The sequence below is a fragment of the Myodes glareolus genome, chromosome 10 (genome assembly GCF_982192425.1).
Source record: "Myodes glareolus chromosome 10, mMyoGla1.1, whole genome shotgun sequence".
Classification (NCBI taxonomy): Eukaryota; Metazoa; Chordata; class Mammalia; order Rodentia; family Cricetidae; genus Myodes; species Myodes glareolus.
Genome location: NC_142035.1, coordinates 76,600,062 through 76,671,449, shown reverse-complemented (window position 1 = coordinate 76,671,449; position 71,388 = coordinate 76,600,062). Strand labels below are relative to the sequence as shown.

Below are 71,388 nucleotides of genomic sequence, written 5' to 3'. Positions count from 1 at the left end.
ACGAGGAATACCAACAGTTAAAGCCCTTTGTCTATAATTAATCCTTGGTTCCCTTAACAACGCTACCATGTAGTTGAACCGATTTTGCCAACGGGCAGATATGCTTCATTAGAGAATCTGAGAACCCTTCACATCGTGTTGTTTCATGTTCATGGTCAAGTCTGGGCTTGGAGCTGAAGCACAGGAAGAATGTGGAGAATGCCGTTGGCCCAGAACATGCCCAAGGAAGCTGTATCAGAGCAGTGGATTTCCTGGGCAGTGGGTGAAACTCCAAACTTAAGTCTTCCCACGGTTTCCCTCAGTGAAACATGCTGAGGAAAATGCCAGTGGACTAATATCCAGCCTTCCCTTGGAGCAGCCTCCATTAACCTCAACAGCAAATCTAGTTATTCATCACCAGAAATGAAAAATGCCTCTTTTTCAAAAGCGTAATTATCAGAGGTCTCACTGTGTCTTGGAAGAAGATGTATTTGCCATTATCAGCACATTCTCTATTTAGTCTCTGAAAAAAAAAATTGGCTTACACCACAGTTCATGAGCTGTATCTTTCTTAAAGCTAGAGTAAGCCACTGAAAACACAAAGATGACATTAAATAGTTAAATTACACACTATGCTACAGGGTTGAGTGAGAAGGGGAACCCACAGAGACTTAATATTTTCCCGAGTCTATAAAACTCCAGGCTTACAAATGCAAGTCAAATAAAAAGCTATTGGAGTTGTAACTAAAAATCGCCTGGATTAAAGATCATTAAATGAAAAAGTAATGGACAAGGTCACTTGCGTCCAGATACCAATCCAAATTTTCTAGATTTTGAGGTTCCCAAAGGCCGCAACCCAAATGTCAGGGACTAAAGTGCTTACTGTACCCTTGCTTGTCCCAGTGTCTGCCTTGAGAGGACATGCAGTTACTTCCCCCAAAGCAGCCCAATAGCTACAGAGCACCAGGAGTCCAGATGTTGGAGATTATCTCTTGAATGCAGTGGAATGCATGCCAGAGATTGAAAGGCAGAATTAATTTATAACACTCTCTACCTGTTGGCGGTATGTGCTCCGCTTATTATCAGCGTTGCAGGGCAATTACAACGTTGGAAATAGCACGGAGCACGTGACCACTGCAGCGAAGTTTAAAAGGGGGGCGTTCGTCACGTTTTAGTCTGCACATCTGGTTCTATCATACTTACCAAATGATTAATATAGGAATATATTACCGCGAAATCCTTTCAGATCAGTTTTATTTGCTAGGAACTGGAGCATTTTTCTTTCATCTCTCCCTAGTCCCTTCCTCCCCTTCTAGGCTGAACTCAATTTTCCTGGCCTAGGCTCATTTGAGCAGAGACAGGAACTCTTGCACCTCGCCTTTGTTCACGCCCCAACCACAAAGGGGGTGGAGCTACAAGCTTTGTTTTACAAAGCACACCCATTAACCAGACAAAACTAAACCGGTATTCCAGAAGTAGATGAGATCAGGAACCTCAATCAGATCAAGCCACAAAGAATTAAATTCTAAACTTTAAACTCCCTTTTATTGAAATATAAGTTTGTTTAGTCTATTTACACCACAATTTATGCACATATATACATAGAAGGCAAAATCTGTCAAATAAAAAAGTTTTTCTTACTAAAAAAATTAAAAACAAAGTAAAGTGCATGTAATTGATTTTTTTTTCTTCTTCTGGTGAGCATCATCATTGTCATATTTTTGGTCAGCTGGGAGAAGCAGGAAGAGATTCATTACTGACTCTGCTGCATACAGCTAGTCCTGAATTCACAGCCTTCAGGCCAAAATGACTAGAGCTGGGGAATGAGTCAGACAAATCGCCAGGGTCTGTAGGGTTCCCAGGGATGGGGGAGCCTTGTTCTTTGTCCTATCCAGAGCTGTCCCTCAGGCTGACAGTTATCTCACCATCGCGGCGCTGGAACAAAGGGAAAACACAGGAAGGGGGCTCCACCAGCCCTTGTCACAGCCTGCTCTGTTTCCACCCGTACCGTGTTTGATAGGAAATAGCAGGATTAGCTCAGGGGCTTAAACGGAAGTTTTCCTTTTTGGGAAGGGGTGGAGGGAGGGACAAGAATGGTCTGCATCTCCCATAGAGACTGCCATTAGGGGGCCAAACCCCAGCAGCCAGTTTCGTCGGATCCAATCTCCACGCAAGCACAGAAAAGAATCCCTTTTAAAAGCTGGGTGGAGGGAATGTTATAGTTCTCGCCTCAGTGAGCTTGCCCTTCCAGAACTTGGAATGGAAACCGCCTGGCATGAAAAGAAAGGGGCAAGTGGGCAAAACACAAGTTTTTAGACAGCTTCGCGATCAGGCCGCTGTGTGGGCGTTGGCCGGTTGGTCCTAGTCAGTGGCAAAGAAGACAGCCCCTCTAACCATCATTCATAACCCACTCCCTCTCTTCCTCGGAGTGCCATTAAGTCCCCGGGCCGGCGGCCGTACTTGGCCTTGCAGTGCAAAATGTGCTTGGCTAGGAAGTCAAGGCGGCGCTGTAGCAGCTGAGCATGGGGGTCTGCGAGCGCGGCAAGCTCTGGGAAACGTGGTTCGTGGCGAGTGTAGAGGCGCAGCAGCCGGGCCGCGGCGTCTTGACCCCGGTGCAGCTCCAAGACTCGCCTAGCAGTCCGCTCTCGGAACACACACACTGACTGTAAGAGCGGCTCGTTATACTTGTCCCACATGCCGGCCACCCGGTAACCGTGTACCAAACCCGCCTCATTGTCCAGAAAGACCAACGCCCCTCCCGGTCCTCGGTGGAGGTTGCTCGTAGCGCGGTGCATAACGCGTGGGTCCCACTGCAAGCTGAAGAGGTTGCTTACGAGCCGGTCGAAGTTGGCCGTCAGGTAATCGAAGAGGATCAGATCGGTCCACTGTACCAAGTCCACCAGCTCTACCTGGCTGAGGTTGGTCAGCTCGCCCCCGGCGTCGCGTAGGGGCCGCAGACGGCCGTCTTCTGATCGCCAGGGCTCAGGAACCACCACGTCGGTGAGGTTGGGCAGCCAGCGCGTCAGGCTCACCACGCTGCCCTCGGTCCAGTGCGCGGCGCGCAGCTCCTCCTGCACCTGCACCCACTGAGCGCCCCGAGCCTCCACCCGAGCCAGTGCCAGCGGCGGCACGTGGCGCTGGAGGCCCAGCAGGCGCGCAAGGTAGTAGGACAGGGCCTCGCCCTGGATCTGCTCCGGGTTGATGCCATAGCGTACACAGGCACGGGTGCCGTCGGCAAAGCGGGCTAGGCGGTTGGAACTGCGTCCGCAGCCTCCGCGATCCAGGGCTACTACCCGAGCACCCCGCACCACCTCCAGCCACGCAGCCGCCTGGGCTTCGGAAAAGCCCCGGGGCACCTGCTCCTCCAGACCGCGGCTCCAGAAGATGCCCCCGTGCACCGCCGTGCGCTCCGCGGGCTCGGGCAGCCCGGCTGGCACGTGCCGCCCGTGATCGTCCGGGTGTCTCCCAGGCGGGTTATCTGCGCCGGCCGCCAGGGTGAGCAGCGCCCGGAAAGTTTTCAGGGAGCCGCCGCGGGCGTCCCACGCTAGGGGCGGGGGCAGAGGGAAGCGCGGTTCGGGCGCGGGGCCGCCACTCTGGGTCGGATGCCTGAGGAGTCGATCTTCGGGCGGCCAGGAGGCTGGCAGCTCGGTCCGTGGTGGCAGGAGCCCTCCCCACAGCGTCAGCAGCGAGCCCAACGCCAGCAGCCAGAGCCCCGCGGCGGCGGCGGCGGCGCTCCGCATCCTCCGCCCCATGCTCCTGCCGGCGCGCCGGTGCCACCGCCGCCGCTTCAAGCCAAGCCCGGGCGCCCGGGTGCGGGCGGTGAGGCGGGCCCGGCTGCTGGCTGGCTCCGGGACTTCGGGTGCCGGAGCCCCATCGCGGCCGCGGAGCTCTGCGGGGCTCTGGCTAGCGCTCTGCTCGGGCGCTGGGAACTCGCCTCGCCGTGGCTTCCCAGCTGCTTTTGTATTTCGCTGTGAGACCCTCCGGCGGGCGCGATTCACAGGCGCCCGGACCACGTGGGAGCGAGGGGGATCCCCCCTCCCCCTCCTCTGCCGCCTCTCCCCGCCCCCACTCCCCCGCCCCTTCCCCTCCTCTTTCCCTTAAAGCGGCAACCGATCCTTCCAGGAGCGAGAGGTGGCCCCACACTAGGTCCAGGACCTCGGGGCCGGGAGGAAGCTGGGCTGGTGGCGTCCGTGCGGGGGCGTCGGAGCGGGAGAGGCAGACACCAAATCTAGGGCCTGGAGGTAGCCGCGCGTCCAGAACTCTCGTGGGAGTTGGGCGATCGCCTAGTGCCCTTGCTTGGACTGTGTCTGCTCTCCTGGAAACTTCAGACAGACCCCCACCGCAATCCAGGCGCTGCAGGGCAAGGATCAGGGCGGGTGTTTTTGCAACCTCACTTGCTGTGATTCATACTGCCTTATGTAAATTCCCGGGAATGTCTCGAGCCCTAGAGGATATGACTCCAGCCGGCAGAGGAACCATCTGTAGCCAATGACTTTGAACTTACAACCCCTTTCCAGAGCAAGCTCCTCAGTATGGGTCTCTGTAGGCTTAAGAGCAATGAGATTGGCCTCTGACTTTTTCTAGGGATACTGGGAATTAAATCTTGCTGTGCAAATTGAACATCCAAGTCAGGTCTTCTGGTCACTTGCCACTTGGTTTTTCCCTTTTTAAAGAAAGTTCAATATATAGAAATAGCGACATATAGACCGATACAAATATTCATTTCCAACATTCTCAATTTACTTTTAAGTTATCGTTTGGTTGGTCGCTTTATTTCCAATTATAAATTTCACCCAAACAAAGGAAAATAAATAACATTTAGATTTACTAGTTTAGTGCAATGGAAAAAGGAGTAGTGGCGTGGTGGGGGCACCGTGGAGGAAAAACACCACAAAACAAAAAACCCACCCTAAAAACCAATGCATCTTTGTCCAGATCATCCTGTGTTCAATCTACCAGGAAGTCCCTTGGAAACAAACTGGCTCTCTCCTTTCCCTTCTTGTATCCTAGATTCCAAATTGGAGATTCATAGTCCCAAGACTGGGGCTGTGAGGGTGCAGTCCTCCTGAGAGCCAGCGTTGGTAACCGTCCTAAGACCTGTGCATGCTAGACAGGTTCACTGCCACTGAGTTTCAACCCCAGTCCCACAAGTAGGGTTTAAAATCGGCTCCTTTCACATCACTCAGTGCACATGAGAGGTTTCATCTGTGTTACAGCTGCTGCACTGAGCAGATTTATTCTGGAGTTACAGGGTAGACCATGTCATGCTTGTGACAGAGTAGAGACATCAACCTCCCAGGACATCACTGACCCAGCACTGACCCAAGACATACACCTTCGTGGTTTTCTTTCCCATTGATGTATGCTGGCTTAAGTGTAGGATCTTTGTTGAATGTGTTCCTGACAACAGGACTTTTTATAGCTCTTATCTTATAAAAGAATTACAATGCCTTCCATATAGATCCAGCACAATATATTAATTCATTAAAAAGTACTTTTTTTCTTGCCTTGAGCAAGCTCTCTCCTCCTCTTTCCCTAGGGAGCAGAGACTGTCTCTTATCACATTTTTATTTCATTTACCAGCTAATATAGTATATTGCATGAAATAAGTACCGAATTCATTGAATTTCATTTTTGTCTTTTGATTTAACTTCTGGGTGGTGGTTGTTTTGTTTTGTTTCCTTCCCTGCATTGGGTTCAGTGTGGGCGAACTGTAAGCAAGATCGCCACCTTGTGGGCATAATCAGAACATCATCCAATTAGAGAATTGCATTTTATAGCGTGTGATTAAGTTAAACTCAGAATACTAAATGCCATGGTGGGCCAAGTTATGTCCTGAGGGCAATGGGACAATTCAAAGTGGTTGGTGTCTCTGTGTTTTTGGCTGTTAGCAGAAGCTGTGAATGTGCAGCTCCCAGTGATCCACTGTTGTAAACTGCATGGGGAGTCTCTTGCCCATTGTTTAACAGTGGCCAGGGCACAAAGGCTGGCATTTAGTGGGTATGCAGCAACAGTCTGCTGATTAATCTGGAATGAGATGAAACTCTGCAAGTAGCATTATCAAAGTCTGTTTCTTTAAATAGCCCACTGCTACAGGACACAAAGAAACTTTTCTTTCATGTTCTGACAAAGAATAAAGTATTGGTTAGGCCTCTATATAAGGAATGCGAGGGAAAGTTGACTTCAAAACAAGTCATCTCAAATTCCAAACCCTCACGATCATTGCAAGGGCACTGAAGAAACCGAAGCTTGAAGGGACAGGCTAAGATCTTGATGAGCTGGCTTTACCCCTGAGCAACCCTTGTCTTAGCCAGGACTAAGCATACTCTTTACCAGGGCAGGATGTACGCATAAAACCTTTAGCGGTTAAAATGCAGAATTGCAGAAAACCAGAGGAATAAGCTGGAGAAAGGGAACACACACAAACCTGCCCTGCAGAGTGGGATGCAGTTGGTTTTACAGTGACGTTTGAGTAGACAGACCGTGTTTGCAGACGTGCCTCTGTTTCCCTCTTAGCCCTCCAAGATCCTGAGCTTTGGAGCAACCAGACTTCAAACATGCTTTTCCTGAAACTGTGTGACAGGGAAATGCCACCTCTTTTAGTTTACGACAGTTGCTTAGTGGTGAGGTACCACTCACTTATCCCCAAAGAGGACCTATTCTCTCTTTTAAGACTTTCTTAATATACCTTGGGCTTAGACCTCTAATATATCCAAAATTGCCTGTAGCCCTATGTGAACCATGATCCGACTCCTAGAACTGCACTTCCTGGGCAACACAGAAGAGGTGGGGTGAGCGCTGGGAGCAGGGACGGAGGCTGGAAAGCTGGAAGACTTCCCGAGTCAGGCATTTCCATTTTCTGACTTGTTCCTTAGGCTAGTTCTTACCCTCCATGCGTCTCAGTTTCTCGACCTGAGAAATGAGGATAATAAATCGCACCTAACTTGCAGGTTGTTACGCAGCTCAAGTGAAATGTTAACAGTAACCATAACAACCGCATTAGCAGGCACTTACTGAGTCCTCACTTATGTGTGTGATGTGGGACTCGGCCCAGCATGGACTTTATTCATCCACGTAGCCCTCCCAACAAATATCATTGTCCTCATCATACAGATTTCAAAACAGAAGCATAGCCGGAAGTCAGAGGTCTGATGTCACATGACTGCCAAGAGGCAGAGCTGAGGATCCAGGACCTTTTGTATATTGTAGATATCAATGTCAAGTATAAAAGTGATTGCATTAAATCAAAGATTCAACTCAAACTAACGTTTACTTTGAAACATTCTTTGGGGCTGCTACTGAGCGAAATGGTGAAGGATCTGTCTTTGTGTCCTGGCTGTGGTCCCGACCTCAGTGTGTAACATAAGTTTTTTTCTTCTCAGTGCCTTCGGCTTCTTTGGTGGCTAGGACGGCAGGCATTCATCATGTGCCTGGCTCCAGTGAACTCATGTTAAAAGCTAGGAGCCTCCATGTAGCTGCAGGCAACCCACTCAGTGCTGCCTCTCCACCTGACCCCTTCATTCTGATTTTTGCTGGATTTTCTGCCGAGTTACAGACCCTTCACCATGGTAGAGATGCCCAAGTGCATCCTTTCTGATGTTTCTATGAAAGTCAGAGAGGAAGCAGGATGTGGCGGTGCACATCAGTAGATCCCTCATTCCTGGAGATGGAAGCAGGATTGTACGTTGGAGGCCAGCCTGGGCTACTTGGTGAAACCCTGTCCCAATAAAGCAATACTCCCCCGAAAAACAGGACAAATGGAAGAGAACGGAAAGACTTCTCTGATTCCAGAGTGATTCCATGACTTCAATGCTGGTCAATACCGATGACCTTGGACAGTTTTCTAACTCAGCTACAATCCCATTGTGTGTGTTTGTTTTGAACCTGACCTTGGACAGCTTTCTAACTCAGCTACAATTCCATTGTGTGTATTTGTTATGGCTGGACGGTTGTGTCTCTTCCAGCCTTATGTATTGAATTCCTAACCCTAATGCCCTTGTCTTAACTGTAGGGGCTTCTGGAAAGCGATTGGATCATAAAAGTCATGATCCCCCTCATGAAGGGGATTAACGACGTCCTTGTAAAAAAGACCCTATGTGTAATGCTCTTTTGGTCATGTGAAGACCCAGTGAGAAACTGCTGTGTATGAACCCGTAGGAATGCCTTAAAAAGACAGTAAATCTTGTGTACCTTGCTCTCAGATTCCTCGGTCTTCAGAAGTGTGGTAAATACTAGTTGCTTTTTGAGCTACCTGGCTATGATGCTCTGTTGTAACCGCTCAAATCAAGGTAATCTTTTTTTAAAAAAAAATTATTTATTTCTATTTTATGCACATTGGTGTTTTGCCATGAGTGTTGGGTCTCCTGGAACTAGAATTACAGACAGTTGTGAGCTGCCATGTGGGTGCTGGGAATTGAACCCGGGTCCTCTGGCAGAACAGTCAGTGCTCTTAACCACTGAGCCATCTCCCCAACCCCTCAACGTAATCTTTATTCCCCATTTTCTCTTCCAGTAGGGCATAATTTTTTTTTTTCTGTCTGAGGAGTGTTCTCCTTTTCTTGGTCTTGCTATATGTGGTGGTTTGAATTGGGATCACCTCCGCCCCCATAGACTCATGTGTTTGAACACTTGGTCCATAGAGAGTGGCACTATTAGGAGGTGTGGCCTTGTTGGGGGTGGAGTATGTCACTGTGGAAGCAGTCTTTGAAATCTCATATGCCAAGTTATGCCCAGTGTGATACACAGTTCTCTTTCTGATGTAGATGGTTCAGCTCCTTCTTCAGCACCAAGTCTGCCTGTGTGCTGTCAGGCTTCTCACCATGGCAATAACAGACTAAATCTCTGAAACTTTAAACAAGCCCCAATGAAATCTTTTCTTTCATAAGAGTTGATATGAGAGAGAGAGAGAGAGAGAGAAAGAGAGTCATGGTCATGGGTCATGGTGTCTCTTCACATCTATAGAAACCCTAATTAAGACACTATATGACCATGATGTGTGCCTTCAAAGAATCACTTGACTGTGTCTGGAGAGATATTTAAGTCCATGAAAGTCACATTGCAGCTGGGTATGGTGTGTGCCTGTAAACCCAGGGCTGTGGTGTGTGCCTGTAAACCCAGGGCTGTGGTGTGTGCCTGTAAACCCAGGGCTGTGGTGTGTGACTGTAAACCCAGGGCTGTGGCACCGAGACAGGAAGATCTTGGGTTTCACTAACCAGCCAGCCTAGCCAAAATGACAAACTTTAGGATCATGAGAGATCATATCTAGAAAAATAGGGTGGCAAGTGAGAAAAGACGGCAACATGTGGCTTCCACATGAGTCCCCCCAAGATTGCTTACCAGATCTAATCCTCATATGTGTGGCTGTCAAAGGCAGTCCTTCTTATCCAAATGGATTATCTTCCAAATATCCAGTGAATGCCTGAGGCCTTACATAATAATACCGAATCCTTCTTTTCCTTTTGTTTTCCATGTAGGCTCTGCTGGACTGCCCATTGTTATGCCCTGGTGCCTCCTCTGCATTTGCTAACGAGCTTTGGGATTGTTAAGGGGTGCCACAAGGCGATGATATTCGGTCTGATGGTAACAGGTTTGTGTCAGGCTGGTAGCAAGTGCAGCGTTAGTACCCTGGGCTAAAGGATAATTCATATCCAGAGTAGGGGATTTCATTACCCTGCTCAGAGTGGCACACAATTTAAAAACTTATGAATTGCGTATTTCTAGAATGTTCCATCTAGTATTTTCAGGCTGGAGTGTAACTGAAACCATGGAAAGTGAGCATGGGTAAGAGGAGACTACTCCAATTCCTGGTTCCAGCTAAGTCCCATAGCTAGCTCAGGGAAGGCCAGGGGACAAAACAGTTTTTTTTTTTAAGTATACTTGCCCCCATGTGTCTAAGTGAGCCTCACTTTTAGGAGTGCACAGTATCCCTGGAAAGAAAGAGTTGACACAAACCCCTCCAGCTCTCACTAACATGTGTGAGTATCCTTATTCCTGGGAGTTGACTTTGGGGCCTGTGTTTGAAGAAGGTGTGTGTGTGTGTGTGTGTGTGTGTGTGTGTGTGTGTGTGCACTGGCTGGAGACTAGTGCCTGTTCTAAAGGGAAAAATATGGGCAAATTAATTTAGCAACACACAGGACATATTTGAGTCCTAATTGGAGAAGATGATGTAAGACTTCTGGGCCAGGGAATCGAGAGTCAGGGCTGCCTTTTTTGACTTTCTGCGTCTTGTCTGCCACAAGTGAGTTACCTCCATCATACGCCTCACCGCAATGATGTTCTGCCAGACTGTATGTAGGCTTGGGATCAACAGGGTCAAGGGTGATTGACCCTGCGAAACTGTGAGCTAAAGGAAACCCCCCTACTTAAATTGTTCCCTCACATAGTTTGGTCACAGTTATGGAAAAGTAACTGATTCAATTGGTGAGGTTCAGATGTGGATGGGAGGCCTGTGATTGGGGCAGGCATCGTGTAAGGGAAAGGTGACTTAAATTCACACTTTCGGGATAGTGGAGGAGAAGGATGGAAGGAACCAGAGAGTTCCTGGTTTCTGTTGGCCTGAGTTCATTGGCAAATGACTGCTCTTCCCTGGATTTCCCTCGTGTTTGAATTCACTTTGAGCTGGAATTGTTTGCCTATTATTTCTAAATGCTATGTGCCCTTACAGGAGAGCAAGCAAACTAGAGAAAGGGGCAGACCTGTAAACAGCTTCTTAATCTCAGCCGGACTCCTGGGGCGCTTGTGCTTTTGGGGATATGTGCACCACAGCCAGGCTGTCTTGGACCTAAAGAAAATCCCCTTACCTCTCTGGGCCTGATAACTCATCTGTGAAGAGATGATAACAGTTCCATGTTTCATTGCTGTGTAGATGAGATGTACCTTCCACATTTAGTAATTGCTCAATAAAATTTTATTGCTTGCTATAACAATCTTGGGACTTTATTTTAGAAAGAACATTGGAACTCAGAACAGGGAGTAACTGATCCTGCCAAGGAAGTCCAACAAGGCTTCCCTGAGGACACACATGCTTAGATGGTCGTAGAGGGCACGTTAGGACTTCTAATTCCAGTTTGAGGGGCAACAGAGGGAGCAGGAAGTGAGTAGAGTGGCCAAGTGCCCAAGAGAGTGTCACCATTTCTTCTTCTCCTCCTTCTCCACCTCCTCTTCCTCCTTCTCTTCCTCTTCTTCCTCTTCCTCCTCCTCCTCCTCTTCTTCTTCTTCTTCCCTTCCCCCGTCTTCTTCTCCATCTCTTTCTCTTTCTCCTTCTTTTTCTGTTTTGTTTTTCAAGACAAGGTTTCTCCGTGTAGGCCTGATTGTCCTGGAACTCACTTTGCAAACCAGGCTGACCTCAAATTCACAGAGATCCGCCTGCCTTCTATGTGTGCCACCCCTGCCTGGCCTATTTCTTCATTCTTAATAGCATTTGAATTTGATTATTCCTCTGCTGATGAATGAAGCAAATGCTAGGCCCCTCGCTAGACGGAGAGGCACGGTATGAAAGCTTCTGCACCCCTCATCACTCTTGGATTGCCTCAACCCACCTTGAAGAAATCCACTCAGCAAACATTTTCTGCCAGATGCGGTGACTCTCCCCAGCTTTGTTGATTTTGATATTCGTGGCGGCCTAGAGCTTTACCCAGTGTGCAATTAGTGATTCTGCACCTCTCCAGCTTCCCCAGGCCCGAGTCTCATCAGTCACATGGACGCTGAAGCTTAATTAAGCTTGTAAAGCTTTCTGATTCCCTCCGATGAAAGGTGGCCCGTGAGTACCAGGTTTTATTTTGGTGGCTCCTGCCAAGCGTTATTATAAATAGGACTTAGTGCGATGTGGCTGAGCTCTTAGGGTGATAATGTGTCAAGACCAATCGAGGCTGCGGAGAGCAGAGATATTATCATAATGGTCCCGTCATCTGTGGTGGGTGTTAATGGAGGTGGACGTGAAAGGGAAGAAAGTACTGCGGGCCGCAGAGCTGCGATGGCGGCGGCGGCGAGTGAAATATCGCAGCTCCTGGGATCTCCATCATAATCATTAACTCTATTAGCCTCGGAGCTATTCTTCTGCCATCTCTCCTAGATCGGGCTTGGCTCAAATAAAAAATGGATGCTTTAACTCCAAATGAAAATATATTTCTTTGCTGCTTTTTAAAATCCATTTATGTTAAAATGATGACCAGCAGGTAAGTAATTTATAACTGGGGGCTCACCGCAGTGCAGGAGACTGTCCTCGGAATCCTGAGCGGCTCTCGTGGGAGACGAGGGGACTCCAGACGCAGGAAAGTCCAATGCCTCTGGACTGCAAAGCACCTGGCAGAGAGACAGAAGGGCGCACGAGAACTTAGGATAATGGCCCTGGGGAACAGTGAACACAGAGAGGCTTCCTTTTTCTACCAAGGGGCGGGTCCAGTTTCCTCTGTGGTGCAGCCCTAATTTGGAATGCACCAGCTTCCTCAGCTCCAGACTTTGGCCCAAAACCATTTTGTGCCTCCTGTGGTGATAGCAGTGATCATGACACTGGTATGAACTGGTTGCCACCTGCATGCAGCCTCTCTAGATCCAAAGTCTAATGTGGGCTGGAAAGACCCCAGACTCTCCTAGTTTGTAATATCCCGGGAGCTTTGTCCCTCAAGCTTGCTCTGTGGGTCTCCTTCCTGCTTCTAATACAGGTTTCTTTTCTTTTTTTTTAAATTTTTAATGATATATTTCTTTTTACTTTATGTGCGTTGGTGTTTTGCCCGAATGTATGTCTGTCCACATGCATGGGAGTGCTGGATCCCTTAGAACTGGAATTACAGACAGTTGTGAGCTGCCACGTGGGTGCTAAGAATTGAGCCAGTGTCCTCTAGAAGAACAGCCAGTGCTCTTAACTGCTGAACCATCTCTTCACCACCCCCATTTGATTTATTAATTAAATTGTGTGTGTGTGTGTGTATGTGTGTGCATGTACTGCACACGTGCCCTCATGTTGCCACAAATGGAGCTCAGAGGACAACTTTCTGGAGCCAGCTCTCTCTTTCCACTCTGTGGGTGTCAGGGATCGAACTTGGGTTGTCAGGCTTGTTGGCAGGTGTTGATTGAGTTTTCTGTCCTGCCCGGTTCCTGCAATCTTTAAGTCCCAAAGAAATCACACAGAGGTCTATATTAGTTATAAACTGATTGGTCAATTAGCTCAGACTTCTTATTAACTCTTATAACTTATATTAGCCCATTATTCTTGTCTATGCTAGCCACGTGGCTCGGTACCTTATTCAGCGAGGCAGTCACATCTTGTTTCTTCTGTGGTGGGGTCACAACTGCAGAAGGAAATTCCTTCTTCCCAGAATTCTCCTTGACCCCCCTCTTCTTCCTGTCTGGTTGTCCTGTCTATACTTCCTGTCTGGCTTCTGACCAATCAGCATTTATTTAAAATATAATTGACAGAATACAGACAATTTTCCCACACCAGGCAGGTGTCTTTACCTGCTGAGCCACCTCACAGGTCCAGATGTGAAGTTCTATAACCAGGCCTTTCCTCCATATATCAGGAGTTCAGTGAGTTTCCTGGAACTCTGACAGGCATATCACCTCCTCTCTTCACCCTCGCCACATGCCCTCCTCTCCTCCTCTCCTCTCTTCTCTCGTTTCTTCTTTGTAAAGACAAGGGAAAAATTTTCCTGTCACATCATGCAGATCACATTCAACTTGCCCACCTCTCCGTCTCAGCTTCTGATCCAGGTTTCCCAGGTATAGAGTTGGGGAGCCCCCGGGAAATGTTCTGGTGGGTGAAATTTAGTATTTCCAGCACGTGCACTGTGTGCCAGAGGATGCTGAGAGCCTTTCTATGCACTTCATCTTGAACATCTGCTTCTCATCCCCATTACCTGATGGGAAAATGGGGGAGCTGGACCTTGGAAGAAAGGGGGAGCACCAACTACAGTCTGCTGAAAGCCTCAAGGTATGCGAATCACAGCACAGGACTCTGAGCATCCCAAATCCAAAAATCCCAAGTTCAAAGTGCTACCAAGCTCAGAACATTTTGAGTGCAGACATGACATCATGAGTAAAAATTCCACACCTGACCTCACGTGATGGGTTCCAGTCAAAACACAGGTGCACTGAGGGTGTTGCATAGCCTTACCTTCAGGCTAAATATGTAAAGCATATGTAAACATGCATAAGTGAATTTTGTGTTTAGGCTGGAAGGGGAAGGGAAATTCCCATGATGTCTCATGATAGATAGAGGCCTGTGTTCTAAAATCCACAATGTATCAATATCTGAAACACTTCTGAGGCCATACATTTTGGATGAGGGATGCAGTATACAGCACAGCTTATATGTCACTGGATCCTGGGCCTCAGAAGTTCCCTGGATAGTCAGCAAAGGGGATTCTCTCCTTGATCCTGTTGCGTTGTCTTGTCCAAGCGTGTCTGAAGTTGGCACTTTGCATCCTGAATCTCTCCTCCCCTGTGCTGAGGGCCGGAACCTAGGACCACTCACAGGGAGATGCAGTACAAGGAGGGTGGGCTCCTAAAATTACTAGCTTATGACTAGGTTGAGAATCGTTGGCAAAGAAAGGGGCGGACTGATAGCTGTGAGGACAGCCCCATCTCTGACTTCGACCCAGATTGATCTCGGCCAGGGTGGAGTAGGAAGCTGGCTGTCAGTTCCCCTATGGTTTTGACCTCTCCCCAGGAATCAACTCTTGAGCGGTCACAGAAAAGGTGTCCTGGTGGGGCTGGGCGTGTTTGTTATGACACTGAGACTAGCTTTGGAGTATCTCCCGCTGCCTTTCATCTCCCCAAAGGAAAAAGGAAGAAAGAAACCGTGGAGGCTGTTTCCTGCTGAGATTAAAGACTGGCTACGGGTCTAGGGACACCTGGCATAAGGAACCGCAGAGGAACGGCTGAGGAATTATGATGGCGATATATTATGTAGTTCTCAGTAGTTTTGCTAATCTGACTGAAGTTTCAGCCTGCCAAGGTAGGGTAACAAGGCAAGGTGAGCGACCGCTTTTTGACAAAGGGAAAAACAGCCATCAGATATGCGACAAATCCAAGATTCCTGGCGAGTTCCCAAGAGGCAGGAAGGCATTTTACCCGACCCCTACCTCAGTGCTCACACGACGACCTCACCCCAGCCCAACTTCAGGTCGCTTTGTCCCAGTTCCGTCCACATCTGCACCCTCTGTCCCCTTTTCAGCTTCCCTGTGGCCCAAAACCTTACTATCATCCACAAGTCAGCTACATCCACAAAAACGCCAGTCATGAGGACAGAAAAAGAAGCCTGAGACTCGCTCAAGGGCTGGAACGTTCCAAGCCCCACCTACTCCTGTTAGATATACTTTCGGTCTCGCTTTTCAGGAAAATGGGTGTGTGTTGTGGGGAGTGGCTCTGCAAGACTGTTTTGAAATTATTTTCTCTGTCTGGCTGCTTCTGTTGGTTACCACAAGAACTAATCAAAGGGGACCAGAGAAACAAAGGCTATATATTTTCTGAGTGAAATACAAAGAAAGAAAGAGAGCAACAATGATAGGAAGGAAGGAAGGAAGGAAGGAAGGAAGGAAGGAAGGAAGAAGAAAAACCATAAAACGACCCTGAGCTGCTTAAGAGGAAACAGTAAGACACCAAGTGCTTTCTTTACGTTCATGCCTCCATGCTGGATAGCCTCAGTTCCATCAGCTGAAGCCAAGCCCAAAGACCAAAGCATGCTATGCACCCTGGCCCTTCCCGTTAGAGGGCTGTGGAGCTGGTAGGAGCAGTGGATCCTAGTGGCTGGCTAGAGTCTGCAAGCCTGCCTGGACTACGCAGGAGTTTTTCCATCTTGGCTTTCTCCTTTCCAAAATGCTTGTTCACAGGAGTATTCTGACTCAAATGAGATTATGGGATTAATAACAGCATAAACAGTGAAATACTGACTCCAGAACACAGTGGTTTTAATCAATATTAAAACCCCCACACCTAGCTACATAGACAACTGTTTTATATTGTAGCTGTGTACGTTTTCACTGTATTTCATAGAGCATTGTGTGTGTGTGTGTGTGTGTGTGTGTACTGTGGCACACATTAAGATCAGATGCAGAATAACAAAGAATGTGGCACTTTGAACACCTGCCTGGTGTGGCTGTACAATATGCAGGCATCACATCGGGATCAACAGCAAAGGACGGAAACCAACAGGCCCAGATAAATGCTGTGCTGTGTAGAAAATCTTTGCTTTGGGGACGGGCTCTCACTGTGTAGCTCAGGCTAGTTTGAACTCAAGGATCCTCCTTCCTCAGCTTTCAGAATGCCGAGGTCACAGACGTTGCCACCACCACGTCAGCAGGAGGCTTGTGGGCACATGATGCCATGGTTCACCTTTCATTTATGCCTTTAGAGTCTAGGGAGGAGAAATCTGATTGGTCCCGTTGGAGACAAAGATTCCAACCTTTGCCAAGTGACAGAGCAGGTACCGTTAAGGGGGACACACTGCATGGGACCATCACTCCCCATGCCTCCCCCCAACGCTTTTGTGCTGTTTGATTTTCAAAAAAGCATAGTCTTGTATTCCTTTTAAAATAATAATGAAAACTCTCTGACAGCGAGTAGAGCAGGCAAGGTGAGACCGTGAGATCTCGACATGAAGCGTTTTGTGTGTCTTCTATGGGAGGCAATAAAAATCAAAACCAAGCAGCATGATCCATCATTTATTTGCTGGGTCCTACATGACAGAGTGACACGTCGCCTTGGGCCTGAGTAAATGGTGATGGCACTCCCTCTGCCCTGCAACAACAAGACTTGCCTTTGTAGTTTCAGCAGTGTGCAGACCCAGCGTTTCCAGACATTCACTTAGTTCTGACTGACAGGTTAATGGAGGCCGCCGTTTGAGACCTTGATTTAGGTACAGGACAGTAAATAGGGAGTCACCCAGTTCTGCTAACACTAACTGTCATTTCATATCGATAAAGCACACAGAAAGTATGCAGAAGATTGCGGGTGGGGACAAGGGCGGGCCAAGGAGAGCAAACATCCCCTCACCCCAGGCTGGGAAGATTTAGGGTTTGCCTGGAACAAGCTCAAAGGCAGGCTGCATTGTCTCTGCTGCCTATTTGTGTTTCCCAGGAAAGAGGAGCCCAGCCAGGACTGGAGAAGTTGAAGAAGGAGCGAGAAGCTGAGAAGCGGGAGCCTGGCCATCTGGGAGGGACTGGGAATGCTTTTCACCCTTAGCAATGCTTCCTGGCAACGTGGACTTCCCTGGTGGCCTCCCCTCCTCAGCCTTAGAGTCCTTCCCAGGGTCAGTAAATCCTCCTTCTGTCTACCCAGCCCATTCCTTGTGATTTGTTTTGGTTTCGGTCATTTTGGTTTCGGGAGGGGAAGTGGAGCGAATGAAGTTGTGTTGCTGGGAAATGGTCAGAAACGGTGTGTGAGGACAGAGGCAAACCCATATCTGATAACTGACACTGTCAATCCAATGTGCAGGGCTCACTACATGTAAAGCAGCTGGCGTCTCCTTGACCCCTAAGTACAGAAGAGTAATTAGGACTCAGAGAATTTATATGAATGCCTCAAGTTGGTATAGCTCTACAGTGGAACAACCAGGTGCCAGCTTGGGGCAGGACATTTCCAGTTCACGCATACAACCTCTCCAATTTTGAAAGCCCGTGCACAATGACCAAATACCTAGCATCTCTGTGACGCATCTCTGGGACCAGTCACAGAACTGCAGTATTGAATTTTAAAGACGGAGAATTAGGGCATTCATCATGTTCCCCTAAAGTTGTGATTGCTCTGTGACATCAATGCTGTGCTTTGGCTCTGAAATGCCCTGCAGAGACCATGTGCTGAGGGCTCGTCAGCAAGCTGTGGGCTTTTAGGGACTGATTGGATCTCACTCACAGGTTAGTCTGATGGTGTATTCATAACTGGATGGGATCCTGGGAGCTGGTAGACCCTGTAGAACAAAGGATCCTGTTGGAGGAACTAGGTGTCAGAGGTATGCCCCTGTGACCATTTTTGTGCCCTCTCTCCCATCTCTCCATCTCCTGTCTGCCTGGAGGAGAGCAGCTTCCTTCAACAGCGGCTTCCAGCACAATATTCTGCCTCTCTAGGACCCAGAAACCTTTGAAACCATGAGCAAAAAGAATCTTTTTTTCCTTTAGGTTGTTTCTCTCAAATATTTTGTGACGGTGACAGGGAGCTGGCTAGCCAGCATAATTTTTAAGTCAGCCGTTGAGTTTATTCTTTTTTCTTATTAAATATAAAATTTTAGTTAGTCCTTAGAGAATTTCACATTTGAGTCTATTGTTAGCATGTGGTCAGGAGACCAAAGCCCTGTGAACGGCCTGGAGTCCATAACTCCGAGCTCAGAAAGGAGAGGAGAGCTCTTCCTAAGACCTGTGTGGAGAATATCTCCCTTCCTCCCTCCCTCCCTCCCTCCCTCCCTCTCTCTCTCTCTCTCTCTCTCTCTCTCTCTCTCTCTCTCTCTCTGTGTCCTTCTTTTCGATACTGAACTTGCTAAGCGGCCAATGATGTCCTTGAATTTCCGATCTCTGATCTGCACCTCCCTAGGGCTGCGATTGCAGGAGTGTGTCACCGCGTCCTGTTTAGGCAGTGCTGGGGACTGACCCAGAGCTTCTCGCACGCTGGTAGAGGAGCACACCATCGAGTGATGTCCCTAGCTCTAAAGTGTTTTCTGTCCTGAAGCCTCAGACTCACAGTGTCTTCTCTGGAGTTGCTAATGCAGGACAAGAAGCCAACTGGTTTATCAGAAGTAGAAATACTGTGGATTGTGTGCTAACTGCCTCTGGCCATAGCGGGAATAAAAATGACATTGCTTCCCATGATACCATGCGCTAATTAAACCAGCAGAGGCAGGGACAACAGAAATACAACAGTGTAAAAATTAGAGTCCTGGGCCTCAGCATCCTCCCCTGGCAGAACGGGTGAATTTAAATTTCCATTATTTTGAGTGAATGGGACCCCGAGGAATCATACAGGGATGGTATTTTATGTGATTTCAGGAAAGTCCCTCTTGGAGGAGGGAGCTTTTATGAAGCTCTGCTGCACATTATGGAAAAATAAAAGTACAGAATACATGTATTCCTAGAAAAAGTCCATACCTAAATGCTCACAGCAGATTACCAGGGGAAAGACACTTGAGAAAATTTTAAAAATGAAAAAAAAAAAGGTATTTCTAGAGTTGTTAAGTTTTTTATATGTAGTAGTTATTTTAAAATGATTTATTAACATATATCACTCATACATAATGGTGCGTTTCAATGTGACATTTTCATACACTCAACGCGCTGTATTTTAACCATGCCCACAACCCTGGTGCCCCTCATGCTCCTCTCTTACTCATACCATTCGTTCTCCTTCCTCTCGCCAACGGGCCCTCTTTCTATACGTGTGTGGGCACATGTGCATGTGTGTGTGTCTTAATGTTATCAGAGAGTAGGTGAGAGTTTATTTACAGGGACATGAACACCTGACCAGTGGCCACACCACTGTAGAAAGTGTATCTCCTCCACCATCAGACTTTAATTGTATAAATCCTGGAGAGGGGCAGGCCCCACGAACCTCTCCCTCTTCCATGACAGGGGGCTGATTAGTCTGACCTTGGGCGGATTTTGACACCACCTCTTTTTCAGCAGATTAGACCAATCCAGAGATCGGAATAGTTCAGCTTCATGGCACTAGCGTATCAGAAGGAGAAGAGACAGTGGCTCTTAAGAAGCTCTACTGGGGTGATGGCTGAAGCTCAGCTGGCGGAGCACTTGCCGAGCACGCTGAAACCCCTCAGCCAATCCCCAGCTCTGCCCAAAGACCATATGGTGGCTCACATCTGCAGTTTAGATTCTGGGGGTAGAAACAGAAGACTCAGAAGTTCAAGGTCATCCTTGGCTACAGAGTGAGTTCAAGGTTAGCCTGAGGAACATGACCGCCTGTAAGAATTCCTGCTCCTACTACCCCTTACAAAATATGTTAAGAAGCTACCCAAGCAGAAGATGTGAATCTAGGTAACAGCTGAAGAGAGGAGAAATGAAAGAAGAGGGTGTGAGCATAAGTGTAAGTCGTGACTCTTTGTATCACCTGAACGGACCTAGTAACGGCTGATGTGGCCTGAGAGTAGCCCAGTGCCTGATACTGAACCATAAAGGGACCCAAAGAACCCAGGGACTAGGCTATTTAGACTACGTGGTGGTTTGAAAAAAAAAATGGTCCCCAAAGGGAATGGCACTATTAGGAGGTGTGGCCTTGTTAGGGTAGGTGTGGTCTTGTTGGAGGAAGTGTGTCACCATGGAGGTGGGCTTTGAGGTCTCATATGCTCAAGCCATGTCCAGCGTTTCAGTTCACTTCTTGTTCCCTTTGTGTGGAGATGTAAGGACTCTAAGCTCCAGCACCACGCCTACCTACACACTGCCTTGCTTCCCGCCATGGCGATAAAGGACTGTAAGTGATCTAACCCAGTTAAATATTTTCCTTTATAAGAGTTGTTGTGGTTGTGGTGTCTGTTCACAGCCATAAAACCCTAACTAAGACAGACTACCAAAACAATGTCCCAGGAAATGGAATTTCCCCAGGAATTTCATGCTGGGAGAAGGTAAAGACTCAAGTCGGTTGCCACCCAGGGTGGGAACTTGTCTCTGGAAAACAGACTTCACAGAGTTCCGACGTCTTGTCAGATCACCTTGAGGAAAATAATGAAGCAGAGACAGCAGTGATGGGTGGAACCTATCTGTTTAACTGACCTGTGGAGGCCGGCCAAACCTAGTTTATCAGAGGGGCAGGGCCCAGCCTCTCACAACTTAATGTTTCCTCTCCAAACTCCAGAGAGTTAATGTCTATAATGGGTCAGCAATTACAGCTCCATCACCTTCTTCAAACCCCCATGATTTCGGGAAGAGTCTAACACTGGGATCACCGCTTTTCACATGTTTTTCTGTTTCCAAGCCTCACCCTTATGAGGAAGAGAGCGCCTGAAAAGCTCCCAACAACAACAGCATCAAACCAAGTGTTACTGACACCTGCTATTGGGGTGGTGAAGCCCTGAAGGGAAGGGCAGGTAGCTTCTTTGGCTCCCACCTCAGGCTCCCACAGTGATGCCTGTGTGGGGTCTGGGATGTTAGTAGCATTGGTTTTTTTCCCCTCCCTGTCTGCTCAGAAGTTCCACTACTCCAACAAGGCAGCACACCTCCCACCCAGTCCTCAGGGAGAGGAGCTTTTAACAATCGGAGGAGCAACTGTTGACTCAGGCTTTGTTTGCTTGCATTTAATAAACGCAGACTCTTAGCTTAATAGGCCAGTTATTGCGCATCATCAAAATGGCAAATTGATTGCTAAGGACTGTGCTTGTGATGTGCCAGAGGTGTAACTAAGTCAGCCTCTTGTTCCTGATGTGCAGTAAGCATTATCTTTCTGGCCTGTCAGTATTCAGCTCGAGTAACTCTCTTGCTAAACCAGAGCCAGTTAAATGCAAATGGAAGCCAAGAATGAGTGCGGGTATGGGGGTGCGAGGCGGGAAGGTGGGATCAGTCAATGCTGAGAGAGACTCCCTTAGACACTCCCACCTGCCAGGAAGCCAGTGCTGGCTCAGGAAGCTTGGCCGGATTAACAATAGTTCATCATCCAGGGACAGAATCAGTTATCATCTTTGCTTCAAGTACCTTCCCCTTGGACACAGCTTATAGCTACATTTTCCGCGACAACCACCGTTCTCTATGGTGCTTCTGGTGTGACAGGTGCTTTGAATGGGTAATCTCCAGTTCTGGTTTACAGATGGAGAAGCTGGCCTAGAGTGGTTGAGTAATCTGCCCAAGGTCATGGATGTATGTTAATCAACAGAGCTGAGACTCCAGTTTAGGACACTGAGCGCTAAAGCTATCCCCCTTCCAATTGCAGGACCCTCTAGTCTTGCACACGGGAGTTTGGGGTAAAACACAGGAAGGGTCTGCCCTGGCCTTCCTGGCTTACAGGCTGACAACCAGAGGAGTTTGTTTTACTCCCCTGTTGCTGAGCCCTGGGCTTGCTCCTCCGTACCTCTCCTTATTTGCAGCTCCTCAGGGCTGCCGAGGAGAGCCATCCCGCCCCATGACTATGAATTCACGGTGACTTCCCGCATCCTTGTGAATTCGGCAGGAGGCTTAGCATCACACTCTGATGAGAAAGGACAAATTCCCAAGGAGAAAAATAAGTCCTGTCCTGTGTTCTGAACCAGTTGGTAACTCTCCTGCTCCGCTTTATGAGTCTATCTAAAAGATTTATTTGTTTTTTTAATGGGTATGAGTATTCTGCCTGCATGCACATATATGTGCACCACATGCATGCCTAGTGCCACACCTTGGAGGCCCAGGCCCAGGATTGAAAGAAGCACCCCTAGAGTCCCCAGGATGTCCTAGTGTTAGCACTGGAAGTCCTGTGTCTGGAAAGCTCTTGGCCCCGGGGACAGTTGTGGCCTTCTTTGCCTTCCGGATAGTGTACCTACTTTCCAAGTGCCCACTGTGTGTGAGGACTGGGAAAATAACAGAGGGCAGGAAATGGTCCTCATGTTCTAGGGGAGGGGCCCCTTTCAACAGCAGCCGGTCATCCACACAAGTGTGAGTACGGTGACTTCTGATGAACCGAGAGCCACTAGGATGCTAACTAGCTAACCAAACTAGGTGCTAGTCTCCAGGAGCGCTGTGTGGTAAAAGACTGTCTTAACCAGGGTGATTAGAGAAAGCCTCCACAGGCCGACTGGAGACAGAGGTCTTAAGGAAGAAGATGGGCAGGCGCTCATGTGAAGAACTGTGGGGGAAGGCTAGGTTGTCCAAGCTGAAGGGTCAAAAGCAAGAGCCTGACATAGGAACCAATATGCCAGGTTTGGGAATAGAAGGAAGGGTATTGAAGGTGAGCATAGGGAAAGGAGGGAGTTTAGAGGAAGGGAGAAAGAGATAGAAATATGTAGGGGTCTCTGAGAGTGGATTGTCATTAGATCTGCACTAGGTATGCCCTTGGGGAATATCACTTTCAGAAAAAGAAACAAAGGATCATCAGAAAAAGGAACAAAGGTTCAGAAAAGTCAGGTAAGACTGGATAATGTACTCCATGGAACTGAGGAGGGGACACCCTGTTATGATTTGGGTGAGAACTGGTCCCCACAGTTTCATGTGTTTGAACAGTTGGTCCTTAGCTGGCGGCACTATTTTGGCGAGATTGTCACATCTTTTTGCTCATGGGATCTAGCTAGCAGAAGTGGGGCTGAGAAGAAGGATGTGAGAATTACGGGCTATCTCTGCTTCTGTGCTAAGGCCTCAGCCTTCTGATTGCTGATAGAATGTAACCAGCATCTCAGTCTCCCAGCTCCTGCCCCAGCTAGGATCATGACCACTACAATGCCTTTCTTGCCATGATGGGCTGTGTCTCCTCAACCGTGTGCCAGAGAGAATCCTTTCTCCTTTAAGTTGAGGGTTGTTCCATCATAGCAAAGAGAATCATAGCTGACGGACATTATCCTAAAGCTATCACATGGTTCCTCCCACTCTCATGTCCTTTATTTATGGGGTCTCAGTGAATGGAAGCCACCACACTTGGAGGGATGACCCATCATGAGCTGTATCATTCAGTGGATGTGCGAAGGCCTAGAATTTGCCCAGGACAAATCGTTCTCTTTATGGTCATCTTTTTAGCATTCAAGAATAGGAAGAAAGTAGCTAAGCAAGCAGAAAAGTTCTATATTCTCTGATCCATCCATCTTCTTGCATGATTTCTCATTGGGGAGGCGGCTGGGCTGCTCCTATCACTGGTCAGGAGATGGATGGAGGTGGGAAGCCAAGCATTCTCCCCTTCTTTGCCATCAGAAACCTTGTAGTATCTGACAGACCGAGACAGATTACTTCTCGCACAGTGAAGCCTGAATTGCGGACAGGGGCCAGTTAGAAGGCCCCAAGCTCTGTTTCAGTGTTGTTATTGGCAACATGATTGAGGGGGAAGTCGGGCGGTCTGTCAACTTGGCCTTCACGAGACTATTAGAGTGAAGCAAGTGGGAAAATGGATTTTGTTTTTAACAAGGTTTGCTTTCTGTCCTACATGATCAACTCCAAAACATACCATAAAAAATGGCTTCCCGTTCCTACTCTTAGGACACTTAGGACTTGTTAGGAGAGATGTGAGTGAGGAACTGAGCACTGAGCTTCACCGAGGAATGTGATATTGCTTTTGCTGAGGCCAATGTTTGTGGTAGACAATGCCTCCTCCCCAAAATGCACACAATAAATCCTGTGACTATGTCATGTGCCACAGAGGAGGAAAAGTTGGATTGCAGGTGGATTAGAGGAAGCCAACCAGCGGCTTTTAAAATAGGAAGAGTGGAGACAGCGTGGTGGCTTGCGACTTTAATCCCAGCACTTGGGAGACAGAGGCAGGTAGAGTTAAGGATGGCGTGGTCTACATAGCAAGTTCCAGAGTAGCCATGGATAACCTTGCTCAAAACAAAACAAATCAAATCAAATCAGAACAAAACAAACCCTCCCTAACAACAATAACAACAACCATTGCCCCTGCCCAAAATGGGCATGGTGGCAAGATGCTAATCTCAGTACTGGAAGACAGGGAGAGGAAGATCCCTGGGGCTTGCTAGCCAGTTAGTTTAGTTTACTTGGGTGAGCACCAACTCCTGTATCAAAAATCAAAGTGGGGAGCTTCTGACACAGAAATTGACCTCTGGCCTACACACATCATGGGAACACACACTGGCACCCATATTTACATTTGTATGACACACACACATTCCCATAATCAAAGAGAAATAAACAATAAAAACAAAAAACAAGTAAATGAAGTAGACAGACTGTCCCAGCTTATTCAGGTGGACCCAATGGTCCTAGTGGAGGCATTAAAGGCAGAGGTGGGGAGATTGAAAAGTTGGCCTCTCTGGGAAAGCTTTTGTCATTGCCGGCTTGAAGATAGAAAGACTCAGAAGCCTAGAAAAGTATGCAGCCTCTAGTGAGTGGAACCACCACACACACAGATTAATGGTTAGAATCTTTATACGGGCTGAAGCCCCGCTGACGCTCTAACCTCAGTCCCAGAAAATAAAAAATTGGAAGAGCAGGGCTGGGGAGATAGTTTCGAAATAAAGGGTTTTGCCACGCAGGCATGGAGACCTGGGTTCCATTCTCAGAACCCACCTAAAGAGGCCGGATGTGGTGACATGCTGATAATCTCAGATCTGGGGACGCAGAGACAGGGGGATTTCTGTCACTAACATGTATGGCCTGTAGAAGAATGACATGGGCGGTTTGTTTCATTTTAAGTCATAAGTTTGTGTCATTGCTCCATACTAGTGACGTCACACAAAAATGACAATTTGTTAGGTCATTGACCACTTAAAAGGTCATCTACGGAAGGTCTCAGAGCACACGATAGTGTTAGCGTTAAGAACTCGGGGGTTTGTTGTTGCTTTGTTTATGATAGTGAGGAGGTGGGATCAATGGAGATGTCCATCTACAGATGAACGGATAATGCGAATAGAGAAATCACAAAACTTGCAGGAAAATAGATGGACATAGAAGATACAACATTATGTGAAGTCGACACCATCTCAGAAAGAAAAAAAAAGCTGCATTTTCTTTCTCATACGCATGTGCCAGACCATAATATATATGTACATAATGTATATGTATATATACATATATATGTGTGGGCATAACATGTAAAAAGGAGAACAAGAAAGAATACATATTAGGTGATGAACAATGAAATTCAGAAAATGGGCACATGAATCATGAAAGAGGATATAAAGCTAATTGTTTTTGTGGTTGTTATTGATTTTTTTCTTTGTAGTACATAAATGCATAAAACTATAATTGACAGAATCCAATGTGCAGAATCCAATGTGATGCTCCACAGCTTCAGAATGGCTATTCTAACTGTACACCAGTTCATTAAGGTGTAGAGCGCTTGAGGCTGGCTAACCTCACTGTGCATCGTTATACTAAAGTATATATATATATATATAACATATAATTATATAGTAATTATATATATATAATATATATATTACATCACACCCACACATTTCAGGGTGGGGATTTTACCCTGCTCCTTCTATTCCACAGAAAACCACGTTAAAGCTATTTTTCCAACTAGAAAGAGTCATCTGGCTGGTGAGGCTGGAAAACATCACGGAGCATGTTCTGTTATGGACTTGTTCCATTTGCTGAAGATTTTGTGGGCTGGAGATTTGGTCAGGACTCATTTGTCTCTGTCCCATGTGGTCTTAGTTCAGGTCATCCATGTGTCTGCGGTTAGTGGCTTGTCAGTTGGGTGTTGGTTGGTTCTTCACAAGGTCATTCTCAAACCCAGCAACAGCCAGGGTTTCAGTTGGGTTGCTGTGGTGTTTTATCCATGTGCCCCTTTTTCTGGTGTAGCCAGTTTGGGCTCTCTCACTTGGCGAATGGGTTCTAGAGGGAGGATGCCATGCTCTCTTGACTCAGCCTTGCCACATTATTTGATGCTTTCCATTGGTCAAGACAGATCACAAGGCAACCCTGGTAAAGACTTGGGAAACCACTCCTTGACGCGACTACGAGCAGCTCCCCACAACAGGGATGGGAAGAATTCCCAGCTGAGGTTTTCAAGCTCTGGTCTCCGTGGCTGCCTTTCTTTGCCTGCATGACCTGAAGCTAGTATATTCTCTTCTTTCTGTTCCGGCCCCTCCCCTCTGCAGAGATCAGTAGGGCACAGGCTTCACTTTGGAGGGGAGAACCTCGAATGGGCCCAGCTGCAGTGATCGTGTAAAGGTGGCTGACTGTAATTTAGAGAGGAGGAACCGAGGAGCCAGCTGAGGCTACAGATTAATTTCCACTCACAGTGCTAGCTTGCTGAAGAATGCCGTCAGGACCTTGGTCTCATTTCCGGGTGCACGTCCCCATTGCTTTGTAACTTAGAGGGGAGAAAGGCTTAATTAATGAAGACTTCGCAAATCTGGTGATAACTACCTGAAGGAGTTGGACAAATAAGAGACAACACCAGGGCAGGGCATTATTCTGAAAGCAAAGGCACAATTTCTACCGTAAGAGGAGGCGCTGGGTGCACAATAGAAATGCTTTCACTATCCTGTGAACCAACTCCAAACAGCCAGCTATTCGAATGCTTGAAATATGCTGGTGGCTTCTGGAGAGTGTTTACTGCTTTTGCACTGATATTGTGTTCCTGTCTCCCTCCACTATTGCTGATTCTTGGTCAGTTCTCTGGAGATGGTGATGGGATGCGGCATAAGCCGGCATCTGAGCTGTCTCAGTTCACTCTAAACCGTTTATCTGTAGGCAACCAAAGGAGGATGCAGTGAACACACACATGCATAGACATAGTTTAAGTATGTCTATAACTGATATATATTAATATATATACTATGTGACATATATATATAGCATGTATGTGATGTAATATTTAAGAGTATATAATGCCTATAGTTTATTGTAAAGATACACAATGAGATTAGCCAGACTCAAGTCTCTACATCTTAATGAACTGATGTACAGTTAGAATAGCAATCCTGAAGCTGTGGAGCACCACATTGGATTCTGCACTTTTACTATCAATTATATTTTTACTATATATATATTATTCTCTTCTTATAATTACTATATAGTTGATAGTGGGACTCAGAAATGAAGGCCCTTGTGGGTGGTGAGACCAACACAGTCAGCATTTAATCCTGGAATCCTTCCCTTTCCATGACAAAAGTAGAGGAAAATCAAGAGTTCTACAGCAGCTCTTATCTTGTAGCCGCATAGAAAACATCCTTGGCGTGTGGCCACTGGAAGCTTTGGGGTTCACTCAACCATCAGAAAGCATTGTGCTGTGTAGACTGAAGTAAAGGCTGGACTTTGATCTTCAGGATTTGCAAATTCCTCACTTTGAAACTTTGAGAAGATTTTTTCCCCCACATTTCTTCCTCTTCATTTCTTCTGTAAAATAAATGGATAATATTCATCACGTGACACTTCAGAGTACTGTACCAAATCCAGTTCTAATGTCCATACCTATCACATTGCAGGTGTGTGGTGCGCCCCTGACCAGCAGGGGAAGAAAGACCACCGACATGAGGATTTTTTTTTGATCATGTTTTAATGAAGCCTGCTTGGTTGAGGGAGAGCTGGAAGTGAGGGGCCCCGAGCTGGGAGGAGTGGCGGCTTATATGTAGGCTGAAAAGATGTTCCCCCCTAACAGGACACTATTCAGGCTAGGATTGGTGTAAAGCTGTTGTTAGGTAAACTAAGGCAAGACTCGCGCCAGAAATAGAATTGCTTATCTTGTTTACCACGCTTCTCAGCGCCATCTTGTAATGGCGGATCTCAAACACGTGTGGATCCCCACACTTCCCCCTTTTGTTTTAAATCCTATGAAAATGTACTGGTCATAGCTGGGGATAGTGGATGTTGTCCTGAAAAATATTGTTATTTCTTTTTTTAGGGATAGGATAACATTAAGGGCGACCTATATGTTTAGCATTATATCCCCCTGATAGGATTTGATTAGTGTATTTTTAGGTGTAAGCTATTTGTGGTAGTCTTTGACCGGTGTCAACCGGTCATCCAGTCCCTTTGGGTGTAATGGCAACAAGGCCTCCAGGTGTAAGGGCATTGGATTAGAGGTCCTGAAAAATGTTGATTCATGTTTGGGGGGATTGGCCGGCTTTTAAAGCTGTCAAAGCTCGAGTAATTGTAACCTTTTTTTGTTTTTTAACATGTAGCATCCTATAGAGTAGGAACAAGACAAGTATTAGACCTGTAAAAATTATTATGTCGAACATGTCAATTTTAACCCATTTTTTAAAATAGGTGAATGTAGTTACTAACCAATCAGAAAACTGTTTTAATGTAACAACTTTTACTTTTGTTTGGTTAAGCATGTGTATCTTAAGCGTAAAATTAGCTTGAAGCTGTTTAAGTTTTTGGGACCAATTTTTATTTAATAAAGCTGATATAGCTTTGGAATTATTAAGGGTAGCAGGATAGGGGGTAATACATATATGGGTAGTTTTATCTATACCGCTCATAGTTATAACATCAAAAACTTTTACCTAGACATAGCATGTCAAGAATATTTTTGTTTTTACCCATCTCTAAGGAAGGAAAAGGCAAAATAGAGTAAGAGATAAGAGGTTGAAGGTCATTTTTGTTGTCTCCACATGAATCTTTTATAGCAGGACATTTAGTATCTACTGGGTCATCTTTTTTTTTAAATTTTTTTTGCTGGTTTTGTTGGCACCCAGATGTATGTCAGCATTTTTAGAAAAACATAAACAAAACTTTTTTTAAATTAACATTTAAGAGTATTAAAACTTTTAGTGTAAAAATTTAGCATAATCAGTATTGGAAGTAGACTGGTTTTGAACTTAAAGATCTACAGATCTCTGCTTTAAAGAGCAAATCTTGTTTGTCTGTGTCATTACAGTAGGCCTTAAAATTAGACGGAATTGTTTTTAAATAGAGCATGTCTGTCTGTTGTTGTTTTTTTAGTAAAATTTTTTTTTTGTTTAATTGATTTATCCTCCTCCTCTGACTCCGTTATCTCGAGGGAGGCAAATTTTTTTAGCACCGGATATAAGGATGTTGGAGGCTTTTTTTTAATATTATCCTTTTTTTGTTTTAAATTTTTTTAGTCCCGGATATAAGGACGCTGGAGGCTTTTTTTTAATATTATCCTTTTTTTGTTTCTTTATGAGGGTTCTTTTCTTCCCTCTCCTTTTTTTTTTCTTTTTGGCTAGCCTTTTTTTTTTTTTATTTTTGTGTATGTTTTGATCCTTTTTTTTTGATTTTGCTTTTGATAAACTGTTTTGGTGTTTTGATAGTACCCTGTGTCTTTGTTTAATTACTTTTATATTTTTTTCTTTCTTAAGGCACGAATGTACCAATCTCTACAAGGGGAGCGTTTTTCTGTCTAATTGATCATTTTTTTTAAGGTCTTTGTCTAGTTTCTCCCAACAGTTGAGGGTGAGATCACCAGAGACGGCAAACCACGGTGCAGTCTTATCTATGTCCTTGACGATGGCCTGAATCGTACTCGTAGAAATTTTTAAACCCCTTTGTTTTAACAAACTCTGTATTGGACTGGTGAAGTCACAGACTCCTGACTCAGTACTATGACTGTGGCCCATACTGCCCACTTATTTACGAGATTTTTGGCATCAGTCGAAAGCCGCTTTATCTACAGCGGACTTACTTTCGATTCCTTTATTTACGAGGCCTTGGCGTTAGTCGAAAGTTGCTTTATCTACAGCGGACTTATTCTCGATTTTTACACCCAACAAAGACATTCCTTTTTAGGTTTATCACACCGCAGCCAAAAGCAACAAAAATAGAACACAAGGGTTAACAGAATAACAAACAGAGCAAACCACAGCGTACCTGAGAGGACTTACCGTCGTCGTCCGCTTCGCGTGTAGAGTTTTGAATCCTCTTCGGCCCCTCACAGGTGTCTGCTAGATGTTCAGTCCCGCGTCCGGGTTTTTGGCACCAGCTGTGGTCCCGGGTTTCGGCACCAGCTGTGGTGCGCCCCTGACCAGCAGGGGAAGAAAGACCACCGACATGAGGATTCTTCTCTGATCATGCTTTAATGAAGCCTGCTTGGTTGAGGGAGAGCTGGAAGTGAGGGGCCCCGAGCTGGGAGGAGTGGCGGCTTATATGTAGGCTGAAAAGATGTTCCCCCCTAACAGGACACTAGTCAGGCTAGGATTGGTGCAAAGCTGTTGCTAGGCAAACTAAGGCAAGACTCGCGCCAGAAATACAATTGCTTATCTTGTTTACCACGCTTCTCAGCGCCATCTTGTAATGGCGGATCTCAAACACTTGTGGATCCCCACACAGGTGCACATTGCGATGGCTCTATGACATCAAGTTCATAGGGCTGATCGAGGAGACTGTGACTTAAGACCTTGCATGGGTTTGTGCAGCAGCAAGCAAAACCAGCAATAACAGGACTGCTATTATTAAGAAGGCTATGTTTTTTGAAGGATGTGTTTTTCATAACTACAGTAGTAAGAGACAGTATTAGACTAATGAGTGGGGCTCTCAGAGAACTCTTTAAATTAATTTAGCTTATTTTATGTGTATTGATGTCTTGCCTGCACATATGTATGATTCCCACAGAGGTCACAAAAGTGTTGTTGGATCCCTTGGAACTGGGATTACAGAACATATCGGTGTTGGAAACTGAAGGAGGGTCTTCTGCAAGAGCAACGAGTGCTCTTAACTACTGAGCTATTTCTCTAACCCTTCAGATAAGTGTTAAAGAAAAAAATAGATCTGGGGTCAAAACCATGGCTCATGGTGACAGGTCATGATGTTGGAAGTTGGAAGCAGACTAAGATGACCATAGATCCCCAGGGATGGAGCACACTATACCGACAGTGACCCATTGTGCTTTTGAGCTGGGTCATGGACATGTCAGGAGACCAGTGTTTGTTCCTATTGTCTTCCCTCTGGTTTTTCTCATTGACTTCACAAGCTTGGTTCTTCTGAAAACATCATCAGCTCCAAAAGTTCTTGGAGTGTTCTATCATAGCAGATAAGTCAAATAATAAAACCCAGAGCAAGGCACATTTTTTTTCTTCATTGAGCTCCTCAGCCAGCCAGTGAATGGCAGGGAGAAACCATATCTCAGCTTAGCTTTCCCTTCACTAGAAGGTCCCCAGTGTCTCTCCAGCTCCTCTTCTGCAACCCACTGTAGCATTAGGATGAGAAGAAATTCAAACTGTCTTTCTGAAAATCAATCCTCATATTTCTGGCTCCCTTGTTATGATAGTGTTGTCTCCCTAGGGACAGTGAGCCACAGGCTGAGAGTAACTAACTGGTGTTCTTGGAACTATCCTGACTTTCCCTGTCCCAGTAGGGCCATGGAAGAACAAATCTGTTTGCTAGCACAGAGTCAAGAAAAGCCTCTTTGTCTTGATCCTCTTTGTCAGGACCAAGTTTTGCACGTTGCAGCTTAGATGTGCAAAAAGTCTGAAAGGAATTTCCTTCATTTCAATAATCATGTCGTTCTCTCTGAAGTACCACCCTTCCCTCTCCCAGGAGAGTAGAAAACATAAGCAAGACAGATGCATTAAGAAAAGAGAACACACTCTCTCCCAGTTCAAAACTGTCCCCGTGGGTAAATATGCTAGCGGTCTGTCTGCTATCAATAGGTTTCTTCTTGTAAGGCTCTGTTCTCTTCTCTTTTGGGAGGTGGCATCTCAGGTGGAGGATAGTGGAACTGGAGGCATCCTTGAGAGAAAGGGGAGACGCCCTTTGTCTCTCTGGGGTCCTTTGGGCTCCTGTTCTCTGGCACTTGTTTCAGACACACAACCTTCTCTGCATCAGTGAGAGGCCTGGATATGCAATGAGTAGTCTCCCAGCCCATGAAAGGTAAACTGAGTCATCACCACACTGGTTTCAGTCATCCTGGGGTTTTGCTGGTGACACTGGTTCATCCAGATGCGGTCACATCCTGAAAGAGCTCCTACTGCCTGGATAGACCTCACTGTGGCCTCTGCTCTGGAGTTTCTCCACCTTTCGCTTTGTGAGACCCACAGGCAGGCTTCTAACTTCTTTATTCTTAGCAACCGTCACCATCTCTTTCGCTAGATCCTCAACACTTTCTAGATCTTTATGCTCAGCAGAAGCCCAAGAGAGACATGGTTCTGAGTGGTAGGAGACTTTCTCAGGCCTCATCTACACAGGAACTTCTTCCCGCTCTGCCTGGTGATGCTCACACTTGATGCTCACAGCACCCCTCAGACACACATACTTTCTCCGCAGGCTTGGAACTCTTCTAGGCTGTCCTTCCCTTCTTCCTCCTTTCCCTCCTTTCCTCTCTCCTTCTCTCCCTCTCTCCTTCCTTCCTTCTTTTCTTTGCTTGAGACAGGGTTTCTCTGTGGAACAGCCCTGGCTCTCCTGGGACTCTCTTTACAGTCCAGGATAGCCTCAAACTCACAAAGATGCCCCTGCCTCTACCTCTCTAGTGTTTGGATTAAAGAACAGTGTGGTTTTGTTTGTTTGTTCTACACTTCACAATGTCCCTGTGTTCACTCTCACTCCACACTGAGGATGTGATGTGGATGGGGTGTGGAATCAGGATGTGGTATCTCACGTGTTCATCTTCTCATCCCTCTTAGTAGCCCCTCACTCTCCTGGAAGCACTTTCTGTCCTCTGACAGGGGCTGTCCCCACCTCTTTCTTATGTCCCAACCTCTTTGACTCTGGTCTTTGCCTTTCAGATTTAAAAGAACTATAGAGAAAGAAAGAAGACTGGACAGCCACCTCCAACTGTATGTCCCAAGATTGTCACAGCCAAATCAAACATGTAGTGACTTATCCTGATTTGAAAGTTTAGATGCCTTTTGTGGATTTTGAAGCCAAGGAGACCCCTAGAAATTTTCTACTATAATCTAAAAGGCTCAGAGATGGTAAGTAACTTAAAAAGTAATTACACTACTAATTAGTAGAAGGGGTCCCAGGGCTCACTCCGCTGCCACTCTACCTTCCTATTTCCAGTTATTATAAATCCTAAAACACAATAAAGACACATAGGGAATGAACTGAAACAATAGTAGTCTAAGTCCAGGGCTGTGGATGAAGAGGAGGAGTACAATTTGTCAGCTCTTCTTCTCATTCCAGGGAAATAGCATCAACTTTTTCTCTGTGTCTATATATTCAATATACCATGCATACACCTCTATCATCTATCTATCTATCTATCTATCTATCTATCTATCTATCTATCTATCTATCTATCTATCATCTATCTATCATCTATCTATCATCCATCCATTTATGCTATTTCTGTCTGTCTTTTAGTATTTCATACACTTTAAAAAACATGATTATATAAAGATTTGTTAAGTCCAAAATCTAACAGAGGAGTAGAGCTACAATTTAAGCCCACAGTTAGTCTCCTGGCATAATTTCTTTCCGTTTAGGGAAAAGAGCCTTCAACATTATAGAGGGTAATCTTGAGTTACTCAAAATATATCCAACCCAAATCTCCTCCTCCCAGGTACCCTCCATCTGTCCCCCCCCACAAATAAACACACAGCCATCTAAAAACATCTTCATAAGGCAGGGCATGGTTTCACACACCTTGAATCCTAGCATTCAGAAGCAAAGACGATCAGATCTTGTGAGTTTGTGGATTGCATATGTAGTTCCAGGACAGCCAGGGCTACATAAGAGAGATCCTGTCTCAAAAACAAAACAAAACAAAAATTTCCACCGAAACCTTCAAAGTAATGCACCAAATATGTGGACACTGAGCAGCCAAATAGACACGAAAGTAACTGTAATGGGGATTTAGGAAGCTTCACTGTGGACCAGGAAGTCTTTGCCAAGAAGAATCTACTATCCCATCTAGTCAGCTGAAGTTTTTGAAGCTAAATTTCATCTCAGTTCAGGTTTAAATGGCTAAGGCCTGCCCTTCCCCAGGCATTACCTTAAGGAAGAAGAGAAGGTAAAGAACGGGCACTGAGCAAGGAACATGGAGCAGATGTTTTGCACCTGCTTTGCTTAGACCATGCACAACACAGAGGAAAGTTAAACACACATTTCAGAATGGCACAAGCAGGGCTGCAAAGGCTTCATATTGTGTGATCCCGCCTGCATGGCTTTCTGGAAGAGGCAAAGCTGTGAAGACAGTGATGGGCGTGGTGGCTGTCAGGGGTGAGCATGGGGGCGGGCCCATAGGCAGAGGATTCTGAGGCAGCGAAAATACTCTATACGGCACTGCATTGGTGGGAACATGCACTCACACATTTGTCACAACCTGCAACACGTAAACGTCAAGGGAAGAACCCAGACTCTGATGCCGAGGGAGTATTTGTGACCTCAGTAGGTGCATCAGTTTTTTTTTTCCAGATGTGATATGGCTTCAGATTCCCAATACAGGCAAGGATGACAATGAACTTCTGATCCTGCTGCTTCTACTTCTTGAGGATTGCTATTACAGGTATGTGTTACTGTAAAAGCACCCCACCAACTGAGCTACATCCCCAGAGGTCATTTTTTATGAGGCATGGTTTTACATAGTTTAGGCTGGCTTTGAACTTGTTATGTAGCTGAGGATAACCTTGGACTCCTGCTTCTACCTCTTGAGTGCCAGCACTCCAGGCCTGTGAGCTGCTCTGCCCAGTCAACTAATCATTGTAGCAAGCATGCTACTCTGGAGGGTGTTGATAAAAGAGGAGCTGCGGGGCAGCTAGGGTCACAGGATAAGTACCTATACCTTCTTTATTATTTTGCAGTGAACTTGGACCTACTCTTCAACAACAACAGCATGAAGACTTCATAAAGAAACGAAACAGTTGAAGTTTGCTTTGCCTGAGGCAGTCATTTGTTCATTATAAAAGACACAGTAGACTCTAGGAAGTCCTGAACAGGAGCACAAATAGGGTTGGAAAAAGGACTAGGCTGTGTGGAACAATGGTCTTGTACCCTGTAAAGATTTATCTATTGTAATGCTTTAACAAAATGCCGATTGGCCAGTAGCCAGGCAAGAACTATAGGCCGGGCTACCAGTCAGTAAGTAGAGGTGGAGCAAATGAGAACAGGAGAATTCTGGGAAGAGGAAAGGATCAGTTTATAGTCGACACAGAGGAAGCAAGATGAGAATGCCTTGCTGATAAAAGGTACCAAGCCACATGGCTATCACAGACAAGAATTATGGGTTAATGTAAGTTATAAGAGTTAATAAGAGGGGCTGGAGAGATGGCTCAGAGGTTAAGAGCATTGCCTGCTCTTCCAAAGGTCCTGAGTTCAATTCCCAGCAGCCACATGGTGGCTCACAACCATCTGTAATGGGGTCTGGTGCCCTCTTCCGGCCTGCAGGCATACACACAGACAGAATATTGTATACAGAATAAATAAATAAATAAATATTTAAAAAAAAGAGTTAATAAGAAGCCTGAGCTAATAGGCCAACCAGTTTATAATTAATGTAGACCTCTCTGTGTTTCTTTGGGACTGAATGACTGTGGGACCAGGCAGGAGAGAAACCTCTCAGCACTAGGCTCAGGGGCAGGATTGAAAAACATGAATTCTGGGTCCCCTGCCTTTGCTGGAGGCTGGATTCTCCTCATGTTACCCACTGCAAATTTGTTTATTTAGGCAAAGCCACACACTCTTGTTTCTTGAGTCCATTTCTACTTTCTGGGAAAACTTTGTCTGTCTCAGCCCAGGTGAATAGCTTACTTTTGATACAGTCAATTACGACAGAAGACTGAGGTTAGCCTTCAGAGAATTGCTGGCAGAGGCTGCTGGTGGGGATGTGGGGTTAAAGGTTTCTATAGAAACTGGGCAGATAATGCCAAGAGGAGCAGCTTCTCCATCCCTGCCAGCAAGCACTGCAGGGAGCTCAAGTTCATATCCATGGAAATTGGAATGGAGCTGCCTGCCTCTCCTGAACCCTACAACCCCTCCCATTGCAGGAGGCCTGCCTCGGTGACATTTCTCAGTAGGTGACAGTAGCAAAGAGAGCCAATTGGGAATGACAGCCTACCCTCCCTTCAGGAGGGGAGGGCAGAGCAGGTCCTGTAGCTATTCACAGCTGCAGAACTGAGGGGTCACGCCATTGCATTGCCTGAAACAAGAGCTCATTCACAAGTCAGTTCATGGTCCAAGAAACAAAAATAATATTTAATGAGCAAAAATCTTCTTTGTTTAATTACAGGAAATGTCAAGGTTGAATCCAAGTGCTTTGCTTAAGGTCAAATGCTCAGTGCTATCAAAAAGCATTTAAACCAAAGCCGATGAGCTATTAAAGCCAAGGCTAGTTAAAAATCAGGCAGAGTTCTTCAGTGATTTATTTCCCTCTATTGGAAGCGGGGATGCTGAGCCGGAACACTCCACCGGCAGCTTAGGCCTTGCTCTTCGATGCAGTGTTCCTTAGACTGATAGCAAATTCCCAGATGACGTTAACACCCCTCCTCTTCCAAGGAGTTACCTCAAGGCTCCGGCTTCCCCTTTCCAATTTGTCAACGATTTAAAGAGGTATAGCCTTCTTCCCAGAGCTTCTGATCTAATCAGTGAGGGGCAAGACCTGGGCAGTGGTATTTTTTTTTTAAGGTTTCTAAGGGAAGTGTTTCAAATATGTGGTGGGATTGAGAACAACTTGACTAAACGGTTTAGTTAATGAAAATAAATGCCGAGAGCTGAGGCTCCTGTGGCCTGGACTTCCCTCCACAGTTCTGTAATTTCGCATGGTTTGCACTCAATAAAACATTTATATTATTTAGGCTGCCTGCGCTTCCTGGAGCCCCGCACTGCCTGACTTCTGGAGGGGCTTGTGTGAGCAGGCTTCACACAGCACAAGAGCCATAGCGTACCTCGCCTGTCTGGAAGTAGATGCGATGGGAACTCGCATCCTGGTCCTCACACCACATGGGTGACGGAAGGGCAGTTGTGATGTGTCAAGAGAGGGACGGGAATTCAGAACATGACTCGGTCCCTTTGGAGAGACTGAGAAGAGGAGGCCGGCAGGTCGTTCCTGCAGCGAGAAATCTTTCTCCTGTTATTTATGCACACGGCTTCGCTGCTCTTTCTTTCCTTCTTGTCATACAATAGAAATAATGATCTTGGTACTGGACCCTGTGCTGCGCTAGGACAATTAATCACCCACCAAGTCATTTATTTCCTCTTACTCTCGTCCACCAGGACCATTATCCTGTAGGTAAACAGAGGTGCCTGTAAATCACAGGCAGAACACAAGTCCATGGGAGAATAGTTGATTAAGCGCCCCTATAACTTATAGTTACATAGCGCCTCTCGTCCCAAAGATCTCCAAGCAGCAGAGAGACTGATGTATGTGCTGGTATCCAGCCCCTACATATGTCATTTCCTGTATCAGTGTCCAAACGTGAATGTGTAATGTTTATTGTCTTGTCATATTGTTACCTTCCAAACTACAGTCATTGACTAGACAGGAAGCAAGGAAAGAAACTTTCCACTTCTGTGGGTAATCAGCTATCAAGTTGAAAGCTGGGAACAATAAAGGAGCAACCCAGCCACCCTCCTGAGCGAGATTCCTTAGGCTCATGAGATGCTGGACATCTTAGAGTGTTCTGCTTTAAATCTTTTATAGTCGGCAGCAAGCAAGGAGGCTTGGAGGCAGAGGGTGAGCAGTGTAGGGATCGAAGGTTCCAGGGCCTGTGAGATTGATATTCTAGGAGAGGAGGCAGTAATGATTGCCTGGACGGAAGGCCTCAGCACTGTTCCTGATAGCCCTGCCCCTCAAGCTTTAGAAGCATATGGACTTATCTGAAAGGCAGTAAGAAGCAATTTCTGTTTATAGCTAGTGTTTACTTCTATTTTTTATTAACTGTGTGATTGATGTTCTAATCATACCAAGTGATTATGGGTGGGAGGAGGAGTGTCCCCTCTCTTAATTACTGAGGTTGACGTGTGAGGTTTTACTCTTGCATATCTTAGTTGACTCTTTTTGCTTTGGGTTTTCTCTTTTCTGTTTTGAGAGGAAAAAATCATGATAGTTTGAGCTAAATTATAGGAGTTCCTAACCTCAAATCAGACTCATCTTTACAGCTCTGATATCTTTATAAAACCCCAAAATGTTAAATTAAATTGAATTCAATATAAGTTTAATTCAAGCAAAACAACCAAGCCAGTGTGATTCGATTTAATCTAATGGGAGGAATGATGCTGTTTGCTGAAGGCAGATTACCCCTCGGGCGAGTGCACGATGCGGATTGCTGCCCGACTCCCGGCTTAGCATGCCTGTGCTGCCAGTTGCCATGTGATGACCACGCCTCTCACAATTTCTTTCGGTTTGAACTGCTGTGGGAAAAATCCCTTCGTGAGCCATACGATTATGTTATTGGGTCTTCATTTTGGAAAACCTAGTGTTTCTGTGTGAAGCCCACATCTCCATTGCTGGAGTAAGCATGGCCCCTGGGATCCTGAGGCACTGTTTGACTATGAGGAGCCATGGAATAATGCAGAAGAAGACAAAATACAATTTTAAAACTATGGTCACAAGGAAAACCCTCAATTAGGACAGCATCAAAAAATTTTTAACACATTCCTGGGAATCTCTGGAAAAACAGGCTGGAGTTAACTAGGTTTAGGATAATGGTGACTTTAAAGATGGAATCAATGGAAATTTCTGGATTTAAAAAGCAGCAAAGTAAGATTTAATAATGGTTGGGTGGTGGTTCATGCCTTTAATCTCAGCACCTGGGAGATCTCTGTGAGATCAAGGCTAGTCTGGTCTACAGAGTAAATTCCAGGACAGCCAGAGCCATTACACAGAGAAACCCTGTCTCAAAATACCAAAACCAAAACCTAAAAAAAAGAAAGAAAGAAAGAAAGAAAATTAAAGAAAAGAAAGAAAAAAGGTTTAAAACTAAAACAACAATAAAATTCACTCCTTTCACTCCTACATGTCAGAGTGTGGAATCTTATCGACGTGTTAGAGACAGACAAGTCTGTCTGTTTGCTCTTTTCCCATTGTGTGTATGTTTGTAAGTGTGCAAGGTGTGTGTTCACACCCCAGTGCACAGGCAGAGGTCAGAGGAGAATGCTCTGTCACTCTTTGCCGTGCTCTCTTGAGAGTTTCTCACTGAACCTTGGCAGCAAGCAAGCCCCCAGACCATCCTGTCCCCTCCCACCACACAGCACTGGATTACAGATGTGTAAACCCCGCCTGGTGCAAACACAGGTCCTCACGCTTGAGCGACAAGTGCCCAGACTGAATCATCTCCCTAGGCCCTCCTTTTCTTTTTGACTAAAGAGGACTCCACGCGTGTGATTTTAGAAGTGTGGCTAAACAGCTGGTCAGCATGGAACTACATTTCCCAGTTTGCCTTGCAGCCTGTGGCCCTGAGATCCTGCTCAGTCAATAGGAGCCGAAGTGTTCATCTTCTGCACCCTTGCTGAAAAGATTGCCTACCTTCCACCCTCCTCTCTTCCTTTGGGCGACTACTGCTAGGCCAGCCATAGGCACGAGGGAACTCCTAAATAGACCTAGAGGAAGAACATAGAGAAGACCTGGATTACATGATTACCTTGTAGCCTGGATCTGTCAATCTGCCTTGGTTACCACTGCTTTGTTTTCTACTGGTTAAACTACAGCACTTTGGATTTCTGTTAAAACACAACATTTTAGTTATATTCTATCCTGATATAGAAAGTCCAGTTTTATTTACTCAAAAAGTATTTTGGGCTTACTCAATGCCTGGTACCGGAAGAGAAAGGATTTATTTGAGAATGTATATTGGTTAGTGGCAGATTAGGTGCCAAGCAGGTCTGAGGATTTCTGGGACCGGGGAGTCATCTGGAGTACTTTATTCTCACATGACTCGATTGACCCTCGCATGGAATTTTTTTCCTGAAGGGAAAAATAATAATAGTTTGAACTAAATTATAGGGTTCTGAACCGCCAAACAACACTTATTCAGCACAAGGCCAGCCTTGTCCCCTGTGTTTACAGGCATGTACAGAGAACCTCACAGTGTCTCGGCACTCCATCAGTCAGCACAACAGTGGTAGAGGAAGTGACGCCATCTTGCCCCCACCTCTGCCTTCCTCTACCACTGTTGTGCTGGCTGATGGAGTGCCGAGACACACTGGAGTTGTGTTAGGTTGGTCCACTTTAATGGTCTAAAGCAGCCTGGGGGATGAGAAACACAGCAGAGAGGAAGGCTGAACCTAACAGGTTCTCTCCTCCCACCCCCAGGCCGGTCTTTACTGTTTCATCTTGCTTTACTTTCTAACCTACTACAATTAGAGAGTCTCTTTTTCTTTCTTTGTTGTTTCTTCCTTCCTTCCTTCCTTCCTACCTTCCTTCCTTCCTTCCTTCCTTCCTTCCTTCCTTCCTTCCTTCCTTTCTTCTTTCATTCCTTCTTTCATTCCTTCCTTTCTTTCGTATCCTTTTATTTCCATTTCTTTGAAGAGAAGACCTCCCCTTTCTTATCCACCGCTGATTCCCCATTGACCAGAAAAGTGAGGGACTCAAAGGCATTGTTGAGCGAATATAAGAAATGAATGGAAGTCAGGAGAGGACAAGCGATAGCGCAGAAAAGGAGACACATGAATCATGAGGCCACGAATCACAGGCCAGAGTGCGCTTCTTTGGCGGCAGAGTAAAAACTGCTTGTCTCCAGGAAACGAAGACGTTTCGCTGCTTCCTCCTGGCAAGCTGTTATCGCTGTGGACACCCCTCCTCTCCTGCCGCCACCCACTGTCGCCCTCCCTAGACGCTGCACTCGTCATTTGTGAGATTGTAGTGGAGTACGTGAAGCAGGCTATGTGGGAAGGGTGAAAGTTTAGATTTTCACAAGGGCTCCCTCTCAAAGACTCCACACTCGGCAAAATGGCCATTCCGTGGGCCAAGCTCTTGGCTCTTGAACTTTTAGAAGGAACAAACAACCCCCAAAGGATGATCCTCTGCAGGGGTGTGATGACCACGTCTCCCCACAGTCTCTGAACCACCGCTGCATCTATGTTGTACCCCTGCTCCCCAGAGTCTCTCAGCGCCCACAGGATTGCAGCAGGGATACTGAGGCAGACCTCTCCTAGGATCTGGGACTCCTCTGACAGACAGTTTTGACTGGAGAGCTCTGAAGGGCCCACCCAGGTTGTGTGCCCTTTGGCTCTTTGAGCTTTTCTCTTTGAGCTTCTCTCTGGCTCTTTGAGCTTTTCTTTCTGCTCGCTGTCCCTGGGAGCAGACTGGTGGTGGCAGTCTGGTGGCTCTCTCAGTCGCCAAATGCCTCCCTTGCGGTCTCTTTAGGTGTTTTCCTTTCTCAAGTCATTGTGTATTTAATCTCCTGTTGGTATCTGATCCTCGGAGGACGCTGAGTGGAAGGCCTGGCTGAGCCCAGGGTTCACCATTGCTTTTCCAATCTAGTGCTTGCTCTTGTAGAACCCAACACATTGTCCTGTCATTCCCAGATCTAGACTGGATTTGGAAATGCAAGCAGAAAGGCGAGAGAATAGGCAGATGTTGATTATCATTCCTTATTGTAGGTGACTGGCACCAAAGGAGGGCAGAGTGCTGGAGAGGAAAAGGCAAGCATAAAAAAAAAAAACCAATCTCCTGAGTTCAGGGCCTTTCTGGCCAGCAGGAAGGACAGCGGCTTTGATACGCAGTCTGCAGTACACTTGCTGAATTTTCGATAGTAGAACACAGAGATGGGAAAACTCAAGCAGACGGCAGTGCCCTTGGAAGGCAATCACTTCAGCACATGGTTTTGTTGTTCTGTTTAATTACAGAGTGAGAGGTAATTGGGCCGAGCTTGTCAAAAATGAGATGTCACTGTATGCCGTGGAGAAAGACAGAAGATATGAAGATTTGTTCCTGAGCCATGGATTCCTACTGTTCTGCCCTGCCTGTGTCCTCTAGAGTATTCAGAGCCTGGCAAGACACAGGTTAATGCTCTCATTTATTAACATGACATGATTTAATTAATCTGTAGTGTAGAAATTGAGATATATTAGTTATGCCTTGCTACTAAAACATGATCCCAAAATGCAGTGGCTTAAAGCATCATGGTTTTTGTTGTTGTTGTTGCTTGTTTTTGTTTATCTCTGTTTCTGTGGATCGAGGACACAGATTTACCTGTCTTCTGGACCAAGCTCTCTTATACACTCTTATCAAGATATCATATGGCTTCTATCATCTCAAGACTCAGCTGGCAATAGCCTAGTAAGCTGCTTGCCTTGCTAACAAGGCACTTGAGCTAGACTTCTAACACTTATTTTAAAAAAGAAAAAAAAAGCAGGCATGGTGGGACATCACTTACTATCCCACTGAAGAGGAAGCAGAGCTAGATCTCTGGGGCTTGCTGCCTAGGCAGATAGGGTACTTGATAAGTTCTAGGCCAGGTCAGTGAGAGAGTTTGTCTCAAAGAAAAGGTGCTGAGGAATGGCACCAGATATGCATGCATACCCAAATATACATGTGTGCCCATGCACACACAAACATGAACACACAAACATGAACACACACACACACACACACACACACACACACACACACACGCCTCAGCTGGGAAAAGGGTCATTTCCTGTTGTTCTGAAGGCTTCAGTTTCCTGGTGGCTTTGGCAGGAGTCTGTACTCGATCTCCTGGGGTGACTTGCAGTAGGTGGCACGGGCGTTCACCAGAGGGAGCTAGTGAGAGAGCCAGGAGAGGAGATGCAAGCTAAACAAATCTTTTCTTCCTTAAGTTGCTTTGTCAGGCTATTTTATCACAGCAACAGAAATGAAATTAAGACAGAATTTATCCCTGATAGTTCTGGAGGCTGCAAAGTCTGTCTTGGTTACTTTTCTATTGCTGTGAAGGGGCACCTTGACTAAGGCAATTTATAAAGAAAAGCAGTTAATTGGGGGGTTGCTTACAGTCTCTGGAGGTGAGTCCATGACCATCAATCAAGGTGGAAACTTGACAACAGACAGGCAGGCATGCCACGGAAGCAGTAGCTGTGCGTTTACATCTCTTCGACATGCAGCAGGAAGAGAGAATGAGAGACTGGGCATGGGGTGGGCTTTTGAAAACTCCCCCTCCAGTGTTACACCTCCTCCAACAAGACCATACTTCCTAATCCTTCCCCAGACAGTTTTACACACGAGGGACCACACATTCTAATATATGAGCCAAGGAGAGTCATTCTTATCAAAATCACTACAGAGTCCAAGATCAAGATGGTGGAACATTCCTTATCTCGTGAGGCCCTCCCTCCAGGTTCATAGACAGTTCCTTCATGCTGTTTCTTTAGAGGGACAAGTGATGTGGGATTCCTCTGTATGCTGTGAATACCACTGGTTAATAAAGAAACTGTCTTGGCATGTTGATAGGGCAGAGCAGAGCTGGCGGGGGTGGGGGGGGTGGTGGGCTAAACTGAATGCTGGGAGAAAGGAGGCAGAGTCAAGGAAAAGTCATAAAAAAAGCTGTAGCCTGAGATAGACATGCCGGAAACTTACTGGTAGGCCACGAGCCTTGTGGTAAAATATAAAATACTGGAAATGGGTTAATTCTAGACATAAGAGTTAGCTAGCAATACGCTTAAGGGATTGGACAAGCAGTTATTTAAATAATACAGTTTCTGGGTGGTTATTTCGGGAGTTTGGGCATCTTGGAAATGAACCAGCAGCCTTCCTACAACAGACAAGGAGTCTATCTTTGGCTCTTTTGAAAGGACATTTAATTCATTAATGAAGGCACAGGCTACCTGACTTTATCCCCTCTTAAAGATTCACATTCTAATACCATCACCTTCATCACCTTTTGGGTGAATTTTCAATGTATGAAGGTAAGGGGCAGAAATATCCTGTTATAACAACTCAACCATGGACCTGACATCCCACCCTTCTGCCATGCCTTCTTCCTTAGAAGCCAGTCCCACGGCACAGATCACACTCAAAGTAAGGGGATCCCAAAATATGTGAGTGCCAATAGGAAAGGCCACTGGGCTCCATTTCAGAGGCTGCTTCCATACAAGCCCAAACAAACACCACCAAAACCCAGAAGCATTAATGAATTTGTAATAGTCAAAAGTGGAAGGAGGAATGACTTGGCCCCAGAAAATAAAAGCGCTCTTCAGCAGGGCTTCAGCTTTCCTAGGGTTTTATTTACACGACTGGTTAAGTTTTGAGATAAGCCTGACAAGCCTCCCCACCCAGCTTCTGAGAAGGACCAAAGCATCCAGAGGGTTGTACACAGGAACACTGGCTTTTCCCCGGATCTGAAAAGTTCATGCAAACTCTGCAGTCTAGGCCATAAAATCTGCACTTGTTTCAATAAAAAGACTTACAAAAAAAAGTTGAGTTCTCAAGGCGAGGCTCCATGTAGACTAAGTTTAAAGGTGCTGAGGTTTCAGAGGACCAGTCCCTTTCCGTGGTCTGGCCTGTGACTCTGCTGAGTCACTGCAGGGTATTTTCCTGTCACATGCAGAAGCTAATGATTATCATCTGTTAACCAGAAAAACAAAAACAAAGAAAGAGCTTGCAAAATCTATTTGTTTTCTGTGTATTTTTTTCTTTTCTGGTGTGTGTGTGTGTGTGTGTGTGTGTGTGTGTGTGTGTGTGTGTGCGCGCGCGCGTGCGCACGCCACACTGGAAATCAAACTCAAAGGTCTTGTTCATCTTAATGTGTACTTTGCCATTTGATATCCCTCACCCAATTTTTTATGTTGTTAAAAAGAGTTTAGGCTCTCTACCCACTATTCCTATGAGGTCCCTTCACGAAATATGTTTAGCGACCAGCTATTCTTCAAACATAGTAGCTGTCTCTTCCTTGATGCTGTGTGTATCATTACACCGGGCTTTTGCTTTCTGTTGTCTCTCAGTGATTTCTCTGTTTTACTGGTCCTTTCGCTTAGGGAGTCAGGGGAGGTCAAAGAGAAGTCACAGCATGATCCTGACCTGAGGAACACACCTGCTCTGTGTGGATCCTCATCTGTGAGCACACATTTACCTGTTAAGACAAATAAACCCTCCAGTTTTTTCTGTTTTTTTTTTTTTTCAGGGATTTTTCTTCCCTGTTCACTCCTTGTGTGAGTTGCTGGTCCATTTAATAATCACAGGAAAGGGATAGTATTGCAGATGACAGAGAAGAAGAATTTTCCTTGCTCTGCATTTTGAAAGCCTGAGACTCTAGAGGAAGCTGACATTCTCAGGACAGAGATAAGAGGTTTGAGAAGAAACATCCCAAGAGCAAACATATCAATTTGATAGGAATCTTCTCCACAAAAAGGTTGTTAGGATTAGAGGGTTAAGTATTAAGGAAATAGAAGATTGTTATATTGGTGAACTCTTGTGGAGAAGCACACACAGTCAAGGGACCAAGGGACAAGAAAAACCAAAGAGAAGTTTGCACATGTCAGAATGCCCCAACGTCACAGCACAGACGCAGTCTCAGAGAGATCTTCCAATTGCGTGAGAAAGGGGACAGGGGTTGCGTGAGATTGGGCGCAGGTGCCACTGGTGGCCTTACAGTTTTCTAAGTTCCAGACTGGATTGGAAGTAGGAGACAATTTTACACACTCAAATGTTTCAATAAAGTGCAAAGAGCCCTGGGTGAGAAAAAGAATTATATTTAAGAGATGTCTAGGGTGGTCATATTGTTCTCAAGCAGAGCTGATGTAAAAGGATCAAAGAATTGAACATTTAGACATTAATATGGACAGATGATGTGGGAGCAAGATAAACATTCTTCTACAGGATCTTTATACTTCCTCTCAGAACATGGTTACAACCATTGGGTGAAAGGACAGAAGGTTCCAGATCAATGAATTCAAGTGTAAATGGAATTCAAGGTAGAAATTAAGCTGAACTATAATATGTATTTTATTTTTTTTCTAAAATAGCTAAACTAGGGTCTCATATAAGCTCAGGCTGGCCTTGAACTGGCTATATAGCCAAGGATGACCTTCTGATGATGAACTTCTGATTCTCAGGCCTCTACCTCTGAAGTGCTGGGATTGCAGATTTATTACCACAGGCCTGGTTTAACATTCTATTTCTCACATTGACTTGGAGGTTGTCCTTGCACTGGTCACTAACAGATGGGGAAGCTGAACTTGAAAGTCAACAAAATACTTGCTCCAAGGTTAAACAGTGGCTTGGCTACAACTCAAACATTAGAACAGTTCTTAAACTGTTGATTCTTTTAGATCCCTGAGATCTAAATTTAAGGGTTTAAGGATTCCCGCTCATTCCAGAGCAACTGAGCAGGACTGTTTCTGTAACTCCTCAATCTGTGCTCATTCCGAAAACAATGAGATTTTACGTTTCAAAAGAGTTCCCCAGGAGTTCCCAACATGCATTATATTGTAAATGATTTGCCTAAAGAACGTGAGAAAGAAAGTGTTGACCAAGCCTGGGCTGTTCAATTTCATTTTTGCAAATTAACACCTTTAAAGCAACCAGAGGAAATGATTTAACCTGTTTTCTCACTTTCTTCTAAAAATGGGGCTTCTGGTGCTCAATTAACAGTTTATCAAGTGCATATGGCACCTACACCTTCTGCGGCATGGACAGGAGGAGCCCAGCGGGCTCTGTCTCAGCCAGGCAAAGAAGGTTATCTCTGTCAGTGCTAAGTTACTGAAGGGGTGTTTACTACGTTGTGCAGAGACTGCAAGTTTCTTCTGTGGTCTTCATTCCCCTAAACACAAAACACCCAAAACCTAGTTTTCCTGGGCAGCCATACAGAAAAGATTTACAAGGTATTCAGAATTTCCTCTGAAGATTTGAAAATTGAGTCTGCTGAAATAAATTAAGAATGGGCAGCTTAACAGGAGAAAAAGTGTACAAGTTTGCTAGCATACACATATGTACAGGAGTCATGCTAAGAATGAGATTCAAGAAGAGTCCAGGCACTAGAGGCTGAAATATTCTCTTTATAGTAGAGGAGGGATTGTAGGAGGGGAATAAATAATTTTTAAAAATTATCTTGTTCAGATTATAATATAATCATTATTTCTGCCTTTCTGTTCTTCCCTCCAAAGTCTCCCATATGTCTCGTCTCTTCTTGCTCTCTTCCAAGCATATGACCACTTCTCCATTAATTTTTATTACACGTACATACATGCATAATACATACATACACACATACATCCTAAGTACATACAGAAAAACTGACCAGCGGGTGTGCTCTTTCCTGGGGAAGACCAGAGAGCCCATGGTATTTCAGGGACATGACAGGGCTGAAAGAGCAGAGGCCTGGGACCAAGTTCCTCTGCTCTAGCTGTGATATTTGATTCATATGTCCCCCGTGCCACCCCACAAGTCCTGGCCTCCTGTCTCCCAGGTTGGCCTCAAATCTACTACTTAACTGAGAATGACCTTGAACTTCTGATCTTCCCACCTCCATCTAGTACTGGAATCACAAGGTTGCTCCACCACATCTGGTTTATGTGGGGTTGGGGATTGAAGTCAGGGCTTTGTGTACGCTAAGTAAACACCCTACAGACGGAGCCACATTTCAAGCCCAGTGTTTGATTCTTTGTGCCTTTCTGAGGGATGTAAGTTTAATCTTCTTTGGTTAATGAAAACTCAAAATAGACAGGAGAAAAATGTGCTTCCCTCTGATGAGTTAATCTTTAGTTAGATGACTGAGCTTCAGACAAAGTCCTTCCTGAGCTTTGGAGGAGAAAGAATTGAGAGGGAGATCAGGGAGGGGCAGAGAGCCCTTGAGGCTGCCTTAGAAGTCTACCCTAAGACTGTAAGTGTGTGGCTTATAAACAGAAGGAATTCTGTGTTTATAGTTCTGGAAGCTGTGAAGTCCAGACATCAGCAGGCTGGGTGTTTACGAAGAACCTGCTCTTTGCTCACAGAGGGCCACTTCCTCGCTGTGTCCTCACCTGTGGAAGGGTGAGGGGGCTTTCTTGGGTCTTTCTATTTTTTATAAGGGTATTTAACTTTTCATAAGGGCTCTGCCTCCGTGGTCGTATTGTCGTATTACCTCCTATAGACTCATTACTCTCTATTGCCATCACATTTTGTGTTAGAAATTGTACATAACTACACACACACACACACACACACACACACACACACACACACACACACACCTGTCTAACCATGATTAAAGCAACAAACTAATGAATAATCTATGAAATACCTATATTTAGTTAGTGTTTCTTTTATCATCAAGGATAGAAAAACCAAAGCATGTATGAGAATGAATCACTGGTAACTTTAGGTATGCTTTGTTTATATTAAAAGGAAATAAACATTCAAGCTTAATTATTACTTTTAGCAACACAGCATTTAGTGACTGACTGTAGACCAAGACAATTGGGTTGAAAACTGCAGATAAATGTTTCTTATTAAATCCTGTGTGGCGAGTCAACCTTTCTACATTCAGAATGCCAAACTGTATCTGTGGTCTCTCACTAATTCAGTCTCTACTGAGTATTCTACTGTAGTTGTAGACAGACTTCTGTAACAGGAGGAGCGGGCTGCTTGTTGTCCCGGCTGCCTGGCTATCTTATACCCGAAATAACCACACAGAAACTGTATTCATTTAAACACTGCCTGGTCCATTAGCTCTTACTTCCTATTGGCTAATTCTTACATCTTAATTTAATGCATTTCTATTAATCTGTGTATTACCACGTGACTGTGGCTTACTGGAAAAATTCTAACCAGTGTCTGTCTGAGGCAGGAGATCCATGGTGTCTGCCACTCTGCCCTTCTTCCCTGCATTCAGTTCTGTCTACTCTGCCTACCTAAGTTCTGACCTGTCAACTAGGCCAAGGCAGTTTCTTTATTCATTAACCAATGAAAGCAACACACAAACAGAAGGAACTCCCCTGGTTATTCGCAGCATAGAAAATTCTTTTTTTTTTTTTTTTATTTTTCGAGACAGGGTTTCTCTGTAGTTTTTGGTGCCTGTCCTGGAACTAGCTCTTGTAGACCAGGCTGGCCTCGAACTCACAGGGATTCGCCTGCCTCTGCCTCCCGAGTGCTGGGATTAAAGGCGTGCGCCACCACCGCCCGGCTAGAAAATTCTTATATTTTTAATTTTTTTAACCTTACTCAAATATCTTTAAAATAAAAAAAGATTTATTTACTATGTATATAATGTTCTGCCTGCAGGCCAGAAAAAGGTACCAGATCTCATTACAGATGGTTGTGAGCCACCATGTGGTTGCTGGGAATTGAATGCAGGTCCTCTGGAAGAGCAGCCAGCAGATGGCTCTTAATCTCTGAGTCATCTCTCCAGCCCCCAAAGTCTACATTATAAAGTAATATATTTTAATTAACACAACATATCAAAATTGCAAAATACTGCTATATTTCACTCCCTTTTTATTGAAAATAAAAAATTTTATGCAATATATTTTGATAATTTTTTTCTTCTCTGCCAATTCCTCCCAGATCCTCCCCACCTTCCCACCTACCCAACTTCATGTTATTTTTCCCTCTCTCTCTTTCAAAATAAAATAACAATAAAAAGAAAACAAGAATAAAACAAAAAGAATCAAGAAACACAAAAACCCCCACATGACAAAAATCAAAATAAATAAGCAAAAGACCAAGAAGAAAAAAATAGTCCAAACAAACAAAACAAGCAGTCCACAAAAGTACAACTATTCGTGGGCGTGTGGCCTGCCCTGAAGTGTGGTTGATGTACCCAGTGACTCTCCACTGGAGAACTCTAATTTTCCCTTTGCCAGCTTCTTGGTTAGGGGTGGGACCTTGTGTCTGCTACCTCCTCTCAGTGCTGGGACCCCTTCTGGTTTGAGTCTGTGAAGATCTGTACATGCCACCAGTCTCTGTGAATTTATATGTGCATGAGTCCTCTTGGGTCTGGAAGACACTGTTTGCTTGGAGTCGCCATCGCTCTGACGGTTACAGTTTTCCTGCCTCTTCTTTCATATACAGAGTCAAGAGTGAGGACTGTGGTACCTGCGTACACATGCTGCCATCATCTCTGAACCTTTAGAACAAAGAAGCATATATGCATAGAAAATGAGTTGCCTTTCCTTTATCATTCTATTATGAATGGATTTGAGGACCTAGCCAGTTCTCAAACGGGTTTGTGGGATTTGGACACAGTTGGGTTGGCTGGCATTGCATACATAATGGCTTTGGGGACTTTTGTGCTCATACCTGAGTTGGGTCCTCCTTATCCTTCATGGAACAGACATTATTAAAAGTCTACCACCCTGTGCCAGTCTTTGCTAGGCTGACAGTGAAATGTCCCTGACTCCATGGAGCTTCCAGTCTACATAGATGGAAGGCTAATCGCAGAAGTCTCAAAATGCTCTGTAAGAGCCCGTGAATCTGGCAGTGTGTAACCAAGGCTCCTTTCTTGCTTGCATAATAGCATCCCTTCCTTTTGCTTTTTCCAACAGTGAGGGAGTACGCTGTCTACAGAGCCCTGTAAAACAATAGGAAAACCTATAGAGATTTGCTCTGCTTTTTATCGTCACTGTGCACCTGCCTAAGATGCAGTGCCAGGGACAAAATATTTGAAGGGTTACAGACCACACAGTTGTAAAACAAATGCTCCTCTGAGTCGAGATCTAATTCTTGAAACCTTTCCTCTGCCTAGGAGCAGAGCCCCACCAAAGAACTCGATATTCATAGGTCACCTCCTTGGGAGCAAAGTGGAAATGCCAGCTCCTGTCACTGGTGATGAGAGGTCAGAGCCACACCCAAGCACTTGATAGACACTGTCAAAGATCTACTGTGTCTCCATCCGTTCTGCTACGTGCTGGTCTATCACCCCTGCTAGAGTCTTTTGCCTTTGTATCAAGAATTCTTTCTCTCCCATCTCTCCCTAAGATTACAGATGTTAAATTCTAATCGCCTCCTTGAGTTTAGCAAACACAATAAGGTGAGGAGGTGGACTGAGGCTGCTGGCGAATATTTGCCACCAGTTCCATGTAGTTGCCCCTCCTGTAAGTCTTTAGAGCACCAATAGTATCTTCATTTTCACCCTTTCTCTTTTGAGGATTCCCTTTGGAGATTTTTTTTTGGGAGCCACCAAAGATCTTAACAGCGCTCCCCTTGAATCACATCTCTCCTCCGAGTTCATGAACAGATGCTGAGGAGCCAAGAGCCTCTGTCAGCATCCGCCCACTGGGCTTTGTCTCTTGCCTTATCTTGTTTTTCCATTCTTCAGAGTTCTGGAAAAAAGCTTGAGGGTGATTCATTAGCCCTGTGCTACAAGTTGAAAACAAAGGAATCTCTAGCATGAGCAATGAAAAGAAGACAGCCAGCATATGATGTTATTGCATTCTTTTTCCTTCGCGTTCACAGCCTTCCTTTTGGAACACTTTCTAGACCTGAATCCCCACGCTGCTTGGCATTTGGGAGGAAAAAAAACCAGGGTAGACAAAATGTCTGGTCCTTGGGAAGTCAACTGCGAGCATCAGATTTCATCAGGCAACTAGGATACCTTAAGTACTGCGACAGGGGTGTTAAGAGAGTGGAAAGAGTCTGGAGTGTTAATCCTGTTCTCACTCCTGTGGGTTTGCTAATTTTATAAACTTGTAACTACTGAGCATGCCCTATGTGCCAAGTTCTGATCCAGACGTGTGGGTTGCAGGGGCGAATTAAAGAAAGATCACTGCTCTCTGGGAACGTGCAAGGTAATAGAGGGGCCAGATGGGAAACACTGAGGCAGCAGACACGGATCACCGTGTCAGATTTATTAGCTGGTGAAATGAGATTGGAGAATGCGGTTTGGCTGGGGCTGTAACGACTTCTCCCGACCCTCTCTACCATCTGCAGCAAAGGCGGAGCATCCTTCATCCATCCTACTCAGACCAATTGGAAAGCAGGTCCTGGGCCCTGACTCACTTCCTAACGCTTTCCTAACTTCACTAAGAGAAGGGTGTGGGGATTGTAGTCGTCAGGTGGGCTGAGATGCCAAGAAGGAAGGGGAGTGCTCCTTTCTGTCTCAGAGCCAGGATGGGGAAAGGTGGGAGTGGCAGCCTCTACCTCATTTAGATCAGGAAACCGTGCAGAGAGGGAAGAGTTAGATGAGGAACTAAGGGTCCACTGGTCAAAGAGCAAGACTGGGTTTCAGCCCAAGGAGTAGACACCGAAGTATTGATTATGCTTAGAAAGTCCTGGCAATGTTAATATTTGACTGCATTAAAGGACAAGTTTACAATGTAAAGATTTTAATTGGTTTATTTATTTACTTTTAATTCTAGAGCTGGGCATCACTTCATTCTCTAGGCTAGAGCATGTGTTCCAGTGAGCTGAGCAGAGGGAGTGTCTTTACAGAGGATCTTGGGGAGCAAAGGCCAGAAGCCAACTGATTATTTCAGAGTTACCTTTCTTGTGAGATAGAGACAGGGAGGCAGAGCAGAAAGGCAGCTAGTTGGTAGATATCACATGGTCCTTTTAGCGTCAGGATTAGGGCAGAAGAAATGCCATTGTCGTGCCATTTAAATTGGCTTGATTTGAGAATGCTGCTTCTCTCTCATTCTCTTGATTTCCATCAAGGTCAGACAGCTGATTTTCAGTTTTGTTATATGGAAGTTAAGTATGGATGCTTACATTTGATATTCCTTTATTTTCTAAAAGGGGGGGGGGAGAAGATTTTATTTATCTATTTTCACCATACGTCTATCTGTGTGTGGGTTTGTGCAAGTAAGCACAGTTCCTGCAGAGGTCTAAAGAGGGCATCAGAGACCCTGGACCTGGAGTTGGAAGTGGTTGTGAGCCTACTAACCTGCCTCCTCTGAACTCTGGCCCTATGAAGAACAGTACAGACTTTCAACCTTTGACCGTTTCTCCAACCTCTTGATTTACAGTCTAGCGTTTTGGGGTCCAGTGCAGGATCATAGTTCAAAATAGTGATCTCCTGTCATGCGTAGAAGACTATGATGGGCATTTCTTGTGCTCTGCTGCCCTCTCGCTATGATTTGTCCCAGCCGTTGCTGTAGTATCCACTCTCCTGTGAGTCTTTACTCCAATTCCCGCTGCGCTTCTCTCGCTTTCTGTCTCAAAATACAGTATCAAAAGTGTTCGGGAACCTATGCGACGCTTTGAGAATTCAGGTGGGCTCCCAGATCTTCCTACTCAATTGACCAGCAGAGGTGGTGTCTGTCTCCAGATATCTGTAGCAGTTTCTCCTCCTTGTCACAGTCACCCCTTGGAACTCTCAGTCCTCTTCTCAGGCCACCCCCAAGCTCCCTGCATGAAGGTCTTGACCAGTCTTAGCATTCAGGAGGAATCCAATCTAAATCAGAAACTGCAGGTCCCAGAGAGCAGCAGCAGCACCAGAGGGAGAGGGTGAGGAAAAGGGGTTCACAGCCAGGCTTCAGCAGATGCAGGGCCCTTCCCTCTCCTGCTGTCTACTCCCATTCTCTAGGTAACCTAGGAAGCGAGCAGAGATAAACCGTGAGTTCTAAAACTATTATGATCTTTTATCAAATTTGAACATGAGGCATTTAGAAATGGCCATCAGCTTTTTTTGGAATTTTAAGCCATTTCCATTAATGGTTAAATTTGCAAACTATTTCAAAACACTGGTATTGGACAGATTTCCTTGAATTATTTGATTTGGGATCTGTTTCATGTGGTTTCCGTAACGTACATGCTTTCATGTTTTGTCTTCATTTTTTAAGATAGTGTAAACCTGCTTGCTGTCAAACTGTTCATTCTTTCTTCCTTTTTTTAAACCAGATTGTTTAAGCAAAAATACTTTAAAAACTTTTCCTACTATTTAAAAATGAAAGAATTTTTAATCCAAACAGTTCAAAGCTCTTTAGAACCCATTTATTTGAGCACTAGGATTTCTGGATATGTTTCACTTTATTTAACTTCAAAGTAATTAGTCAAAATAGCTTGGATCCCAGACAGACTTCAAAGCTGTATACTTTCAAAACGGCTCATCTAGCGAGCATGCAAAGATAGATGGACCATTTTATTGCTTCACAACATTGGTTTTCCAGCAGATGAATGTGGGCCTAGGCAGTAACTTCACATTATTGCAGGATTGGCTACATATTTTTAAAATTAAAACATCTGTGCAGTGTGCAAATGGATTGAAATGTTTTCTTTATCAATTATAAAGAAACTATTTTGCAAAACTTTTTATCCCAGGCTTTTCTTTCTCCCACAGGACTGTAGCTATGCTGACAGGATCACTGACTGTAAACAGTACTTGGTGGGTGAGCCTAGTCCGTTTGTACTGTGACTGTATCCCATGACAAGGCTCTGAGGAACATACTGACTGATCCCTTTAAAATACACACACAAAGGCCCCAGAAATAGTTTTCTATAGTCTGATAGTTATTTAAGGGCAGAGCAAGCCTAAATATTCTCTTTGGCTCCGTATTTCAAGCTATCAACCATGGCTCATGCACAGTATTCTTAAGGAATCTGTTTAAAGATACCCTCTGTACTAGTCACTGCTTTTGCTGTGGTGACCAAATGACCAACAAACGTCACGTAAGGAGGAAAGGGTCTGTTTTGGTCAAGTTTGGAGGGGCAGTTCATCACGACAGGGAAGTCATGGCAGCCAGAGCTGGGCACACTGCGTCTGCAGTCAGGCAGCAGAGAGAGAAAGGCTGCTACCTTGTTCGCATTCTCATTTATTAAGTTTAGGACTCCATGCAATGGAGCAGCACTGCCAGCGTTCAGAGTGGATCTCTATACCTCACTTACCTCAGTCTAGACATGCTCTCACAGATATATCCTGATTTCTGTTTGTGAAGAATCTAATTCCCATCAAATTGGCAATCAAGATTAACTATCCTCCACACATACCCCATTCTACTCTCTCCGAGTAGTTCCCAACCAGATAATTACAATGTATCTCAAATCAGTTGCCAGATAGAGTTCAAGAACTTGCCACTGGTTGTAAACACTGAGGGACAGGAGCTAATTACTCAGTTGCGATAGTAGGGCGGATTTGGGGTTATCGATAGACTCACATCACTGCCATGTCTTCTCATTGAATGAGACAAATGGGAAAAGGTTTAACTGGAGACTAAGAAATTACACCATCTAGATGAAAGGAAGCATCATTTGACATTCTTTAGGATGATGACTGTCCTTGGTCCTAAATTGAACATTATCGGTATATGTGGTCACTCTAATGGAAAATAATGGAGACATATGTACTCATCAATGCCAGCTACTTGAGGGCTGCTGTTATAGTTCCATTCCTATTACTGGGATAAAATATCCTGTCAAAAAGCTACATGGGAGAGACAGGTTGATTTTGCTTATAGCCCCAGGTTACAGTCCATCATATCGGGACATTCACAGTGGAGGAAGCCAGGAACAGCTCCTCACATCCACAGTCAGGGGCAGAGAAAGTAATGCATGCATGCGTACTTGCTCGCTCGCTTTCTAGCTCTCTCCTCTCTTAAACAGTTTAGGATCCACTGCCTAGGAGTTGGTTGCTTCCATGATGAGCTGAGTCTTACACATTAATTAATAACCAAGGCAATCTTCTACACTGTACCCACAGACCAATCTAATGTGGACAGTTTTTCACTAAGACTTTCTTCCACAGTGATTCTAAGTTGTGTCAAATTTGCAATGAAAACTGACCAGCTCATGAGTGAAATGCTTGGCTGTGGTCTTCTGAAAGGTTTTGATGCTTGAACGTACTGACTGCTCCTTGTTACCCTGAAGCCAACAGCCTTTTCTTCCACATGCTCCCACTGACATGGTGTTCTACCCAAAACTATGAGGTCAAGCAATTCTGGATTGAATCCTCTAAAACAGTGAGCTAAATGACTCCTCCCCCGTAGGACCGTTTTGGGTATTCTAGTCATATCTACAGAGGTACGACTCAAACGGGTGCAATTGGAAGGGTGAGGGATGGGAGGAAAGGAAACATTTCTGCAGGATAGGAGAAAGAACCGATGTCTCTATGTGAGAGACAGCCTCATAAATCAAAACTTACAGGGACAAAAAATTTTATTATGAGATGATTTTGTTTTGAAATTCACGCTTGTCTTTGGAAATATAAGTGGTTATATTTGATTTCAATGGTTCTGGGCTAATCATCAGGGAGCTTTGTGAGGTTTTTTCCTCTAATTTTCATTTGCAGAAAAATTTCAAAAGCATGGCAGAATAGTCTGAGATAATTCATGGGCCATGCAGAGGACAGGGATGAGTCTTGTTATAGCTTCCTCCAGACCCAAGACAGTTTAAACCCAAGAAGGGTTTGTCTTCTGCATACTGACTCTTGAGGGAGGATGTAAGGTCACTGGATAAGCCCCAATTCTTGGATTAGGTAGGATTGCTCCATCGACTTGCAAAGAATAAAGTGAGTAACAGGGGGAACTTTTTCTATACCCACAGGCCAGCAAGTGAGACAGAATTGTGGCGTGCTTACAAGGTACACCCCAAAGTATTTTCCCAGGGACACTCTAAAAAAATATTAGTTTTATTATGAATATTTTACATGTGTCTCTAGTAGATCAGGAAAGAAAAGTCCCTGCTCCCAAATTGGACCTTGCTTAAAATATTTATCAGGACATGAGCCCCTTAGCTGCTGTTTAAGGCTCATCTACTGAAATTAAACAGTTTTGCCTCTGCCTTAGTATAAAGCTGTTAAATTAAGGAAAGAATTAAGACAATTATGCAAATAATTTAGCCTTCCAATATAGTTTTGCCTGAAAAATTAATCTAATTAAGGCAACAGATTTTCTTGCTGGAATTTTCTTCAAACTCCTTTTGGGTTACGTTACCTGAGTTTGTAGCTCCAGGTCTGCAGCCTATGAAGGTTCTTAGTATTGGCAGGACTGGGTGCAGGTATTTCTCTGGGGGTGGGGAAGACTATAATTGAATAAACAAAATGGCTGGTTGCATTTCCACATTTTAGGGGAAGAGTTAATTCAATATTAATTTCACCATATTTATATTTAATTTAGCGTTAGAAGTTGATGGCTCTTCGATGGAGGAAATCACCTTGATCAGCCTTGATAAAACTTGGATGAAGCACTGGGGATGCAGCTTGGTTGTTCGAGTGCCTGCTTAGTTTGCATGAAGTCCTGAGTTCTGTTTACAGTACGTAAAAGAACCAGGTGTGGAGGTACGCTCCTGTAATCCCAGCACTCAGGAGGTAGTTGCAGGATTGTAAAATCAAGGTCATCTTTGCTACATAGCACGTTTAAAGCTAGCCAGGGCTGTTTGAGTCTTTGTCTCAAAACCCAGAAAAAGAGTGCTGGGGACATGGGCAAAGTGGGGGGACTTGAGTTGGATCCCCAGAACACATGTAAAAAGATGCCTCTAATTCCAGCACAGGCAATTTGGGAGGCAGAGCCAGGAGGATCCCTGGCAGTTCACTGGTCAGCTGGTCTAGATTGTCTGAAATTCCAGGACAAGGGAAAGTGTCTCAAACAAAACATGGAAGCTGCCTAAGGAATGGCACTTTAGATTGCCCTCTGATCTCAACATGCATGTGCTCTCGCACAGACGTGTGTACTCACACACAGACATGTGCCCCCACCTCTTTCTCACTCCTCCACAAACCCTGGGGGTTAAAAAAGCTATGAGCTCTGTGGGTAAATCTGGATGAGCGTGTGTAAACTGGTCTAGATTTAAACTCGGAGTTTGAGGGCTGACAGCTGGAACGGAGTGGAGACTCAAAGACAAAGTGAGCCAGATGTGCTTTTGGAGAAGTTTGTGGAGCGAGAATGACCAAGTTTTAGGGAGGAGGTGCCAAATCTAAAGTTTCAGAAATGTATGATTGTTTCTTTTATTCATAGAAAGGGAATGCAGAAAGTAGAAACACTATAAAACTTTGCTCAAAGAAACAGAATATAAGGTTAATTTAGGTGTTGGTTAGGAGTTTTTGTTTCAGGCTTAGGTCTAAGGCTGTACCATTGAGAGGGGGCAAGTTTCTTGACCTCTCTGGGTTTTAGTTTCACAGTGTTTAACGATCCTTGTCGTACAGCGTGCCTGAGGAGAGTGGCCGAGCTGGCGTCTGGAGAGACTTGAGAGAAGGGTTTGTCCCATCCCAACACTTTATGAGCACCAGATTTACATTGCAGTGGGAACTACAGAGAAGGTTCTTAGCTCTACACCCTCAGTCTACGGCTCCATTTCTTTGATCCTCTTCACAACAGAACTTAGCAGAGCAAAACATCTGTCTCCAACTCCATTCCTCATACTCTCTCTCTTGCCAACATTCCCAAGGTTTCCTTATCCACCATTCTCCCCTAACTCTTTCCAGATACCTTTAAAAGCCATCTTCCTGACCCATGAAGTTTTAATACTGCAGATGTCCTAGATTAGCTGTTTATGTTCGATCTAAACCACTGGATGATACATCTGATCTAGCACATCAGACAGGGAGCTGTCTATACCCACTGTGACCTCATCTAATAGAGATTGTTTTATTTCTATAACAGTGGCTCCTGACGTTAAGACTCCAGAAAACATCTCCCGTGGACTGTAGACCCTATGATAACCTTTTACTTAGCTGGTATTGTCTAACAGATCCCCCAGATTAACATTTGCAAGGGTTATCTTTTGAAATACCACCCATGGTGGTTTGAAAGAAAGTGACCCCTAAAGAGAGTGCCACAATTAGGAGGTGTGGCCTTGTTGGAGGAAATGTGTCACTGTGGGGGCGGACTTTGAGGTTTCTTTTGCTGAAGCTTCCCTCAGTGTGACACTTAGTCCACTTCCTATTTCCTTCTGATCAAGATGCAGCCAGCACCATGTCTGCCTGCCCACCACCATGATAATGGACTAAACTTCTGAAACTGAAAACTGTCACCCTAATTAAATGTTTTTCTTTATAATAGTTGCCATGGTCATGGTGTCTCTCCACAGCAATAAAAACCCTAACTAAGACTAAAACTATTTTACACAAGCCTTCCTTTTATTATATTTATTATTGTTATTATTTTCTCGTACAATATATCCCTATTGCTGTTTCCCCTCCCTCCACTGTTTAACCACCCGCTTCTTCTCCAGGTCCACTCTTCCTTTATTTCCCTCCAGAAATGAGCAGGACTCCCAGGGATATCAGCCAAACAAGATGCAACAAGACTAGGCACAAACCCTCATATCAGGGCTCGGTGAGGCAAACTAGTAGGAGTAGAAGAGATTCAGGAGCCAGCGAAAGAGTCAAAGACATCCCTACTCCCATTGTTAGGAGTCCCACAAAACACCAAGCTAACAACCATAAACTGTGAGCCATTATGAACCCTGCTTAGCTGATTCTGTGTACTGTGTTCTCCTGGTGTCCTCAACTATTCTGGCTCCTGCAATTCTTCTTACCCCTTTTCCATGGGGTTCCTTGAACTCCACTTTGGACTCCAATTTGGACTCACTCTTTCTCTGCCAAATGTTTGGCTACAGAGTCTTTTTTTGTTGTTCTTGCCTTTTTTTTTAAAAAAAAAAACAGTTTTAATTGTTACATTTATTTGTGTATATTGTTCTTTTAAAAGAATATGATGATGGGATGCCCCGGGCGGCTCGCGGAGCAGCTTCTAGTCCGACAAGGATGGCTGTGGGTCCCTGCAAGATCTCCAGGGTGGCAGCGCCATGCGGCCGGGGGAGTCAGGCGGGCGGCTACGTCAGGTAAAAGGCTTACAGGACATAGTATTATTTAAAGAAGAGGGAGACATTTATTGCTTAAAGAAGAGGAAAACAGAGAAACATAAGAGAAACATAGAGAGAAACAAAGACACATGTACACACGACACGAGACAAACACAAGAGAGAGAAAGATGGCGACGAAGGAGGTCAGAAGTGGCTGGGGTGGGCGTGGTTAGTCCTTAAAGTGACCGCAAAAGAATAGCAGTGTGCACACAGGTGTATGCTCATAGAAGTCAAAGTGAGTTGATGGGAGTCTGTTCTCCCTCTACCAAGTAAGTTCTGAGGATCAAACTCAGATCACTAGGTTTGCCTGCAAGCACCCTGACTTGCTATGTCATCTCGTTGGCTCCTCTTCTTTATTTTTCTAACATGCTACCCATCTTTAGGAAGTTCTGATGCCAAAGTAAATCCAGAATATGCTACCAGTTTGGCAGGAGCAAAGTTCCATTACCAATATCTGACCCAAAACAGGGTCTGTAGTCTTAGGAATTAGGATTCACACAGGAAATACCACCCTGGAGCAGAAGTGAACTAACCCAGGAACCTTGGTATCAGACCTGTCTCCTGGGGCCCACAGTTAAGTCCAGGTGTGCTTATCTTCTTGCTCCTGTTTCATCTTTTCAACAAGTTATAAGACTTCAGTGGCAATGCTTAGACAGAGAATTTATTTAATCCTAGTATAAGGACTAATAAGTTCACTTGTCTGCGCTCATGCATACACGAGAACCATTTTCTCCTAGGGCTGGTAAGCTTTTGGACACAGAGCCACACTCTGTGGTTGGAGTCTCTGGGACTGGGTCTTTCTCCCTCCTGGAATTGTGGAACCTGTGAGAAGACCAAGCACCCACAGAATGGTGAAGAACAATTTACTCTTGGCCAGAGAGAAGAGAACCAGCAAAATCCTCTGGAGGGTGAGGGGAGAAAAGGGAGATGAGACAGTGAGCAGGATCAGGCATGGCGTTTCTGTAGACAGTCCATTTCTGTAATGGGAAATTACCTTCCTGCAGTCCTCCCAAGAGTGAGCTGTAGTCTGAGTTTGAAGCTGACTGTCCTGAGATTGGGTTCGCGGTTGGTAATTTTACAAGGATAATGCACTTCAGTGGGTGGTAATGAGCCTGGTGGTGGTGGGTGGGGGGCTTTGGGGAAAGCACAGCATTGCAGCCCTAGCGTGACTACACAACCCTTTGTGGCCGAGGCCAGTTTTGTGTGGTTCAGTTTGACATCTTGCTTTGCAGAAACAGTTGAAGTCTTGAGGGCCTGTTTGGACAGGTAGGGTAACTTGCCTAAAACAGAATGCTGGCTCTCAAAGGGACTGCCTTTCTCACATTTGAGAGTGTTTGCCTAGCAACACGGATCCTGATTGTATTCGAATGGACTTGATGCTATATTTTCACCTTACCATAGTCCCCTGGCAGTCCTGAATCCTAGTGTGCCTCCGCAACACAAGACAATCGCAGCCCTCTGCTCAACGTCCTCCAGTGGCTCCCTGTTCTACTCAGAGAAAACCCTCAATCCCAGCTATGGCCCTCCAGGCCCAACCTTTCTTCATCCGTCTTTTTCCTGTGCCTTTCCTCCAGTTATCACCTGCCACCCCTCTGCTGTCCTTCCACAGCACCTCTTAGCCTTTGCGGTGGCTGTTTTCTTTCCGTAGAATGCTTATCTTGAATCTTCATGGCTTCCCCAACTCCTTTTCAGTGAGGCCCATCGTCCATGCACTTGAAAGAGCATCTCTCTCGTGTCCTGTGCTTCTGAGCCTTGTGAGTGGTTCCAAAGCATCTTTTAATATATCATGAGCTTAGCTTGGTTATTTTGTTTTCTGCCTTTGAAGTCAAGCCAGTGAGGTCTGCATTTTTGAGTGTTTTGCTCACTGACGTCTTATATGGATGGTTACATATATAAAACGCTTGGGTAATCTTTGTTGGGTGAATGAGAATCTTTCTTCCATGTCCTACTCCATGTTCTCCAGAGTATACACTCCTAGGGATGTTCTCTGCACATACAAGAATGTGACATTTAATTTAAGGCAATTCTTGTATTTTGCTAGGCTGTAAGTTAATTTTTAAAAACCTTCAGTTAATGAGTTAACACCTACAACTTTGAAGGGCTCAAGGGATGGTGTAGGCAGAGTTTCTCTGTGCCTTGACAGCTACTCCCAAATAACCAGACTGACACTTTTTATTAATAATAAATGCTTGGCCGATAGGTTTGACTTGTTACTAGCTAAATCTTTCAACTTACATTAACCCATATCTGTTAATCTATATTTTGCCATGTGGTGTTACCTCTATTTCATCTTGCACCTTCTGTTTTCCTTCAGTGTCTCACTGGTGACTTCACCCTTTTTCTTCCCAGAATTCCTCTGCTCCAAAATCCTGCCTATCTGTTGGCTAGGTTAGGTTCTTTACTAACCAACGAGAGTAGTACATGTTCATATTGTACAAAAACATTGTTCCACAGCAAAATGGTTGTTGTTTCTATGTAGTAAGTGGGAAAGAACAGAGGCCAGAATCAAAAGAAGTAGGTCATGGGTCATGGAATAGGGAAATAATTCAAGAAAATGCTAAATGGCTCTGACTCTTTATTGTAAGGATGTAAACTTATCCAGGGCAGACTACCAAATTACTTGATTATCTCTCCTCTCTCCACTCTCCCTCTCTTCCCTGTCTCTTTCCCTTCCCCCATCTCTCACTTCGCGGTTGTACACTATAACCCAGGCTAGCCTAGAACTCACTTGGTAGCCCAGGCTGGCTTGAAACTTGTAGCAATCCTCGTGCCTCAGTATCTCAAGTGTTGTGACTATAGGTGCCAGCCACCAAACTAGCTCTTCATCTTTTTCTTTCTTTCTAATGGAATCCATCTCAGTTCTTATTGCTGGAACCAATTGTGTCCCCAAGGTGACAGAGGATGGACATTCCTGGAAGTGTAAAGCATCCTTAAGGATCCTTTTCTGTTGGGTCGAGACAGGACTCCACTTTTTCCTCTTGGCTTCTGCGGGCACTGAGAATGTGGGAGTCAGCTCTGAGCACAGGGCTGGCTGTCTGGGTGGGTTTTGCAGCCGCACATAGATATTTCCTTTTGGCGCAGATGCCTGTGGCTGTAGGTCTGGAACTTGTATTAGCCGAGTAATGTCTGGGGAGAAAAGGGTGATAGCATGAAACCCTGACTGCTATGACAACGGCTGGAATAATAACAACCCCTGTCCCCCAGCAGAATCATGGAGTTTGGCCTGTGGCAACACTTGGAAGGGAAATGTATAATACACCAGTTAAATCTTGTGTTTGGCTTGGGTTCTATTTTTTTCTCTTGTGCTCAAGAAATTTTCTAAGTGCCTCTCTGGGCAAAATAGAGACAATTATACATCATCAAATACCTAGGTCCTCTTCCTAGACATTTTTAAACAACAGTAATTCAGAATATGTGGATTGAGAAGTCAAAATTCCCCCCTTCCTTCTCATACTCACTCTTCCAGAGTACCTGCCGCTACAGCAACCATCATAAAATTCATACCCATGCACACATATGCACTCTTACACACGCATATACACATATTCAGCTGGTTTTATGTTTCCTTGCTTTGAGCGGATCTAATAACTGACCAGTAACTCTCCCCATTCTCGCTTACATAGACTGTAGGGATTCTCCTTTATAATTTCTTGAAGGCGGCTCAGAGGAACTCAGCTTTCTGATTACTGCCATGTGTTTAAGAGTCCACCTGGCAGGATCCAGTCTTTAATCTCTCACTGAATTCAGTTTCTTTCTGTACCACTCCACCAACTCCTCTGAGTCCAGCTCAGTCCTGACCCAAAATGATGTGATCCGTCTTTTCAAATTCCTTGCACCTGGTGTCACTGTGGTTATTGGTTCACTCTGGGTGGGAAAGAAGAAATTCAAAAGGAGTAAAGTCTTCCCTTACTACTGTGCTGTAATCTGAAGCAGGGGCCCACATGCTGGCTGTTCGGGAAAATTCTCTCAACATCATCTGATAAATTTCCCTTTCCCCAAATCTAAGCCCAAGCCTGAGGGCATACCTTAGGGTCTACTCGCCTCCTGGCTCCATCCACTTTTCTGCAGAGCTCATTTGGTCCATCTTTGCTTTGAGCAAGAAGGGCACCGCCCTTGAATCTCAACACACAGGGTCCTTACTCTGGTCCATCTTCATTGACCTGTGGCTCTCTCATTTGAACTTGGTCATTCATAAGACTGCTTCTACCTGGATCTTACCAGCTCTTCTAGACTTGTTTGGATGATAGCTGGACTTCAGAATTCCTTGAATGGCCTCAAATAAGTTTTAAGGTCATTGAACAACCTCAAATAAGCTCCAAGGCCATTTCTTTGCTCGGTTCACATAAGCTTTATTTCAGGCAAGTACATCCCTTGTTCATGAGATGTTGCTGGGGATGTAGTTGGAGCTGCTGTATATGTGTGACTGGCTCAGGAACTTGGGTCAATGCCAGCTGTCATTGGGTCAATTTTGCTTCTGCGTTCAGAAGTGAGCTCCATTGATTCTAAGAGCTTGTTGCTTTAAGACAATTTTCTAGGTCAGTGTAGGAAAACAGAAAATGGTGTATTTAAGTTGACTTATACTTTACAAAATATTTAGATAAGAGATCCATGGGGCTCCATGTGTATTCTTGATGTAAGGAAAGTTCGTGCCTCCTTGTCCAGCCCAGCCTTGCAGGAGGGTAGACACTGTCCTCCCTTCCTCTCCCAGCACCAAATGTGGCAGCCTCTGATCTTTTATTCCTCTCTAAGCTGCAGGCAAGCACCTCTAGCTTCGTATCCACACCTCTTGGGCAACTGGGGAAAAGAAACATGACTATATTTCTACTCACGTTAACTGCTTTCCGAAGAATCGTCTGTGGGGGATTTCTAGCGAGGTAATTTTAACCCATGGAAGCATGTGCGTGTGTGTGTGTGTGTGTGGGGGGGATTAATCAGGAAAGACCCTGGTAGGTAAGGTCAGGTCTCAACTTGAGAATCAGTAGGTGCTTGCCACTCACTGTTTTCAGCTTTAAACATCAATAGATTTCAAAGACAACAGGGAAAGTTCTTTCCAGTCATACACCCTTCTAGACTGTTAAGCTTCCTTCTTTCTTTGCTTCTTTGCTTCTCCAACAGCTGTATAATCTTTCCTGTAGTGCATGTGGAAGGACCTTAGTTTGGTAAACCGTTGTCCTTTTGACACTGATGACTAAGGCAAATTTTTAATATAATCAGTATTGTAGTGGTTAACCCTTTAACGCATCGCCTCTGGTCATCATACAAATAACCCAGGAAATGTGACTGGTGAGGACAAAGCCCGTATATTTTGTATTTTCATAGGCGAAATATTTTGTGTGCTGATAGATAGAACCAAATTGCTATTAAAAATTGTGGCAATTTACACCAGTTCTAAATCCCCTCAAATACTTGCCTGTCCTGCATACTGTCAAGCTAAGCTAATTGGGCCTATTCCAATCTAATTGATGAAAAATGATCCCACTTCTGTTTTAATTTGCATTTCTGAGGTTGCTAATGAAGTTGAACATTATTTCAGGGCTTTGCTAGTCATTTGCAACTTACGAATTGTTTATTTCCTCTGATAATTTTTCTTGTTTTATGTTTAGAATTTGTGTTCTTCAGTCATCACGGCTTGACTGCAAGATAGATGGCAAATATTTCCCTGCCATCTGTGGATCTCAAGATGCTTTCATGATAAACAGACAGATGACTGAAGCCAGAAGATAATTTTTTATTTTTAATTTCTTTTGACAACATCTTGCTATACAGCCAAGGCTGACTGGAACTCATTATGCAATTCAACCTGTCCTTGAACTTGTAATGATTTTTCTACCTCAACTTCTTCTTGAGTTACCAGTGGAAGCAAACATGTTTTTGGCTCTGTGCATGGCTGTGTGTGAGTGCACGTGTGTGTAGACCAACATAAGATGTTTTCTCCTCTTTCCCTTTGTTTTATTGAGATATGTGTGGGAGAATTGTCTGTATTCTGCCAATCATGTTTTAAATAAATGCTGATTGGCCAGGCAGGAGGTATAGGCGGGAAAACCAGACAGGAAGTGGAAATGATGCAAGGAGAGCAGGAGAATTCTGGGGAGGAGGAAGTTGATTCCTCACACTCCTGCCCAGGCCACTGAAGCAGCAGGATGTGAGCTGCCCCACTAAAAAAGGTACTGAACCACATGGCTAAAATAGATCAAAAAAATGGGTTAATCAAGATATGAGCGTTAGCTAATAAGTAGCCTGACCTAACAGGCCAATCAGCTTTATAACTTATAGAGATCTTTGTGTGATTTCCTCTGAGACTAAACAGCTGGGGGGCCTGGCGAGACAAAAAAAGACAAACAAGCCAGCCCCCTCATGTTACAGATATGTGCTCTCACTGTTCCACAGTTTGAGCTTGGCAATTACTCTAGTCTGGTTGGCCACAAAGTTCCTGTAATCCATCTATCTCTGTTTCCTGGTTCTGCAATTACAAACATGTGCCTTCATGCCTGGAATTTGTATGTGGGTTCTGGGGATTGAACTCGAGTCCTCACACTTGTGAAGCAGGCACTTATGACTGAGTTGGCTCTTCAGCCCCAGGATTATTTCTGGCTGTTGTCTTTGAAAAATATTAATATGTTAGTCAAAATAGACTGACTGTTGCAAAAATTGTCCATACATCTATTATTTCAATCAATAAAGGTTTTCTTTATTCTTTCTTTCCTTCTCTCCTCTTTTTTCCCTCCCTCCCTCTCTCTCTCTTTCTCTCTCCTTCTTTTTTTCCTTCTTTACTATAATACAGTCAATGGGGTGTTCATGGTAAGCAGTTTCCTAGAAGTGATTCTTGGGTTTGAACCCTTTTATTCTGTGACCCGACTTTTCTCTAAATCTTCATTTAACTGGAGATGAGGGTGCGAGAAGGGACAAAGACTTTCTCTTGATGTTTTACTGGTCAGGTTTAGAAGAAGGACCCATTACTTCCCCATATTTTTCTAGATAAAACACAATTACATGGCAAGAGAGACTAGCTATGAAGTCTACCTGTGGACCTGCAGGAGCAAGTGAAAAATAGCCAACCATACCACTTAAGTGAACAGACTGACAACTGAGCAGCCATACTTAATTTTTCATAGTTGTCTTGTGTTTTTGGAGAATGCCAAGTGGTGGTCCTTCAGAACACAGGACAATCCTCGAGAAAGAGCCTTTGGAACATAGAGGTCGATTCGAATGCCCTGACTCACGATTTCCTCATGCTTGCCTATGAAGAAGTCTCGTATAATAAAAACGATTTAAGGTCTTCCTCAAAAAGACCAGGCTTCTTCTGTAGTTACGTTACAGGGGTAAGAGTTAATATTTCAGTTCTACAAATAGTCTGGAAGTCTCCAAGCTTCTTTCTTAGAGGTGTTTAGATATATTTGGAAAGCAGTGAATGAACAGAAGGGTTGGGATCAAGCAGCCTCTGTAAGATCTGTGGCTAGGGATATCCCTCTGTGAGATAGGACATGGATGGCCGAGAGTACACAGATCAAGCTAGAGCCAGGGTAGAGCTGAAATGAATTAGTATCTGCCTGGGTTGGGAATCACTGTAGGGAATTTGGGTGAGCCTTTGCAATGGAATTTTTGTTAAGAAAGGAGGAGAAACCAGGATAGACAATAGTTAGGGCTTCTGACCTCTGTGCAACATGAGAGAGTAATGGCCTAGGTCGGTGATAGAAATAGCACCCACAGTTACCCACAAAAGTGGGATGTGGGTTTCCACACACACCAAAAAATTTGATCTCGCTATCTTCAGTAGCCTTGGTGACCCTTCTATACCTTTGGAAGTGAGACTGTGAACTCAAGTCTCTGTGTCATTGGGAGGCAAGGCATCATCATCTGGTTTACTGAGATTCGACATTGACCATGGAGCTTCCAAAAGTATTTGGTTAGCTGGAGGACTGGTCAATGGACGTTCATGAGCAGTGAACTCATGAACTCATGAGAGTGATGGGGAACTGTACAGTCTCTTTTTGCCTGTTTGTTGAACCCAAGCACTGATAGGAATGCCTTTGCAAGTCTCACCAGTACACACAAGGTATGCGATAGGAACCTGAGGTCAGCAAGAGTCTTGCTTTCTTTACTCAGAACAAGAACAGAGCAGAGGGAGTTGGTAACATCTCCCAGAGCTTCAGGTTCTCTTGATGCACACAATCCTGAACAAGTCATTGTTTCCCCCTGGGATTGCATTATCATCTGATAAACTGGAGTACAGTTGGTAGGGTGATTTGTCCTTTTATCTTTGATTTTCTGGAAATGTGCAGACGGTGTGTGAAACAAGACTTTGTGGGAGGTGGTGAGCTCTGCCATGATGTATTCAGGTAGTCCCTATTTCTGGGTTCATATATAACCCAGTGCCTTTATATTTCCGGTGGCTGCTCAGAGACCATAACGACCTCCTCCTCATTCCCACTGGAAAGTCAGGATGTCCAAGAGCAAATTCTGCTTTGTTCTGGTGGCTTCACTTAGCATTCTTCACATTCCAAACCCAGTCATATCTGTTCTTAGAGCCCCAGATATCCCCACAGAGATGCATGAGGCAATTGCTATAAGTACATGTCTTTGTTTTCCTCTATTACAAACTTTGAAGAGTAGCAAAAAGTCATTAAATGACCTTTGGCTCAGAGGGGCTAACAATTAGTTCTGAGACAGATGAGGGAAATAGTGGCCTTTTCAAACTGGCTGTATATTTGGTGGCAGTAGACTGTACTTACGACAGGTCCCGGGCTACCTTGGAGAATGCATTTGTCCCAAGTAAACTAAGAGGTGAGGAGTGTGAGACTCAAGCATACTCATAGTAGTCACAGGTCTTCAGAACCAGGCAGATGTCTGAGGAGGTTCTGGTCTCTGTTTGCTGGTCCAAGATATGCTTACCATTTTCAAAAGCCCAGGCTTCCCTGTTTGGGGATTATATTGGGCTAGAGGTGGTTCAGATGCTTGATGTTCAGCCTGTTGTGTCTTACCCTGTACATTCCTCCATTTAATCCACCAAGCAGGACAGGACAGTAGTTAGAAAAGACAGTGTTATTTGTTTGATTAGCTAGCACATCCTAAGTTGAGAATCATTCCCACTTTGGCCAAGCTTTGTCCTTCTCCCCTTTATATGGGTAAGATAAGATAATCTACAAACCATAAGAAAAAGGTGTAGGTGTGGAGCTCACATGAGGCAAAGAGGGTTTCCCAGCAGAACAATTTTAGTCAGGTGACACACCCTGGCTCTGACAACTTGGGGGAAGGGTTTTCTTACCATCATTTTGTGCACACATAGGTGACCAGATATAGACGTATAGTTCTGAGGTTTCCCTGCGGTACTCAGGATGTCTGCTCATAGTACTAAGATGCCCTCCTAGGGAGCGAAGACCCACAATGCCCACCTGCAACTTGACACATTCCATTCTAATTTTCTGATGTTATAAATCTTACCTCGCTGCTCAATTTTTGTCATTTAATACAGATTTTGAGGCCCATTGCAATTCCTAGACATATATTATCACGTCTGACTGCTGCATAATACTTCAATACCTCTGAAGGAGAGAGGCAATTAGAGTGCCTCCAACATGGAGCTTCAATTTCTAGCTAGCACATCATTCAGCCCATCCTTCCGGTTCTTATCCCAAAATGCAATTTGTCCTCACATGTTTAGTGCTTACTTAAGTGTACTCAAGTATTTGTTCATTGCTTTCTGAAGTAGTTTCTAAGTTTCCTTCAAGCAGATACTAAAAGAGATTACCTTGTGAGGTGTTTGCGAGTATAAATGAGATCATGTATATGAAGTGCTTAGCACATTATCTGGCAAACAGGAAATTCTCAGTAGATGGAATAAGCTCTCCGGAGCCTAGAACACATTAGAACTTTAATAAATACCAATTATAGTAATGAGTGTTTGATTACCTCTGTTGATCCGGGCTCTACTTCTCCATAAAGCTAGGTCCCAGAACACTTGAAACATGAGGTGTGCAGAAGACGGTAATTACCAAGTCACCATTAATCCTTCCAAATTATTCCCCTTTCACAGATGGCGAAACTGAAGCTCAGAGAGATTACATATCTTGCTTATGATCATTCAGCATATTTAGTGGCAGAATTGGGCCTCAAACTTCAGCCTGAAGTCAAAGCTTTTATTTTAAACTATCCTGAAATATTGTCAGCCTGGGGAAATGTATTCAAATTTTGCTATCTCAACAACAACAGTGATGATTTTCTCTTTGGGTGGATAATGATTACTTACTAATGACTACTAAGGCCTAACATGTATTAAGCCCTGCCAAGACTATTTTTAGAATACATTTGTGTATCTTAGGGTACATTTTTAAAGCTGCTTTTAGATAAATACATCTGCGGAGATACAGATAGGTGAGTAGAAGCCACGCTGGCTTCTAGCTTCCACTTGTCACCCAATCTAGGTACCCAAGTGCAGCATACAAACCGCCTAGGTATATTTAGCACCACAGGAGATTTTATATTGTGAACTGTATCGCTCCGCAGCATCCTATGGGGAAGTTCAATTCCACCTCACAGAGCATGAGACGGAGGTTCAGTGTTGTGGCGTGTCCAGTGTTTTGTAGGTCTGGTAACGCATGGTTCAGTGTTTCCAAATTGGAGTCCTCTGACTCAAAAGTGTTTTAAAATAATGTGGCTTGATATGGGTGTGGTCACCCTAGAAGAATCTGGCTCATAATTCAAGAATCACTGGCAAGAGTCTGCCAAGTTTGACAGCTAAGGGTCCTATGAGCCCATAGGAACCTCTTGTTTTGATGCAGCTGCTTTTTTGGTGAGGCATGTTTAGTTCTTTTTGGCTGTTTGCAGGAGAGGAAATTCTAGGCAGATGTTGAGAAAATACCAGTGCCTTGAGACTGAAGTGGGTGTTTGATGTGTGAAGCTCCTGGAATAGGCAGAGGTTGAGTTTGGTAAGTAAGCTGTGTTGACTCTTGTAGAGGCACCTAAATGTATGAGGGGATGGAGGTGGGAGCACTTGATCCACAGAGAGCCAGGAGATCTTGCTGGAAGTTGAGCAGAGATGATCAATACATTGTTGGGGGCTGTGATGAGGATTCTGGGAACCAATGAAATTCAGGATGGAGCCATTGCCTTGCTTGGCTTTATAGTGACCATAGGAGAAATTGGGAAAGATAGGATCATCACTGCAAAATCTACATTGTACTGTTTGGGGTTTTCTAGGGTTAGACGTGGTCTAGACGCATTGAGAAGAATGCTGGGCCTGGTTTTCTTTTACTTTGTTATATTATTGCTATCATTTTGTGTCTGTGTACTGTAATGAGTGTAGGTACAAGCATGTTATAGTGCATGTGTAGCAGCCTGGAGACATCTATGTGGAGTTGGTTCTCCCTTCTCATCTCTGTGTGAATATGAATCCAGAAACAAAACTCAAGTGGTTAGGGGTGGGTAGGAAGTGCCCTTACCCAACGAGGC

The 71,388-nt window shown here is 44.9% G+C and overlaps 1 protein-coding gene and 3 long non-coding RNA genes across 6 annotated transcripts; 2 read left to right on the top strand and 2 right to left on the bottom strand.

Annotated features, from left to right (window-relative positions):
- Positions 1-1,497: 1,497 nt before the first annotated feature.
- On the bottom strand, positions 1,498-4,007 carry Fjx1 (four-jointed box kinase 1). The gene has a single exon (XM_048443616.3). It carries the CDS (start codon positions 3,729-3,731, stop codon positions 2,376-2,378), a length of 1,356 nt encoding a protein of 451 aa, XP_048299573.3. The 5' UTR covers positions 3,732-4,007; the 3' UTR covers positions 1,498-2,375.
- A 21,699-nt stretch (positions 4,008-25,706) lies between these two features.
- Positions 25,707-44,962, bottom strand: LOC146892646 (uncharacterized). Of its 3 annotated transcripts, XR_015739116.1 has the most exons (7): positions 44,709-44,962; positions 43,297-43,393; positions 39,850-39,923; positions 37,271-39,242; positions 34,035-34,132; positions 30,338-30,473; positions 25,707-27,881 (listed from the first exon to the last, which is right to left on the bottom strand). It is a non-coding gene; the product is annotated as an uncharacterized LOC146892646 (long non-coding RNA). The 3 variants fall into 3 exon arrangements; XR_015739115.1 differs by lacking the exon at positions 43,297-43,393 and having other exon boundaries at positions 30,324-30,473; XR_015739114.1 differs by lacking the exon at positions 43,297-43,393.
- LOC146892645 (uncharacterized) lies at positions 33,178-37,173 on the top strand. Its single transcript, XR_015004143.2, has 3 exons — positions 33,178-33,361; positions 34,806-34,896; positions 35,192-37,173. It is a non-coding gene; the product is annotated as an uncharacterized LOC146892645 (long non-coding RNA).
- Positions 44,963-48,008: 3,046 nt separating the features above from the next.
- Positions 48,009-66,641, top strand: LOC125406529 (uncharacterized). The gene is made up of 4 exons (XR_015004144.2): positions 48,009-48,118; positions 57,261-57,421; positions 60,681-60,851; positions 65,547-66,641. It is a non-coding gene; the product is annotated as an uncharacterized LOC125406529 (long non-coding RNA).
- The last annotated feature ends 4,747 nt before the right edge of the window (positions 66,642-71,388 follow it).

What these genes read in the sequence shown, in the direction of transcription:
- Fjx1 (XM_048443616.3), bottom strand. Translation starts at nt 3,731, where the DNA reads ATGGGGCGGAGGATGCGGAGCGCCGCCGCCGCCGCCGCGGGGCTCTGG.